Below are 56,454 nucleotides of genomic sequence, written 5' to 3'. Positions count from 1 at the left end.
CAACCTCCACACCCCAGTGCCAGACCCAATTACTCTGACCCACCTCAGCCCATCCTGTTATCTTGCATTTGGCATTTCTCCCCCTTGGCACCATACTGTCTTCCCGCAGATGATATCCAGTTGACACACTACCCCCACCTCAACCATCTACTTACTTTGCATCCTACTCAGTTGGCACCCTACCTACCTGGCACCCTACATTCCCAGCACCCTAACGTCACATTTACCTCTGTTTTGACAGCAGCTGTTTAAGTGGCTATCAGGGCCTATATGTTTCAGAATATGATAGCAGACAGTTGAAGAAATCTCTCAGAGATGTGGAGCTCTCTTGTTTCGTAAAACTAAAGGTGAGGCAATCTGTGTGGATTCCCTGAAAATTGGGCCCAATCATGATACCTGGTTCTGACGGATACAGGTGCGGGAGTTAAGCAAAAATCCTCAGATTTAAAATTAACAATTGAGTGACTATCAATGACCACTATGGAAGTAGATGCCACACTGTTTCATTGTACAATCCAGGCCTCAATCCTAGAAAGCCTGGCTGTAACATTTAGACTGCACATCCAGAGACCTGATATTCGAAAGTCACTTCTCTCAATCTATCTTGTCAACTTCCATTAATATTTTGAAAACGTTGCTCAAATAGCCTTTTCAAGACCTAACTTTCAAGGAATATGACACCAACTTAAGTATAATTTCTAATAGCGTATCCTACCAATGTCGGATCTGTGACATTAATGGGCAGGAAGTGCCTTTGCCTCTCACTGGGGAGGAAGACTCGCCCCACAAAACAGTTGTCCAATCTGATTGGTTATCTGCTCTGCTATCCCAGCCGATGTCAGGATGACAGCTGGGTCCCAGACTCTAAGTGCTGAGAGCCCAGGACCATGGAGAGAAAGTCATAGAGTCATAGAGATGTACAGCATGGAAACAGACCCTTCGGTCCAACCCGTCCATGCCAACCAGATATCCCAACCCAAATCTAATCCCACCTGCCAGCACCCGGCCCATATCCCTCCAAACCCTTCCTATTCATATACTCATCGAAATGCCTCTTAAACGTTGCAATTGTACCAGCCTCCACCACATCCTCTGGCAGCTCATTCCATACACGTACTACCCTCTGCATGAAAAAGTTGCCCCTTAGGTCTCTTTTATATCTTTCCCCTCTCACCCTAAACCCTACGCCCTCTAGTTCTGGACTCCCCGATTCCAGGGAAAAGACTTTGTCTATTTATCCTATCCGTGCCCCTCATAATTTTGTAAACCTCTATAAGGTCACCTCGCAGTCTCTGACGCTCCAGGGAAAACAGCCCCAGCCTGTTCAGCTTTTCCCTGTAGCTCAGATCCTCCAACCCTGGCAACGCCCTTGTAAAAAATTAAATACCAGAACTCCCTGAACGTGGAGGTAAACAAAATGAGTAATGGTCAGGTTGGAAGTCCAGGAAGGAAGAGAACACCAGAAGGGCCAGATCTTTAGGCATTTCCATTTCAGAAGTGGGATCTTTGAAGGAACTCCTCTCCCCATTTCCACCCCAAGCAGCCAAACAAACAAAGATAGGAATTATGAGCAGGAGTAGGCCACTTGGCCCTTCTATACCATTTAATGATGATGTGACTGATCTTATTGCTGCACATTCATACCTACATCTGGAACTTTGACCTCCTTGCTTATCAAAACTCTACCCCAACACAGCATTAAAAATGCTCCAACACTCTGCGTTTTGAGGAAGTGTTCAAAAGTGTTTCATCTTTGAGAAAAAAATTCTTCTCAACTCTGACTTAGAATCAGAGTACCCAATTGTTTTTAAGTGATGACCCTGAGATCTGGATTATTCTACAAGTGGAAATGTCCATTCCACATCCACCCAGTCAAAATCTCTCAGAACCTTATATGTTTCAATCAAGTACTTCTTACTCTTCCATTAACCAGTGGATATAAAGTCAACTGGTCAAAACTTTCCTCATAAGACATCTTGCCCACTCCAGGTATTCATTTTGTAAACCTGCTGGAATTCTCTCCTTGAACTCCTTCTGGTCAGCTACAATTCTGAGGCCTCAGTTATGGGCAGGATAGCCCAGGCCTCGCTAACCACCCCTGTAAAATTTCAGACATATCACTGGGATATGTGTGAATGCTGGGACGCTGAAATAACTGCACAGAGGCAGGTATCCCATCACCAAGTCATCCTTTATCTAATTGTGCACAGTACACTGTCTAGAAAGCAGGAGACAACAGCTTCGCTTCACTTGGAGATTGCCACTGATGATGTTACCTAGCCAGGTAATGAAACGTCTGGATATCAAACCTACAGCTCAGCGAGCAAACCTACACCCTAAACCTCAACCTGAGCTACAAACCTTCACAAACCTTGCAAAAACACTGGCTATGGCCAGCCAGCTCCGAGTCAGTTGCCTAAACTGAGGAGATTGTAATCTCCTGGTTACATTGATCAGGCAGGCTTTCCTGATTGGCCCATGTTCACAACTCCAATCACCGACCTCATAGTCAACAAGGTTAACTTGGTTCCAATCACTTCAGAAGGACACCCACAAGTCAATGCTTTCACAACAACATGATTCTATCCTATTTTCAAGACTTATGGATGATCACATATTTACCAACATTAAAATCTGTTTTCCACTGTTTTGCTCAGTCACCGAATCTGTTGTTATCTCGAAGTCATTGTGCGTTTTCGTCCTAACTGTTTACAGTGTCACGTGTAGCCAGGCATGAGGCTAGAAGAACATGGAAAGCCAGCCAGCCAGGACCCTGAAGAAGGATTTAATCCGAAATGTCGACTTCTCAATCTCCTGGCTGGCTGCCTGGCTAGCTGTGTTCATCCTGCCTCCTGCCTGTCTATTTTGGATACCGAAATAGTCTCTAACAGTGTCACATTTGGCAGATTTGCAGCAACAGTGCTTTGTAATGTTCATAATAATTTGAAAAATGACCATATGTCTGCAAGTAATCTATAAAGAGCAATGGCAAGTTCTTTTTTAACTTTAGTCCAATGAAATCAGGGTGGAGACAAAAATGGATAACCCATGAAAAAGTGGCAGCTTGCAATTTACTCCTCCATATTGTTCCTGATGCTAGCAACATGCAAACCATGTGTTATCTGTGTTATGAAAGTGTAGGTGTGTACTGTATCTTTAAGAGAGAGAGGAAGCTAGCAAGGTCTGACTGAAAGCGCAGAGTATCCTAAACAATTTTAAAATGTAACATTTGGTTGAAACAAATTGCTGGAGTTGCATTGCTATGGAACAAAAACAAATCCAAATTTGGCCAATCAGTTTAAATTATGCCCCAGATACCAAAATCCAATTGAATTTGAATTTTACTGTTTGGGATGACATCAAACTAATGAAATAATCTGATGCTTTGGTGTATAAAACTGGACATTTTGAATAGTTAGGGGGAGAACTGCAAAGAGCAGCAACAAGTACAGATTGCCAGCCAAATAGCTCTCTGAAAGGTACCTGTCCATAAGAAAAGTTGTGCAGCAGAAGATGGAAGAAAAAACAACCCAGGAAAATACAGAGGAATGTCTACAGAGGAAAATCAAGAAACCTATTTGGTTTTGAAACTTGATTGTTTTTTCTGTAAACCTTAATCGGGATTTTTGTTTTTAGATTAGATTAGATTACTTACAGTGTGGAAACAGGCCCTTCGGCCCAACAAGTCCACACCGCCCCGCCGAAGCGTAACCCACCCATACCCCTGCATCTACATCTACCCCTTACCTAACACTACGGGCAATTTAGCATGGCCAATTCACCTGACCTGCACATTTTTGGACTGTGGGAGGAAACCGGAGCACCCGGAGGAAACCCACGCAGACACAGGGAGAACGTGCAAACTCCACACAGTCAGTCACCTGAGGCGGGAATTGAACCTGGGTCTCTGACGCTGTGAGGCAGCAGTGCTAACCACTGTGCCACCGTGCCGCCCACTGTGCCACCGTGCCGCCCGTCTGTTTTATCAGACAAGTACTGGAGAGTGGGAGGTAAAAGATAGGTTTAAGAGAAAGGAGTTGTATATAGCTATTGTTTTAATGTTCTCTGTTGGACTTAAGGAATAAAGTTGTTAATTTTTACTTTAAATAGCTACCTCTGGGATCTCTCAAAATTTAACAGATTACGGTGTGAGGTGAGCTTCTCGGTTTGTCGGGCTTAAATTAGCAGAGGGGTTTACCCAAGGTCATAAGATCTGCTCACCTGAACATTTGCAATATATGACTGTGAGTGCGTACATATCTCAGCAGATGCCTTGTTCCTGTGAGGTTGGTACAGCTCCTCTTAAAAAAGAGGTGAATTCTTGTTGGAGCTATGCTTTTCATTCATTCATGGGATGAGGACTTCACTGGGTGGATTGGCATTTAACGCCCATCCCTAATTGCCCAGTGGGAACGAGATAGTCAAGAACAATGCCGTAGGTCTGGAGTTATATGTAGGCCAAACCAGGTAAATGACAGATTTCCTTCCCTAAAGGACAATAGTGAACCAGGTGAGATTCACCCCCAACAATTAACAATGGTTTCTGGTCATTGTTGAACTATTAATTACAGATTTTTATGATTTCAAATTCCACCATCTGCTGTGATGGGATTCAAACCCGCATCCCCAGAACATTATCTGGGTCTCTGGATTTACAGTCCATCAATAATATCACTGTAAAGTCACATCACCCCCAGTGGTGATGGGAGTGGTTGGTAAACTCTATCTGAATTGTATTAAGAGTGACTATGAGAATACTGAGGAGAAGAGTGTTGACCACTGTTCTCAGATGCTGTACAAGAGGCCTCAGTGCAGAAACTTGGAGAGGAGGTGAGATGCCATCTATCTCTAAGGGTCAGAGTATACCTCAGACTATGAAAGCTACAACATCAAATAGCTCTGAGAATCTGGAGCAATGCCACAACAGATTCAATGACCTCGCATGAGAGGTCAAGGTCAGTGAATGTATCTTCAAATGATCTCGAGGGGGAGGGTAACACCTACTTCCTGATCACAGGTGTCTTTGCATGTAGGAGAGTAAATCACGGGATGGAGTTGAAGCACTGAAGCAGTGCATTATAGGCAACTGCCTCCTCCTTGAAATTGTCCTCACCTTCCTTTCGCTGCTTGTTTCCCAACTCCTACAAAGCTGCTGTGAAACCTACAAAGGATGTAAGGTCAGAGGCGATCATCATGATCAACTCACCTCCCGGAAAGATATTGAGATCTTCCAGTTTGTTGTGGCTCAAGTTGGAAGTGGGGATGTGTTCAGACCACAACTCACATATTTTCATGTGTTAAAGTTTGTCCCGTATTCCTCCCTCTACAGATGCTGCTGTGTGTTTTCCAGCATTTTCTGTTTCTCTTTAGGGCTCGAGAAGCTGGGGTTTCTGAGCTTAGATTGAGGGAGTTGTTGGGGGTGGTGTGGTTAAGATCTTTAAATTGCAGGGAACGATGAAAGGCTGGAAAACTCTTTGGAAAGCACTGTTGACTTCCCAAAAAAAAAATCAATCTTGATTTCTGCGCAGTGAGGGCATGGGGGGAGGGTAATTGTTACGTGGTCTACGTGTTGCTTAGGAGAAATAAGCTGAAATATTCCGAAGAATAATGAGAGCTATCATCAGTGAAGACAAGAAAAAATATATTACAAAAGCTGTTCCTGAAAAGTTCCCTTCAAATTACTTGACATGATTTGGAGAAACCCCAAATCAACTAATTAATTCAGAAGTCACAAATAAAACTGCTGCTGTGGGTGAATCAGGAAGTTAAAATGTGCTGTGTACTTGAGAAATTGATTTTCCTGTATACCGATAGTGAATAATTACCAATCATAGTGCCTCAATATATTAAAATGTCTCTTCTGAGAGTTCAGAAGAGGTGTTAAATGAATGGGGTTGTTTTTCTTTCAGTCTCCTCCTCACAACCTTGTACTTTTCCTTAAACAGTTCAGCCTTTCTTCATTCGATTGACGTTGGATGTCACTTGCTCCAAGCTGCCAGTTTTTTCCACGAGGTTTCCACTGAAACAAAAACTCTTGTGGGAAATTTTCCACCTAGACTAGCTCACTTTCAGTGTAATTCTGAACACATGAGAAACTGCTTTTATGTAAAAATAGGAATGACCTGGAAAACTATATTTGTTGGTGGAATATCTGCATTCTTTCATTATGTGCAGATATGAGCATAAGAGGTATAGTTAGTAAGTTTGCAGATGACACCAAATTGTAGGTGTAATGGACAGCGAAGAAGGTTACCTCAGATTAAAACGGAATCCTGATCAGATGGGCCAATGGGCTGAGGAGTGGCAGATGGAGTTTAATTTAGATAAATGCGAGGCGCTGATTTTGGGAAAGCAAATCTTAGCAGGACTGATACACTTCATGGCAAGGTCCGAGGGAGTTTTGCTGAACAAAGAGACCTTGGAGTGCAGGTGCATAGCTCCTTGAAAGTGGAGTCTCAGGTAGAAATGATAGTGAAGAAGACATTTAGTATGCTTTCCTTTAATGGTCAGAGCATTGAGTATAGAAGTTGAGAGGTCATAGTGCGGCTGTACAGGACATTGGTTAGGCTAATGTTGAAATATTGCATGCAACTCTGGGTCTCCTTTATATCGGAAAGATATTGTGAAAGTTGAAAGGGTTCAGAAATGTTCTACAAGGATATTGCCAAGGTTGGAGGATTTGAGCTATAGGGAGAGGTAGAATTGGCTAGGGCTGTTTTCCATGGAGCATTGGAGGCTGAGGGGTGACCTTATAGAGGTTTATAAAATCATGAGGGGCATGGATAGGGTAAATAGGTAAAGCCTTTTCCCTGGGGTAGGGAGTCCAGAACTAGATGGCATAGGTTTAGGGTGAGAGGGGAAAGGTATAAAAGAGACCTAAGGGGCAACTCTTTCACGCAGAGGGTGGTGCGTGTTTGGAATGAGCTGCCAGAGGAAGTGGTGGAGGCTGGTACAATTGCAACATTTAAAAGGCATCCGGATGGGTATATGAATAGGAAGGGTTTGGAGGGATATGGGCCAGGTGCTGGCAGGTGGGACCAGATTGGATTGGGATATCTGGTCGGCATGGACGAATTGGACCAAAGGGTCTGTTTGCATGCTGTAGAACTCTATGACTCTATGATTTTATAGTTTGCAAAAATCAATTTGTGCACATATACAGAGTGAGCGTATCTCAAGTCAAGTGAATGGTATTTATTGACAACAACTGTGCACTAACTTTGTTTCATTCATTCATGGATTGTGGGCTTTCCTGGATTGGCCAACAATTATTGTCCATTCCTAGTTGTCCATGAGGAGGTGGTTCTAGATTAGTGGTGCTGGAAGAGCACAGCAGTTCAGGCAGCATCCAAGTAGCTTCGAAATCGATGTTTCGGGCAAAAGCCCTCAAACGTCGATTTCGAAGCTACTTGGATGCTGCCTGAACTGCTGTGCTCTTCCAGCACCACTAATCCAGGATCTGGTTTCCAGCATTTGCAGTCATGAGGAGGTGGTGTTGAGCTGGATTTGTGACCCGCAAATAGTCTTGCTCTCCAATAAGAAAGTCATGGTGGGAAAACTCAGAGTTGAATGAACTTCTACTCTGTAAGTTTTCACACTTTATGAAAGAAGCCAGGACTGTGAAGACCGAGGAAAGATTTATTCGAATTGCATCAGGTTTTAGGGAATTCAGTTGTGTGGAGAAATGAAACAAGGTCTGATTGTTCTCCTTTGAACAGTGAAGGGGAAAGAGAATTTTAATATAATGATGTTGGAGACAATATGAGTCAGTGCTTTCAGCAGAGAAGTAACGAGAGAGGAGGAATTTGTATGAGTAAGAATCAGCTGCTCTCTCCCTGTCTCTCACATCCAATTCAAATACAGTTGCACCAGTTGTGTGGTAGAGAGAGAGAAAAAAAATGATTTGCAAGTTATGGACAATCAAAGACTGGAAAAAGGACAGCTTTTTAAAAAGTATTTAACCTACTTTTCTAATTAACCCCTTTAGAGGTGTTACATAACTCTGGAGCAGCTGGGACTTAAACCGGGTCCTCCCAGTCCAGGAGTAGGTACATTACCATTGCATCACAAGAACTGCTTTTCATTTAATTTAACCAATTTTTCCTCATCAACCTCTTTCGTGATGTTATTACACAGCTCCCGAGTAGGTGGGACTTGAACCTGTGCCTCTAGGTGCAGTGGTAGTGTTACTGCCACTGCACCATGAGTGGCTTTATCTATCTATTACCATATCATAGAAACCTGTGCCATTAGCTTTCAGATCATTCATTCAACCACTGCTACTGCTTTCTCCCATTCTGTCTTTCCATGAGGATAGGTCATTATTTCAAGTCACTATCCACTAGCCTGTTCCCTTGCTCCTTCCTCATTTCAAGTGTCAAACACTCCATTTCCCTTGTTGGCTGAATGTTAACTGATCCTCTTCCTTTCATAACACTTGCGCAAATAAGAAACCTTTGACTCCTGTCACGATTCACTGGGGTAATACACTGGAAATCAAGCCTCACTGTTCCCAGAGTCATCACAAATATGAAATGATTTGGTCAATGTCTCCAATTTACCTGACTGACAAATTCAGGTTAATAGAGAATGCTCACCCATATTCTGCACTTAATAAGAAAATAATTACTTCTTACAAAGAAATTGTCTTCAAATAACTTAATTGTACCCCTTTTAAATTCCTCCTGTCAAAAACAGTTGAGCACGGAATAGCAGTAAGACATGAATATTAAGGATAGAAAAGGAAAAGAAACCGAGGAAACACAGTTCAATAGCACCATTCTGGACAATGCAAATGTGATGAGTTGTTTACTTTCATTTTATTTCAATTCTTTGATATTGACACAAAATTGTTTGCATACATATGTTCTCTATTGAGAATTTGTCCCTATTTTCTCCTTATACAAGCCTAATAGAATAATTTATAATCTCTTAAACCCTCAAGTTATTTTACCATTTTGCATTCGGAACAAGGCATCTCTGATCATGTTACCATTACCTGCAATGTGAACAATTTTTACTTTGAATAGTTGAATCATTGCCTCCATCTGAACAGTCTTGTATGTTGAGTCTTAAACTTCCCAACATCAAACATTTTTCAGAAAGAGAAAATTCTCTTATCTGTCTCTTCCTCCAAGTGAAAATAACATCAGGCTAAGAAAATAACACTCAATATCTATATCTCAAATATTCACTGAAAACAAGAGAGAGAAAAAATTATTGGCTTCTGCAGTGAATTCCTTTGCATCAGTGTCTAAGATTACATTAATATAACCTTGGTCCCAGGGTAAATCGATGCTCTTGGATTAGAGTCATTGGATTCTTGTCCAATTCAAACTCAAGTAAATGATCTAGCATTCTAGTTTCAATAAAGTAATCCTTAATGTATGAACTAAAAACATTTCCCCACACTTCAGGTCCATTTTTCTACTTTAAGCTTATGGTTGTTTTTCTGTCACAACGGTTTATTAATATTGACCTCCTCAGACTGGAATAGACAATGGAATCCTGCAATGATTCCCCAAACCTTTCCATTATCAACAAGTTCCAAGTCAGGAATGTGATGGAATATTCCCCTGGATGGGTGCTGTAACACTCAAGAAGCTTGACACCATTCAGGACCATCAGGAGGCTGGAAGAATACAGCAAGCCAAGCAGTATCAGGAGGTTCAGGATTAGTGGTGCTGGAAGAGCACAGCAGTTCAGGCAGCATCCGAGGAGCAGTAAAATCGACGTTTCGGGCAAAAGCCCTTCGTCAGGAATAAAGGCAGAGAGGCTGAAGCATGGAGAGATAAGCTAGAGGAGGGTGGGGGTGGGGAGAAAGTAGCATAGAGTACAATAGGTGAATGGGGGACAGGATGAAGGTGATAGGTCAGGGAGGAGAGGGTGGAGTGGATAGGTGGAAAAGGAGATAGGCAGGTAGGACAAGTCCGGACAAGTCACGGGGACAGTGCTGAGCTGCAAGTTTGGAACTAGGGTGAGGTGGGGGAAGGGGAAATGAGGAAACTGTTGAAGTCCACATTGATGCCCTGGGGTTGAAGTGTTCCGAGGCAGAAAATGAGGCGTTCTTCCTCCAGGCGTCTGGTGGTGAGGGAGCGGCGGTGAAGGAGGCCCAGGACCTCCATGGCCTCGGCAGAGTGGGAGGGGGAGTTGAAATATTGGGCCACAGGGCGGTGTGGTTGATTGTTGTGGGTGTCCCAGAGATGTTCCCTAAAGCGCTCTGCTAGGAGGCGCCCAGTCTCCCCAATGTACAGGAGACCGCATAGGGAGCAATGAATAAAATAAATGATATTAGTGGATGTGCAGGTAAAACTTTGATGGATGTGGAAGGCTCCTTTAGGGCCTTGGATGGTGGCAGGTATAGGTGCCAGGATGGGAGGGTGGGTTGTATGGGGGCGTGGACCTGACCAGATAGCCACGGAGTGAACGGTCTTTGCGGAAGGCGGAAAGGGGTGGGGAGGGGAAATATATCCCTGGTGGTGGGGTCTTTTTGGAGGTGGCGGAAATGTCGGCGGATGATTTGGTTTATGCAAAGGTTGATAATGTGGAAGGTGAGCACCAGGGGTGTTCTGTCTTTGATACATCCTCTGTATCAGGAGGTGTAGAAGTCAACATTTCAGGTGTAATTCTTCAGGACACCTGCCCGTCCTGAAGAAGGGATACACCTGAAACGTTGACTTATACACCTTCTGATGCTGCCTGGCTTGCTGTGTTCTTCCAGCCTCCCTGTCTACTTTGGATTCCAGCAGACGTTTTGTCTCTAACCATCTAGGACAAAGCAGCCCATTTGATTGGCATCTACGCACAAACATTCATTCCGTTTGCCACTGAGATTTAATTGCACAGAATTTACTTAGATTTCCTTGGTTTCCTACACATGTTGCAAAATTACAATGTCCTATGAACAAGTCAATATTTAAATCATATGTTATTGATGAATCTGCAAGAGGGTACTGACCATTTGTTTTATATTCCTCTAAATGAGAAACATTGTTGGCCATCTTTTTTATGACAGGGTTAAGAATTCTACTTTCCTGGATTAGGGCTTCAGCGCTTCTTCCTTTTCTTCCAAACAAAACAATAATTTCTTCATCCCAATTAGAGTTTGCCTCTGAAATCACCAACCGTCCACTGCACTAATTAACCAATATTTCCTAAAATCGCTGAACTTAATATTATAGCCCTTCTTAGATAATTGTCCTCAAAGGAATAGCTATCCGAAATTGGATTATTGTATCCATAATTATAAGCCTGGATTGATGTTCCTGCTTTCATTGCTGGTTGTTGTCCAACACAATGTACTCCCACTCAACTGAATGGTTTTAAAAGGGCCAGATTGAAGCAGACACCAACAGGAAGAGAGAAAGAGTGCAGATCTAAGAGCAAATCATTAATATAGTCTACAAGTTCCAAAAATAGTAAAAGGACAAAGTTTAAGGCACTATATTTGAATGGCAATCAAAATGAAGCAGATGAAATAATAGTACAAATTGAAATATTGGCCACAAGATAACTGACATTGGGACCTGAATATTGAAAGGTATGCAACATTATGGAAGGATGGGAAGTTAGGAAAGTTTGGAAGAGTGACTCCGATAATTAAAGATGATATTAGCATTACAGAATTGAGGAAACCAGGGTATTGAAGCAATCTGGGTAGAGTTGAGGATCAATATAGTCAGAGATCACATCTGGGAGTTGTTTACAGAATCCCTAGCAGTAACCATATGGTAGGACAGGGTATGAAGGACAATCCATGGGAGCTTGTCAAAGGGTGCAGTCTTAATCATGGAAGTCCCTGTAACTGTTCTATCCCTTTAAACCTGCTTTGGGGTTTCTGTGATTATGGATTGAGAAGTAACATTAACTCCAGCCAAATCATTGCCAAGGGATAAGCTCACTCTGTACACAGGTAATTTCTTCACGACTCCTATTACTAGTGCTTCTGATAAGCTGTCTCACACTGCACGAAGTGCAGTTGAACTGGGATATACCTGCCACTTATTCAGCTTAATCGCAATTTGTCAAATATTGAACTCTGTGGAGACTAAACTAGATCCTTCTCAAGCAAAAGAGCAAAATTCCTGTTGGATTCCCTTGCAATTTTCAGCATTCTGAATGAAGGTGCCCCATGCTGTAACAATGGAAACACTTATTCTTACAGTTTTCATCTCCATCCTCAGCACCTGCTTTTCTGATCTGAGAAAGGGGCCTTGGGACTGCCTTCCTAGCTGTCTTATTTTTCTGTGGGACAGGGCTTGAGTTTAGGCTCAGTTTGTCCCTGGTTAGGTTTGACATTCTTTGTCATCACTGGGCATTCTATTGAGCCGGGCATTGGTTCTGCTGAGTTTAGATTTTGAATCAACACACTATATTTTGCTTCTCACTGCGAACAATTTTACCTCCTTTGACGTATTCCACATATTTTGGGGGAGGGATAGTGGTCAATATCCCCTATGCATTCTCATTGCTTTCATTCTCTTCCAGGCAGAAACATCTGGTTGACTCCATGATTCCAACTTATTTTCTCCAGAGCACCGTATCTTTGTTGGCAGAAGGTTTTATGGACTTGGCAAACCAGCTGTGGCATTCAAAGAGGCTGCTAAGTTCTTTGAGACTTCAGAGATGTTTGTCGATGTGGAGCAGTAGCTGCTTTCTTTTAATTCACAACTGAGCAGAAGAAACTAATTCTTACTTTCTTAAAAATTTCAATGCAGCATTTTCTGCAAATGATGATTACTCAGACAGGAACGGGAATCCATCATTTGCCAATAGCAGGGCTGTTCATGTGTTTCTCGCATTGCCATACAAAGTTGGTTGAGACCTTGGCAATTTGCCATCATGTTTAATAAGCGACAAGAGGAACACATTTACTATTTGTTGATCCAGAATTGACTGGCTCTACATTTGGGCAGAATACAAAGCAGACTTTGTTTCTTGCTGAAAAACGTGCCATTTTCTTCAGGCAAAGACTGCTTTGCTCCTTATAAAAATTTTTCCCCTGTTTTCTCTCTTTTTTTGCTGGTGTCAGCTCACAATCATGGCTATTCAATAGCTCCCAGTAATATGCCAACGGTGCAACAAGATCTCCTTTTCTGATACTGTGCAATGACTGTTTGTGAATCCCTGCTTTTCCATGACAGGTCACCCAGTGCAGTTTAATGAACCTTTTGCCTTTGATTTTCCTTACAAAATAGAAAATGTATCACAGGATGCAGCATCAAGGTCAGATGAGGCCATCACCATTTGTGACAGTGAACCATTACTATTTCAGGACAATAGGAAGGTGTAACAAAACTTCTGGAATTGTCAGTCATCAGTTGGTGTATTCACTACCCATTGATAACTCCAGTTCACCAAGGGCCAAGGTTCTATTCCCAGTCTGTGCTGGGAATTGGTATTGGTAGTAGAGTCAACCAGGCATTGGTATTGGTAGTAGAGTCAATGCCAGTACACTGGGCTTGGAAGAGAACAAATACTTCCAATTCCTTTGTGTTTGGATTGTGGGCAAGATCAAACTTGATGTTTGTTTAGTCTGCAGTTCTTAACACTTGTTGCACTTGATTGTATCTTTCAAATAAAAACTATCATTTGATAGAAGCATCAAGGAACACCGAACAGCTCTGTAACATGGACATCACAAACCAACATAATCTTGAGCTTGAGGAAGTAATGTGTCTTATCCAAAGATGGGCTGGCATTGGACAGTTTGTAAAAATGATCCTGGAGTGAAGACCTTATCATATGAGGAGTGGTTGAGGATTGTGCGTCTAACACTTGATGGAGTTTAGAAAGATGAGGAGAATCTGATTGAAACATACAAAATGCTGAGAAGCCTGGATAAAGTAGATGTGGAGAAAGTGTTTCCACTAGTAGGAAAGTCTAGGGCACAGCCTCTCAAAGTGAAGGACTGACCCCTCAGAACTAAGATGAAGAGGAACATCGTCAGCCAGAGGATGGTGAATCAATGGAACTCATTGCCACAGAAGGCTATGGAAGCCAAGCCATTGATATATTTAAGACAGAGATAGATAGGTTCTTGATTAGTATTGGGATCAAGGGTTATGGGAGAAATCCAGAGAATGAGTTTGAGAAACATGTCAGCCATGATTGAATGGTGGGAACAAACTTGATGAGCTGAATAGCCTAATTCTGCTCCAACATCTTATTGTCTTATGAAAACATGGATGTATGGTTGGAATTGACGTTTAGCCAAATATGTTGACGTAATTACACTTGAATAAATGACAACTTTCTATCTTGCGATGGTTTATACTTTGGCCGCTGTTACAAAGGTGTAGGGGTACTATACCTTTGATTTGAAAAGCTGGCAAGGACTTAGAGAAGCACAAAGATTCCAGAGCAAGGTAACACTGGAGCTGTGGATTGAAACAACTAGCAAAGAGCGGTGTTGCTAGGATACAAAAACAAATTCAAATTTGGCCTATCAGGTTAAATTACGCCCCAAGGTACCAAAATCCAATCAAATTTGAAAAAAATAATGTTTTAACAACACTAAACCAACCAACTTGCAGAAAGATCTGCTCACTTAAAGGTACCTTTACCGATCAATGACCTGTGAAGCAGAATACCGAAGAAGAAGGAAAGAAGACAGAGAAAAATCTACAAAAGGACACTTGGCAAAGCTGATGGGTTTTGAATCATGATTATATTTTTTTGTAAATTGTAATCGGGTTTTTTATCGGTCTAGTATTGTCGACAGGAAGGTAAAAGGTTGGTTTAAGAGACAGGAGTTGTAAATAGCTGTTAGTTAATTATTGCCTGTTAGACTTTAAAAATAAGTTGTTCATTTTAACTTTAAATAGTTGCCTCTCAAATTTTAACAGATTACAATATGGGACAAATCTTTTCTGTGTTGCTGGTCTAAATTAGCAGAGGGGTTTACCCCGTGTCGTAATGTCTGCTCAAGAGAAACGTTTGAGGTGAAAGAAGCGCCAGAGATCCGGGTTCAATTCCCGCCTCAGGCGACTGACTGTATGGAGTTTGCACATTCTCCCCGTGTCTGCGTGGGTTTCCTCCGGGTGCTCCGGTTTCCTCCCACAGTCCAAAAGATGTGCAGGTCAGGTGAGTTGGCCATACTAAATTGCCCGTAGTGTTAGGTAAGGGGTAGATGTAGATGTAGGGGTATGGGTGGGTTACGCTTCGGCGGGGCGATGTGGACTTGTTGGGCCGAAGGGCCTGTTTCCACACTGTAAGGAATCTAATCTAATCTAAGGAAAAATGCATTGGTTGTACACGAATATTGAGTTGGATGAGTCGGGGAGGAGATCTGAAATTTTAATTTAGTGTGGAATTACAGGGAGACAATGGTCTAGTGGCATTATCACTGGACTATTAATCCAGAAACTTGGATTCATTTTCAAATCCTGCCACAGCAGATAGTAGAATTTGAATCCAATTTTTAAAAATCCAAAAAAACCAATGCCCTTTAGGGAACGAAATCTGCCATCCTCACCTGTTTAGCCTAGATTTGACTCGAAACTTACAATAATGTGCTTGACTCTCAATTGCCCTTTGAAATGGCAGAGCAAGCCATTCAGTTGCACCAATCATTACAAAGTCTCAAAGAAATAAAACTGGATGGATCACCTGGCATCGGTGACCCGGGCACCGGAAAAGGCAATGACAGAAACATCCCTGACCCAGACACCACCATCGTCATTCCTGGATTTGTCCTGTCCCAATGGCAGACAGACCCAGCAGAGGTGGTGGCATAGTGGTAACAATCAAGAAAAAGTTGCCCTGGGAGACCTCAACGTTGACTCTGGACTTCATGAGGTCTTGTGACTTTAGATTAAAAATGGGCAAAGAACCCTCCTAATTACCATGTACTCTCCACCCTCGGCTGTTGAATCATTACTCGTCCATGTTGAACAACACTTACAGGAAGCAAGGGTGTAAAATGTGCTCTGGGTGAGGGGTTTCAATATCCTCCATCAAGACTGACTCAATAGCAGTATTAGTGATCAAGCTGGTCAGATCCTAAAGGACATCACTGCTAGCCTAGGTCTGCAGGAGGTGCTGAGAGAACCAACAAGAGAGAGAAACATACTTGATTTCATTTTCAGCAATTTGCTAACTGTAGATGCATCTGTCTATGACAGTATCAGTAAGAGTGACCACCGCACATTTCTTGTGAAGTCAAATGCCAATTTTAACATTGAGAATATTCTCCATCATAGTGTGTGACACCATCACCGTGCTAAATGGGACAGACTTCAAAAAATCCAGCAACTCAAGACTGGGTATTCTTGAGGCACTGCGGGCCATCGACAGTAGCAGAGTTCTACTCCGACAATCTGCAACTTCATGGTCCAACATATCCCCCACTCAACCATTACCATCAAGCTGGAAAATCAACCCTGGTTCAATGGACAGTGCAGGAGGGCATGCCAGGAGCAGCACCAGGCATACTTAAAAGTGAGGTGTCAACCTGGTGAAGCTACTGAACTAGACTTCTTGCAGCTAAACAGCATAAGCAGCAAGTGATAGACAAAGCCAAGCAATCCCACAACCAACAGGTCATGTCTAAGCTTAGCAATCTTGCCACATCCATTCAGGAATGGTGGTGGATAATTAAACAACTCACTGGATGAGGTGGGCCAACAAATATCCCCATCCTCAATGATGCAAGAGCCCAACACATCAATGTGAACGATAAGGCTGAAGATTTCACAGCAATCTTCAGCCAGAAATGCCAAGTGAATGATCCATTGCAGCTTCCTACAGTGGGTCCCCAGCATCTAACATGCCAGTCTTCAGCCAATTTGATTCACTCTAAGTAATGTCAAGAAACAATTGGAGACACTGGATGCTGCAAAGTTTATGTGCCCTGAATGTTCCAGCAATAGTACTGAACTTTTCTTCTCCAGAATGTGTTGCACCTTGAGCCAAGTTGTTTCAGTGTAGTTGCAACACTGGCATTTAGCCAACAATATGGAAAATTTCCCAGGTATGTCCTTTAACATAAAAAGCAAGACAATTCCAACTAGACCAATTACTACCCCATCAGTCTACTCTCGACCATTTGTAAAATGATGGAAGGTATCATCAACAGTGCTATCAAGCAGCACCTTCTCAGCAATAACCTGCTCAGTGACGCCCAGTTTGCATTTCACCAGGGCCACTCAGCTCCTGATCTCATTCCAGCTTTGGTTCAAACATGGACAAAAGAGCTAAATCTCAGAGAGGAAGTGACAGCCCTGGATATCAAGACGGCATTTAACAAATGTGACATCAAGGAGCCCTAGCAAAACTGGAATTAATAGATATTAGGGGGCAAACTCTTCACAGGTTGGAGTCATAACTGGCACAGGGATGATGGTCATGGTTGTTGGATGTCAGTTATCTCAGCTCCAGGACATTTCTGCTGGAGTTCCTTAGGGTAGTGTCCTAGGCCCAATGATCTTCATCTGCTCCATTAATGATCTTCCCTTCATCATAAGGTCAGAAGTGGGGATGTTCGTTGATGATTGCACAATGTTCAGCATCATTCACTACTCCTCAATTACAGAAGCAGTTCAAATACAACAAGGTCTGGACAATATCTAGGCTGACAAGTGGCAAGTAACATTCACGCCACACAAATGCCAGGCCATGACCATCACCAATAAGAAACAACCTAACCACCGCCTCTTGACATTCAATGGTGTTACCATCAATGAATCCTCCACTATGAACATCCATAGGGTTTATCATTGAGCAGTAACTCAACTGGACTCACCACATGTACAGGGAGGAGAAAGTGAGGACTGCAAATGCTGAAGATCACAGTCTACTGTGTGGTGCTGGAAAAGCGTAACAGGTCAGGTAGCATCCGAGGAGCAGGAGAATTGACATTTCAGGCATTAGCCCTTCATCAGAAGCCCAAGTCAGGAGTGTACTGAATACTCCCCACTTGCCTGGATGGGTTCAGGTCTGACAACACTCAAGAAGCTTGACACTATCCAGGACAAAGCAGCCTGGTTGGTCGACAGTACATCTACAAGTATCCAACCCCTCCATCACAAATGCTCAGTAGCAGCAGTGTGCACTATCAACAAGATACACTGCAGAAATTCACTAAAGATCCTCAGACAGCACCTTCCAAACTCATGATCACTTCCATCTAGAACAACAAGCGCAGTAGATATATGGAACATCACCACTTCAAGTTCCTCTCCAAGTCTCTCATCACGCTGACTTGGAAATATATCGCTGTTCCTTCACTGTTACTGGGTCAAAATCTTGGAAAACCCTCCCTAAGGACATTGTGGGTCAACCCACAGCAGGTGAACTGTAGCAGTTCAAGGAGGCAGCACACCACCACCTTCTCAAGGGGAGCTACAGACAGGCAATAAATGTTGGCCAACCAGCGGCATTGCCCACATCCCACAAACGAATGAAAGAATGAAAATGGGCAATGGAGAATCAGCAGCTCACCTATGGATTTACAGTTGAATTGAAGGCAATTTTAATGGAAAATAATGGAACCTCCTCATTCCCTTGGGACTGTACCAGACTATCTGCTAAAACTGTGTTGGGAAGTCAATTGCCCAGCTACAGAACATCAAAAACAGTGGGGTTAAATTTTACCAAAATTTATTTCACTGTAAATTTCTGGGAGTTTCATCGAGAGGCAATGGAGAGGAAAGTCTTCTTCTCCCCTCAGAGCTGCCCAAGGATACCATGTCACCAGATCATGCAGCCTGGACTGACATAGTCACCCAGGTCAATGCATTCTCCATGGTCTGGAGGAACACCCAGCACTATGGAAGAAGATGAATGATCTTGCGTCTTCTGCAAAGGTAAACGTCAGCAGTTTTTACTGTCATTTTATGGGTGTTGGTTAGTTCCATTTGGTGGCTGACTGGTTGGGATGCAGAATGATGCCCACAGTATAGGTTTAATTCCCACAGTGACTGAGGCTATTGCATAGGACTCTTATTCTCGACCTCTTTGTTTGTCTAGGCTGTGATGATTCTCAGATTAAATCACCACCAGCCATCTCTCTCTAGTGAGAGAGCAGTTCTATGGTCCTTCAGCTCAGTGTAATTTAAAAATCACACACTAGGTTATAGTCGAAGAGTGTGGTGCTGGAAAAGCACGGACGGTCAGGCAGCATCCAGGACCAGGTTCTAATCCAACAAGTTATCACTTCCACGTAATAATTAGAAAAAAAATCAGTCGCATTATTTTAGTAGGAGAAAGTGAGGACTGCAGATGCTGGAGAGGCCTAATGAAGGGCTTATGTCTGAAATGTCGATCTTCCTGCTCTTTGGATGCTACACATGGATCAAAGGGTCAGTGGAATTTCCAGTTGAGACAGAAATCTGGACAACTGTATCAACAAAAGAGCCACTTAAACTTAAGTTGAAAAGACTTTAAATAATTGATTATAACTTAAGTTGAAAATACTTTAAATAACTAATTATACAGTAGCGGCGTGAGCGCAGGATAGTTTCTGTAGTATTCTATGCTAAGTCTCTCGGTGCTTCAATACCACTGTAGAATGAGAAGAATGTTTAGGTACACTATATTAGCTTTTCTAGTCTTAGGATTCTGTCAGGCCATGGTGTGGTCGTCTTACTTTGTGATAACGGTTCCACAAAGTATAAATCTATAAGTCACAGAAACAGATGCTTGCAGCCTGGTGGATTGTGGAGGTGTAAAAGATCAAAGGCAATACAGTAACTCAGAGATACGTCTTAGGTTCTATGAAAAAGGTCCCGAAAGGGGGGGCATGGGATCAGACTAAAGGGATGAAAGTATCCGGGAGAGAGAAGTGCAAGGGATATCTTTGGAATAAAGAATGGCGGAGGCAGGAAGATCTCAGAGGTGATCTCTTGATTAATCCACTCGTTACAGTACACCGAAGCCCCTTCCGGCCAGTTCTTGATTGTCCCGATTAAAAAGTGTAACCCAATATATTTAACAATAAAGAAAACCTCATGGTATGAAGCAGTTTTCAGGGGAGAAACCTATCAGGTCCAATTAAACCAAATATTTGGGATAGAGGTGAAAGCAGACGTGAAGGATTTCCTGGGATGTTGTTTTAAAATACAGGTGAAAGACAGAACCTGAGTAGGAGAAAGTAATAATAGAGTCCCTTACTCTGACCCGAAGGTGATAAAATTTGTCGAGGTAAAGGACTTAAAGCAGGCCATTGAAGTAGAAACAGGATATGGGGATACAAATGCCTGGGTTGAATGGGTAAAGTACACAGTGAAAAGTTTGAATAAAAGCAATTATTATGTATGTGCCTCTGGGAAACCAATGGCCCAAGTAGTGCCCTTTCCACTCAGGGGGAAGCGAAACAGGAGGGGAATTACATGCATGATAGCCCTGTATCAGGATGAGACTGCATGGAGTAATAAAGATTGTATGCCCCTTCTATTAAAGTTCTCTCCTTTAAAGAAGGAATGCTTAAAGACACCCCCACGTTTTCTGCCGTGGTCGGCAATCACACATCGTGTGTAAACAGGCGAGGAACAGATCTGTCCAGATATTTGGGGGAGCTGAACTCATGTACCGAGATTGAGTACGTGATGGAAAAGGGAGGGAACTACTCAGCATTAAGGATTCCCCCGAGCGGATCTGTGGTGGTACTGCGGAGGGAAAAATATTGAGGCCTACCCTACCTCCAGATTGGAGGGGCATGTGTGCAATTGTACAATTGGCAATTCCGTTCACCCTGGCATTTGAAAAGAAAGAGATAGTAAAGGAAGGTGGACAAAGTAAGAGATCACTGTACTTCACTGGGTACTTCGTTTGATGATCAGGTATATCTAGACTCTATAGGAGTCCCAAGAGGGGTACCTGATGAGTTTAAAGCTCGTAACCAGACCACGGCAGGCTTTGAATCAGCTCTCTTCTGGTGGGTAACAGTCAACAAAAATGTGGATTGGATAAATTATATTTTCTATAATCAGCTAAGGTTCATCAATTACACTAGAGATGCAATTAAAGGTATCGCTGAACAACTTGATGCAACCAGCAGAATGGCATGGGAGAATAGAATGGCCCTAGATATGATCCGAGCAGAAAATGGAGGAGTGTGTGTAATGTTAGGAGGGAGCTGTTGTACCTTTATTCCAAGTAACACAGCCCCAGATGGGTCTATTACTCGAGCCCTGCAAGGTCTAGCAACACTAGCCGAAGAACTAGCTCAAAATTCAGGAGTCAGCACATCATTCACTGGGTGGCTAGAATTGTGGTTTGGAAAGTGGAAGGGTGTGGTGGTTTCATTCCTTACCTCCTTGATCATAATGGTGGGATTACTAATCGCAGTAGGATGCTGTATCATACCTTGCGCATGGGGGTTAATCCAAAGGTTGATTGAAACAGCTTTGGCCACACAAATGCCTCTAAAGAGCAATCGGGGACAAGAGCTGTTAAACAATGAGGGAATAATTGACCTCGAGGAGATTTCCAAAATAAATGAAATTTTGGAAAGGATGCTGGTCAATTTGGAAGCGACATATTTTTAAAAATGCAGAAGATAACAAATGATAATTAAAGAAAAAGGGGGAATTGTGGGATATAGGTAAAGCTGTGTTACATTTGCAATCATAATTGCTTATGCAAGATGAATGAACGAACCTACACCGGTGTATAATGGTTTCAGCAAAGAGCTGAGTTAGCTAAAATGTGCATACAAGAATGGAACATGCCTGCAAACAATAGAAGATGTTACAGACAAATAGCTCAGTTGAAAACGGACATCAAGATATTTCAAGCTCAGCACGTTTCCCTCATGTCAGCAGTGAAGCGAGCCAAGTCACTTATAGGGGGGACGGTTGCCCAGCTTGGAGTAAGGGGAAAAGTAAACAAGGGCACACTGCAGCTGGGCAGGGGCAGAACACAATAAGGAATATTGGTAGGTTTGAAGGCCAATGAGGTAGACGGGGAAGTACTGAGAATTAAAATGTATAAATTGTTGAGTAATTTCTGGATCGGTGTGGCTACTTGCTAGTCACCCCTTCTTGCAAGAATATTTCAATAAAATTCGCTGCTTCAGAATTTGATGTGGACTGAAGTTTATTGTGAGCTTTGTTTCTCACACAGACTGTTCATAGACATGCTATAGATGAGTGCATTTGAATCCATGCTCAGCTTTAATTGGCCAGAGTGGGAACCTACATGAAAGCAATTGAGCTCAGGAATTCTGTGTGACATTGAAAGATAAATGCAGAAAATACATGAAAATGTCACCACGATCAAATTTGTCACACACTGCTTTGACTTTGGATTGTGTTGTGTTTCTTCACTGCTGTTAGTCAAAATCTTGGAACTCACTCTCTAACAGCACTGTTCACCCCAGGGGATGCAGATCCCTTTCCAGAGAAATTAGTGATCGATATTATCTGATGATCTAGCTAGAAGTGCCACATTTTTATTTATGCATCTGGCTAGGTCTTGCTTGCGAGGTCAGTGTTTGTTGCCAATCCCTAAATGTCCATGTGGCAGATAAGAGTCAACTAAATTGCTGCAGGTCTGGAGTCACGTGGGCCAGATCAGGTAAAGACGGTACTTTCCTTCCCTCAAGAGCATTAATGAATCAGATGGGGTTTTCTGACAATCAACAGTGGATTCATGGCCATCAGTACTCTTTATCCCAGATTTTTTTTCCTGACTCTTATGTTCCTTCAAGGGGAACTGGATTGACTCCATGGGCCCTCTTGCTTTATTTTTAGCTCACACCCTTTTACCCCCTAGCTACTTTGTAACACTAATGAATGGGTTTATGATCCACAGCAGACTTGCATTTCAGCAAAAACCGTCATGAGAATGGAAGCTGACAATTCCTGGAAATCATACTGACACTTGTAGGAACTTAGGAAGATAGGAAGAGAAATATGTCATTCACCCCTTGAGTGTGTTTCACCATTTAGTGAGATCATGTCTAATCTGTGGCATAATTCCATCTCTGCCATTGGTCAATATCCCTTGATACCTTTGCTTAACAAAAATGTTACTGTCTCAGATTTAAAATTAACAACTGATCCAGCATCCATTGCTGTTTGTGGATGAGAGTTCACCTACCACTTGCATCAGGGCATCTGGCTGTGAACTGAACTGCAACAGTTGATCCAAAAGTTTACTGGGATTGTGGACAGTGGAATTTGATGCAAAACTGGTATGGAAGATAAATTTTGGCAGTTTCATGGTTTATCTTTTTATAGTCTGAGTTAAATATGAAACTTTGAAATATTTTGAAATAAAATCTGAAGACTAATCAGTGCTTTTTACATATAATACACAAGGAGATGATTGTAGAATTAACTGGTCAGCATACTGATTCCTTGGTTCAATTCTATGGTGACTAATCAGATCAAGAACTGCTTTATGTCAGTCCATTATGAAATGCTGGTTCAGTAAAACATTAAACGACAGATTAATTCATAAACTTTATCTTGAGTTACAGGGGTATTGTTTCTTATCTTGTGCAGATGCCAACTGTTCACAAATAGCGAGCAATGAATGGAACTTTGATCCCAAATACTCCGTTTGCTGTTGATTTCTGGCAGGTTCGGAAGTGCAGCCATGTCCGTTTTTTCTTTCTGTCCCACTTGCACAATGATCATACATCAGGTCTCTCCTCCACCTGGAGCAGACCAATATATTGCTCTCCGATAACTGCCAAGTTGTTGCGTTGGAAGTTTCAGGGAAGCCAAAGAGGTGAAGATTTCACTGTTTTATTTTTTCGCTGTCAGAAAGATAGCAGTCATGATTTGGAGATGCCGGTGTTGGACTGGGGTGTACAAAGTTAAAAATCACACAACACCAGGTTATAGTCCAACAGGTTTAATTGGAAGCACACTAGCTTTCGGAGCGACGCTCCTTCATCAGGTGATAGTGGAGGACACAATTCTAAGGCACAGAATTTATAGCAAAAATTTACAGTGTGATGTAACTGAAATTATACATTGAAAAATACCTTGATTGTCTGTTGAGTTTTTCATCTGTTCAAATACCATGATAGTTTCACTTCTTTCATGTGTAAATCACAAAATCTCTGTTTTAAAAGTTGCATTCTCAGGTTAGCTGTTAACAATGGGTGTTAGCTAGACAATATGTTGAAGGTGTTACCCCCCTGTGTTTTCTGTCTGTGCCATGATGTTTAGATTGATTCTAATCTAAAAAGTGAGATAACGGAGTTTTGCATGAATTCATGCAGTTTTTGAGCAAAGCACAATGTAACTCTGCAAGTACAAATTCACCACACAAACGTATATGTGTGTATGTGGGTCTTTGTCTGTCTGTGTGTGTGTGTGTGTCTGTCTGGGTTGGGGGTTATGAGTTTGAGAGAGAGTGTATGTGTGTGTAGTGAGTGTAGTGTCTTAAGTCTGTGAGGGGGTGCATGTGTGAGTGTGGGAGTGTGTGTGCGTGTCTGGGGTGGGGAGTTGTGAGTGTCTGTGAGAGACAGTGTACATGTGTGTGCATGAGTGTAGAGTGGTCTGAGTCTCTGAGGGGATGCCTGAGCTAAGTTCAGTAACCATAGGGAGGGCCTCAGCCGGGACCTTGGGTTCATGTCACATTACAGGTGACCACCATTGCACTATACACACACACAGACATTCCGACAGACAGACAGACAGACAGACAGACAGACAGACAGACGACAGACAGACAGACAGACAGACAGACAGACAGACAGACAGACAGACAGACAGACAGACAGACAGACAGACCCTTACAGATACTCTCACACTCCCACACTTTCACAGGCATCCTCGCAGAGACTTAGACCACTCCACACTCACTACACACACATATACACTCTCTCTCACACTCACAACCCCCAACTCAGACAGACACACACACATAAAGACCCACATGCACACATATATTTTGTGGGGTGAATTTGTGCTTGCAGAGTTACATTGTACTTTGCTCAAAAACTGCATGAATTCATGTAAAACTCTATTATCTCACTTTTCAGATTAGAATCAATCTAAACATCATGGCATAGACAGAGAACACGGGGGGGGTAACACCTTCAACATATTGTCTAGCTATCACCCATTGTTAACAGCTAACCCGAGAATGCAAATTAAAAAAAACGGTTTTGTGATTTACACATGAAAGAAGTGAAGCTATCACTGTATTCTAACAGATGAAAGGCTTAACAGACAATCAATTTTTCAATGTATAATTTCAGTTACATCACACTGTAAATTTTTGCTATAAATTCTGTGCCTTAGAATTGAGCCCTCCACTATCACCTGATGAAGGAGGGGCGCTCCGAAAGCTAGTGTGCTTCCAATTAAACCTGTTGGACTATAACCTGGTGTTGTGTGACTTTTAATAAAGATAGTAACTCAGGCTGGGATATAATCCCACATGCACTATTAGCCTCTCTTGTACTTCACTCAAAAATTGTTTATGCTTGTGATTTCTGAGTGTGAGTACAGCTGACTGTTTATCTGAAGAGGATCAACAGACAAGCTGTTGTCCAAATGATCTGTTTATCTTCTATTTCAGAAAGCATAGATTTACCAGCTCTTGTTTACAGTTTTTCTGTGACATTCGTTAGCAAGAGACATGGGCATTTTCTTTATTCAGTTTAAAGAGAAAATATTTCATACCACCAGTAACACATGTAGGGTATAAAATGGCTGCCTCAGACCCAAGCAACCTCCTGCCCTACATTTTAAAAGAAATCTTCTGAGGATGTGGCTGCTGTGCAGTCAGTATTTATTGTCCATCCCTAGTTACCCTAAAATCGTTGAACTCAACCACATATTTTATATGGCATTTAAATCACATATATCACAGACTAAGTGGGACCAACACCTGAACGATATCAATGACCCAGTTGAGTTGAATTGTTAAAACTGAGGGGGTTCTCTTGTGATGCAGTGGTAGCGCACCTACCCCTGAACCAGAAGGCCTGGGTTTAAGTTCCACCTCCTCCAAAGGTGTGTAATCGCATCTCTGAACAGGTTGATTAGAAAAATAGGTGAACAAAAAAAAATTATAACTATCCAACGTCATTTATGATAATTTTTGTTTTGCTATTGGTTGCCTAATGCCAATATTTATTAAATTTCATTTTACACTGATTGTAAACAGAGATCTCTGGGCTACTAATTTAATTTCGTAGGATGCCATTGCAGTGCCAATCATTCTTTGTCCATTCACCTTGTTTATTATTACTTGACGTCCCTTGTTCGTCTAGTCTCACTTCGATGCCATCTGCTTTTTCTCTGCATTTTCAGGTTCCATTGTACATCTTTCTGCGAATCACATTACAAATGCCTACTGATTCCACCCAAACCCTTTATTTCTCTTTTCCTACATTTCCTGTTCCACTACACTGAAATTGCCACGAGCCTCTCAGACTTTCTCCAGATCGCTGAGATCTTTCTGAAATTTTGACAATCACTTTTGAAGATGTTGCCCTTCATTATCGTGCCAAGCTCCTCAGACTTTTCCTTGTCAGGTTGCAGAAGGCTCATGGATGTTTTCCTCTTTAAAATATTCTCCTTTGTGCCCATCCACGGTTTTTGCGCTGAGGTAGAGTCATAAAGATGTACAGCACAGAACAGACTCTTCGGACCAACTTGTCCATGCCAACCAGATATCCCAACCCAATCTAGTCCCATCTGCCAACACCCAGCTCACATCCCTCCAAACCTTTCCTATTCATATACCCAACCAGATGCCTTTTAAATGTTGTAATTGTATCAGCCTCCATCACATCCTCTGGCAGCTCATTTCATACACATACCCTCTGTGTGAAAAAGTTGCCCCTTAAGTCTCTTTATATCTTCCCCCTCTCACCCTAAACCTATGCCCTCTAGTTCTGCACTCCCCCACCCCAGGGAAGAGACTTTGTCTATTTATCCTCTCCATGCCCCTCATGATTTTGTAAACCTCTTTAAGGTCACCCCTCAGCCTCTGATGTTCCAGACAAAGCGGCCCCAGCCTGTTCAGCCTCTCCCTATAGCTCAAATCCTCCAACCCTGGCAACATCCTTGTAAATCTTTTCTGAACTCTTTCAAGTTTCACAACATCCTTCCAATAGGAAGGAGACCAGAATTGCATGCAATATTCCAACAGTGGCCTAACCAATATCCTGTACAGCCGCAACATGACCTCCCAACCTCTGTACTCAATACTCTGACCAATAAAGGAAAGCATACCAAATACCTTCTTCGCTGTCCTATCTACCTGAGACTCTTCTTTCAAGGAGCTATGAATCTGCACTCCAAGGTCTCTTTGTTCAGCAACACTCCCGAGGACATTACCATTAAGTGTATAAATCCTGCTAAGATTTGCTTTCCCAAAATGCAACATCTTGCATTTATCTAAATTAAACTCCATCTGCCACTCCTCAGCCCATTGGCCCATCTGATCAAGATCCCATTGTACTCTAAGGTAACCTTCTTCACTGTCCACTACAGCACCAATTTTGCGGTCATCTTCAAACTTACTATCTATACCTCTTATGCTCACATCCAAATTATTGATATAAATGATGAAAAATAGTGGACCCAGCACCGATCCTTGTGGTGCTCCATTGGTCACAAGCCTCCAGTCTGAAAAACAACCCTCCACCACCACCCTCTGTCTTCTACTTTTGAGCCAGTTCTGTATCCAAATGGAGAAAGTGAGGACTGCAGATGCTGGAGATCAGAGCTGAAAATGTGTTGCTGGAAAAGCGCAACAGGTCAGGCAGCATCCAAGGAGCAGGAGAATCGACGTTTCTGGCATGAGCCTGAAGAAGGGCTGATGCCAGAAACGTTGATTCCCCTGCTCCTTGGATGCTGCCTGACCTGTTGCGCTTTTCCAGCAACACATTTTCAGCTCTGTATCCAAATGGCTCATTCTCCCTGTATTCCATGAGATTGAACCTTCCTAACCAGGGTCCCATGGGGAACCTTGTTGAACGCCTTACTGAAGTCCATATAGATAACGTCCACTGCTCTGCCGACATCAATCCTCTTTGTTACTTCTTCAAAATACTCAATCAAGTTTGTGAGACATGATTTCCCATGCTCAAAGCCATGTTGACTATGCCTAATCAGTCGTTGCCTTTCCAAATACATGTACATCCTGTCCCTCAGGATTCCCTCCAACAACTTGCCCACCACTGAAATCAGGCTCACTGTTCAATTGTTCCCTGGCGTGTCCTTATCACCCTTCTTAAACAGTGGCACCATGTTAATCATTCTAGCACCTCACTTGTGACCATTGATGATACAAATATCTCAGCAAGAGGCCCAGCAATCACTTCCTTAGCTTGCCACAGAGTTCTAGGATACAGCTGATCCGGTCCTGGGGATTTATCCACTTTTATGTGTTTCAAGACATCCAGCACTTCCTCCTCTGTAATATGGACATTTTTCAAGATCTCACCATCTATTTCCCCACATTCTGTAAGCACTGATGCAAAATACTCATTTAGTAGCACCTCCATTTCCTGCTGCCTTGCTGATCTTTGAGGCGCCCTGTTCTCTCCCTAATTACCCTTTTGTCCTTAATGTATTTGTAAAAACCCTTTGGATTCTCCTTAACTCTATTTGCTAAAGCTATTGCCCTCCTGATTTCCCTCTTAAGTTTACTCCTACTGCCTTTATGCTCTTCTCAGGATTCCCTTGATCTATTCTGTCTATGCCTGACATATGCTTCCTTCCTTTTCTTAACCAAATCCTTAATTTCTTGAGTCATCCAGCATGCCCTACATCTACCAGCCTTCCCTTTCACCCTGGCAGGAATATAATGTCTCTGGATTCTCGTTATCTCATTGCTGAAGGCTTCCCATTTTCTAGCTGTCCCTTTACCTTTGAACATCTGTCCCCAATCAGTTTTGGAAAGTTGTTGCCTAATGCCATCAAAAGTGGCCTTCCTTCAATTTAGAACTTCAACTGTGAGATCTGGTCTATCCTTTTCCATCATTATTTTAAAACTAATAGAATTATGGTCACTGGCCCCAAAGTGCTCCCCCACTGACACCTCAGTCACCTGCCCTGCCTTATTTCCCAAGAGTAGGTCAAGTTTTGCACCTTCTCTAGTCGATGCATCCACTTATTGAATCAGAACATTTTCTTGTGAATGCTTAACAAATTCCTCTCCATCTAAACCCTTAACACTATGGTCCCAGTCTATGTTTGGAAATTTAAAATCCCCTATCATACCCCTACCCTGTTTTGGCGCTACTGCTCTTTGTCATTTTTATAAATGACTTCGACGCAGGTGGATGGATTAGTAAATTTGCAGACGACACTAAAGTCAGTGGAATAGTGGACAGCTTGGAAAAATGTTACAGGTTGCAGGGGGACTTGGATAAACTGCAGAATTGGGCTGAGAGGTGGCAAATGGAGTTCAATGCAGCTAAATGTGAGGTGATTCACTTTGGGAAGAATAATAGGAAGGTAGAGTACTGGGTAAAAGGAAAGGTTCTTGGTAGTGTGGATGTGCAGAGGGATCTTTGGAGTCCATGTACATAGATCCCTGAAAGTTGACACCCAGGTGGATAGTGCTGTTAAAAAGGCATACAGTGTGTTAGGTTTCATTTGTAGAGGGATTGAGTTCCGGAGCTGCAATATCATGCTGTAACTATATAAAACATGTGTACAGTTCTGGTCGCCATATTTCGGGAAGGATGTGGAAACATTGGAAAAGGTGCAGAGGAGATTTATCAGGATGTTGCCTGGTCTGGAGGGAAGGTCTTATGAGGAAAGACTGAGAGACTTGGATCTCTTCCCATTGGAAAGAAAAAGGCTAAGAGGGGATTTGATAGAGACACACAAGATGATCAGAGGATTAGAGAGGGTAGACAGTGAAAGTCTTTTTCCTAGGATGATGACGTCAGCTTGTACAAGGAGGGCATAACTACACAATGAGGGGTGATAGATTTAAGACAGATGTCAGATGCAGGTTCTTTACGCAAAAGAGTGGTAAGGGCGTGGAATGCCCTACCTGCTAATGTAGTCAACTCAGCCACATTAGGGAGATTTAAACAATCTTTAGATCAGCACATGGATGATGATGGTAATAGTGTAGGGGGACGAGCTACGAATAGTTCACAGATCGGCGCAACATTGAGGGCCGAAGGGCCTGTTCTGCGCTGTATTGTTCTATGTTCGATAACCACCCTATTATTCTTACAGATAACTGAGTTCTCCTTACAAATTTGTTTCTCAATTTCCTGCTCGCTTTTAGGGGGTCTGATAATACAATCCCAATAAGGTGATCATCCCTTTCTTATTTCTCAGTTCAACCCAAACAACTTCTCTGGATGTATTTCTGGGAATATCCTCCCTCAGTACAGCTGTAATGCTATCTTTTTTTCAAAAACGCCACTCTTCCTCCTCCCTGCCTCCCAAACTGGCCTTCTTGTAACATTTGTATCCTGAAAAGTTACGTTGCCAGTCCTGCCAATCCCTGAGCCACATTTCAGTAATTGCTATGATATCCCAGTCCCATGTTCCTAACCATGCCCTGAGTTCATCTGCCTTCCCAGTTAGGCCTCTTGCATTGAAATAAGTGCAATTTAATTTATCAGTCCTACCTTGTTCTCTGCTTTGTCCCTGCCTGCCCTGACTGTTTGACTCACTCCTTTTCTCAAATATACCGGTCTCGGATTGATGTCCTTCTTAACTATCTCCCTGGGTCTCTCGCAAATCTCCCTGCCAGTATATTAGTCCCTTTCCAATTCAGGTGCAATACGTCCTTCTTGTACAGGTCACTTCTATCCCAGAAGAGATTCCGATGATCCAAAAATGCAAACCTTTCTCCCATACACCAGCTCCTTTGCCATGCGTTCATCTACTCTGTCCTCCTATTCCTATCATCCCCAGCTTGTAGCACCAGGAGTAATCCAGATATTCCTACCCTCGAGGACCTCCTTTTTAAATTCCTGCCTAACTTTCTATATTCTCCCTTTAGAATCTCACCTTTTCCCTTCCTATGTCATTTGTTCCAGTGTGTACAATGACCTCCTGCTGGTCCCTCATCTTCCGTGAGAACATTCTGCACTCTCTCTGAGACATCCTTGATCCTGGCACCAGGGAGACAACACCCCATCTGATTTTTCACTGCTGGCCGCAGAAATGTCTGTCTGTGCCTCTGTGAACCTGGCTGTTCATGCGACATTCCCCTGAGAATCCATCACCCCCTGTATTTTCCAATGCAGTATACTTGTTTTAAATGGGGATAGCCACAGCAGAGTCTTACACTACCTGCCTACCTCTCTTACCTTGCCTGGAGTTAACCCATCTATGTGAGTGTTATCTGCAACATTTCTCCCTTCCTATAACTGCCATCCATCACATTCCCTTGTTCATGTAAATTCCTCATTGCCTCTAACTGTCTCTCCAACCGATCCATTCGATCTGGTAGGACTCTCAAGCAACAGCATTTATTGCAGATATAATTCTCAGTAACACAAACTCTCCCTTAACTCCCACCTCTGACAAAAAGAGCATATCACTGTCCTGAGGGCAGTTTTTGCTTCTTTCAGTCTACAGACTTAGAAAATAGTACTATCTTATTCCACTACAAGACACTGCTCCAGGTTAACTTAATACTTATGGCTTATATTCTTAAGTTTAATCAAGAGACATATCCCAATAAAACATATAATCAAGAAAGATCCCATTCTACTCACTACTGCAGGCTTACTGTAAGGCCACACTTAAAAATATGCATTTATCTGTTTCTGTGCTGTGACCTTTCCCAAACAGGTTCCTCCAAGATCAGTTGTGAATTTCACTGTTTGTTAATCTTCCCAGATGCACGTCGATGTCCACCAATACATGAATTCAAACAGCCTCTCTCTCTCTCTCTCTCTCTCTGTCTCTCTCTGTCTCTCTCTGTCTCTCTCTCTCTCTCTCTCTCTGTCTCTCTCTCTCTCTCTCTGTCTCTCTCTCTCTCTCTCTGTCTGTCTGCCCTGCACTGCCTGACCATGTGCTTCCTTTGTCTATTTCTCTCCCTTTTAAAAGTGCTGTTATTTTTACTTTCTTTTTCTCCAAAGTTCCAAACCACAGTAACAGCTTATAACACACTTACTAATTTCAAGTTCCATCTTCTCCACCAAAAGTGATTCTTTTCCCCTTTCTATTTCATTTCCAAATTGACTCCTTTAACACGATCCTATCCCCTGACTTTATCAGACAGGCCTTTTTGATTGCCCTGTTCTCTGTCATTGATTGAGTTCCCTCAGACTATTTTGAATTTTCCCTCTTACGTTCTGTTCCTCGCCTGATCCTGCATCCTTTTCACAAAATAACAGCCTCCAAACCTTTTCAAATTTTACCTTTTCCCTCTCTGGTTTGCCATTTGCTATAACTTACAGTTTTCCTGAACTCTATAATTGCTCAGACTTGCTGGCTAGTAACATCATTGTTACTTGATCCTCATAGGTCAAAACTGGCGTACTTTTATAGAACACCTGCACATGTTTTGAAGCTCAAATGTAACTGGTTTGGAAACTGTCCAGTACTGCACTCTGAAATCGGCTTTGAGTCTTTGTTGTTTAAAGTTGGGCTATTTGGTCTTGGCAAAGTGTATGTATTACTACAAAATGTTGTTGAATTACTCCAACCAGTTCTAAACTGTTTATTACTCCTACATGTCACCTTATTCTTTTCTCAGTCTCTCCCCTTCTGCCTTTGTTTTATGTTTTGAGTGTTCTACATCTTTGGACTAGGTCTGCCAAAAATAAAAACTATTTGTGTTGTTTCTGCCTCTAACTGACTTGTGTTTTGCCCTTTTCATCCCAGCTGCAATGACCTACCTCTCCCTTTAACCAGTATGGAACTTTTTTGTTCTGTTCTCCCCCTTAAGCTGATCTCATTTGTGAAATTTCATGATTTGCCTTGACCTGTTTGTTGTTTTTATTTATTTATTTTTTGTTAGGTGGATGAAATCTGGATTCACCCATTGGAATTAGGGGAGAGCCACCTCCTATATCTTGATGAATTTGGGAACGAGACGATGACTGTGACATTGATTGACAGCAATCACTGCCCTGGCTCCGTCATGTTTCTCTTTGAAGGTTATTTTGGCACAGTTCTGTACACAGGTATGACAAATATCTTCTAAACGTATGTTATGATCTATTCATTGTATTGTAGATTATTTACAAATACATCTGTTTCAAGTCAACTTTATTCTATGTTGCTGAATGTGACACAAGGGACAATTTGGAGTTTTGGTTTTATTTGATCGTGCCATGTGAGTGACAGTGGCGGGCCAATATTTATTGTTGCCCTGGAGAAGGTGGCAATGAACTGCCTTTATCAGACTCCTTCAGTTTTTATGATGTAGGTATAACCACAATACTATGGGGGAAGGAGTTCCAGAATTGTGACCCAGTGAAGGTGAAGCAGTCATAGACGTCATCAAGTCCAAGCATGACGTATGGCTTGGTGGGGAATTTTCAGGTGGTTATGTTCCCATGCATCTGATGCCCTTGCCCTCCGAAGAGATAGAGGCTTGTGTTTGAAAGACGCTTTTCAAGGAGCCTCTGTGAGTACACAGAGATGATACACCGGCTGCCACTGTAGATGGTGGAGGGAGTGAAGGTTTATGGATGCCGTGCCAATCAAGGGAGCTGGTTTATCATGAATGATGTTGAGCTTCTTGAGTGTTGTTGGAGCTGTACTCATCTAAGAAGGTGGAGAGTATTCTTCTCCTGACTTATGCCTTGTCAAAGGTGGACAGGCTTTGGAGAGTCAGGAGTTGAGCTACTTGCAGCATAGTATTTAGTCTCTGAACTGGTATTGTATCCACAGTACTTTTATGGCTGGTCCAGTTCAGGTTCTGGTCAGTGATAACCATCTGGATATTAATATTGGGGGTTACAGTGATGGTTTCAGAAGAATGTCAAAGAAGGTGATTAGACCCTCGCTTGTTACAGATGGTTATTGACTTGCACTTTGTGTGATGCACAGATCAACCCAAGCCTGGATGCTCTCCAGGTCTGTCTAAATATGAATGTTTCTTTACCTGAGGAGTCATGAATGTTGTTAAATATTGTACAATTATCTGTGAAAATGCTATTTCTGACTTTATGATGGAAACAGCTGAAGATGATTGCGCTTAGGACACGAACTTGAAGAACTGGCATTATCACTGGACTATGAATGCAGAGACCCAGGTAATGTTCTGGGGGCCAAGCTTCTTGTTTGACAGAGAGCAGGATTTCAATTTAACCAAAATCTGGGATTAACAGTCTGTTGATGACCATTAAACAGTTGGCAATTGTCAGAAAAACCCACTTAGTTCACCAACGTCCTTCAGGAAAGGAAAAAAGACATCCTTACCTGGCCCACATGTGACTCCAGACCCACAACACTGTGACTGTTTCTCAGCTGGACCGTTAGGGAAGTGTAATATATACTGGCATAGCCAGTGATGTCCACGTTCCATTAACAATAATTCTGCTGTAGCTGATGACCCACAGAACCTCACAGTTGTCCAGTTTTGAATTGTTGATCTGTTTAAAACGTATTACATTTAACTTGATGATGTTACCAGGCAACATGATGCAGAGTATCCTCAATGTGAGTTGGGACTTTACCTTTACAAGGACAATGCAGTAGTCCCTTCTATTAGTATGGTCATGGATAGGTGAATCTGTGACAGCTTGATTGATGATGATCAGGTTGGGGAGACTTCCCCTTTTGTAGGTTCCCTCACCATCAGTGGCAAACCCAGCAGATGTCATAGAGTCTTAGGGATGTACAACACAGAACAGACCCTTTGGTCCAACTTGTCCTTGCTGATCAGATATCCTAATTAATCCAGTTCCATTTGCCAGCACTTGGCCCATATCCCTTTAAACCTTCCTATTCGTACACCCGTGCAGGTGCCTTTTAAATGGTGTAATTGTATCAGCCTCCACCACTTCCTCTGGCAGCTCATTCCATGCATGCACCACCCTTTGTGTGAAAACATTGCCCCTTAGGTCCCTTTGAAATCTTTCCACTCTCACCCTAAACCTATGCTGTCCAGTTCTGGACTCCTCCAATTGAGGGGAAAGATCTTGTCTGTTTATTGTCTCCCATGCCCTTCATGATTTTATAAACCTCTGAGGTTACCCCTCAGCCTCGGATGCTCCAGGGAAGATAGCCTCAGCTGATTGAGTTTTGGCCGGCTCGGTTAGTAGGAGTGTTTCTGAGCCACTTCTGATAATGGACATTGAAGTCTGCCACCCAAGAGGACATTTCATGTTCTTGCTACCCTCGGTGCTTTTCTAGTGATGGAAGAGTACTATTTAATTGGGGATGGAATGTATAGTGGTAGCCTGTAATTGATGGTAATCAATAGGTTTCCTTGTTGATGTTGGACCCGATGCCTGGAGATTCCATAGAGTCTGGAATCAATGTTAAGGACTACCAAGATGGCAATTCCCTCCCCACACTAGGGATAGTTGTGGTGGGAGCTGGGACATTGTAAGAGATGATTTTGTGAGTGTTACTATGTTAGGCTGTTGTTTGACTAGTCTGGGAGGCACCTCTTCCAATCTTGACATCCCCACATTTCAATAAGGAGGATTTTGCAAGGTTGACAGGGCTGTGAATGATATTTTTGCTTCCAGAGTACAGCCAGTTTCATTCCTTTCTTACTTTGCTTGATATAACACGGAGGCTTGTTGAGTTACTTCAATGGCATTTCAGTGTCAGTCGTATTGCTGTGGGTCTGCAGTCGTGTCTGTATGTCCAATCTCCTGTTAGTGAGCCAGATGGACTTTTGTGACAATCGACAATGATTTCATGATCACTGTTAGCCTGGTTTTTATTTCTAGATGTATTAATTTAATTGTAATTCCCACAGTGACTATGATAGAATTGAATCCATGTTTCGAGGGAAACAGCCTCAACATAACCACTATGCCACCATCTCGATTGGTTAAAATTCCTATCTCAGCTACATTGAGATGGAAATCATTAATTAGAGACGACTATTTTGCCATTTTGCAGAAGAAACTTAGGGAAAGACCTGAAAACCTGTTTGCCTTCTCTCCTGAGGCTGTCTGAAGTTAGACAAAATGAAAATTCCTAAAAATGCACAAATACTGTATTTATATTTTAAGGAAGTTTTATTTTGAAATCTGATGGCTACAGATAGTTTTACTTTAAAAACCTTCAACTTTCGTGTATTTCAAAAATGAATTTTCTTAGAATTCTAATTGTAGCTTTCAGTAGACCTTTTCTGGAGCGAACAAGCAAGATATTGAAGTTGCCACTCCCTTTTAGCTTGAGACTTGTTCAATTTGGTCAAAGACAAGGGTGTGTTGTTATACTTCTCTATTACCCTTACGATAGAATGAAAATTCCAGTCCTTTTATTCATCTCAGCAGGGCTGGAAAATTAGTTTCCATGAATGGATTTTCTTGAAATTGTTTGGCTTAGCTGGCTGGACGGAAAAGAATTTGAGAGTGTACAGTGAAAAGGATGGAGCTGGATAGCATTGACGTAAATAAAAGGTAGATGAACAGTTACTTCAGATAGCAACATAGTCCCATTGTTGAAGAAGGGTAGCAGGGATAATCCAGGAAATTACAGGCCTGTGAGTCTCACACACTGGTGTTTGGGAAGTTATTGGAAAAGAGTCCCAGGGACAAGATCTATATGCATTTAGTAGCTAAAGGCCTTTTTAGTGAGGGACAGCATGGGTTTTGTGCAGGGGTGGTCTTGTCTCACTAAATTGATCGAGGTTTTTGAGGAGGTGATGAAGGTGATTGAGGGAAAAGCGGTTGATGTTGTCTACATGGATTTCCATAAAGCCTTTGACAAGGTTCCTCGTGTCAGACTGGTACAAGAGGTGAGCTGGCAAACTGGATACAGAACTGGCTTAGTCATAGGGGACCGAGGGTAGCAGTGGAAGGATGCTCTTTGGAATGGAGTTTTGTGACTAGTGGTCTTCCACAGGGATTAATGCTGGCACCTCTGCTGTTCGTGATCTATGTAAATGATTTGGAAGAAAGCATAGCTAGTCTAATTAGTAAGTTTACAGACCAAACAAAGATTGGTGAAATTGCAGATAGTGAGGAGGATTGTCAGAGAATACAGTAGAATACAGATCAACTGGAGACCTGGGCAGAAAAATGGCAGATGGTGTTTAATCCGGACAAACGTGAGGCGATGCCTTTTGGCAGGTCAAGTACGGGTGGAACTTATACAGTGAATGGCAGAACCCTGAGGAGTATTGATATGCAGAGGGATCGAAGTGTGCAGGTCCACAGATCATTGAAGGTGGCAGTGCAGATAAATAAGGTGGTAAAATAGGCTTATGGCATGCTTGCCTTCATTGAAAGGACCATGGAGTATAGGGATAGTCAAATTATGCTGCAGAATTCTAGAGCTTTAGTTAGGTCACACTTGGAATATTGCATCCAGTTCTGGTCACCACACAACCAGAAAGATGTGGATGTTTTGGAGAGGGTATAGAAAAGATTTACCAGAGTGTTTACTGGGTTTGGGATTTTAACTAAGAAGAAAGGTTGGATAGACTGGGTTTGTTTTCACTGGAACACAGGAGTTTGAGAGGTGACCTCACAGAAGTTTATAAGATTGTGAATGGCATGGATAGAGTGGAAAGTATGAGGCATTTTCCCAGGGTAGTGGGATCAATTGCTAGGGGACCCAGGTTCAAGGTGTTGCGGTGGTGTGGGGAGGAGTGGAGTTTAAAAGAGATATACGAGGCAAGTTTTTCAAAGAGTGGTGAGTGCCTGAAAAGTGTTGCCAGAGGAGATGGCGGAAGCAGACATAATAGAGCATTCAAGAAGCACCTGGACCAATAAGTGAATAAGAAAGGAATAGAGGGCTATGGATGCAGTAAGTGCAGGCAGTTTTAGCATGGAAGGGCAAAATGTGTTGGCGCAGGCTTGGAAGGCTGAAGAGCCTGTTCCTGTGCTGTATTGTTCTCCTTTGTTCTTACTCGCACATTCTTTTTCAGATCACCGCAGCTTTGAAAGTAATTGAGTGGCTTTGGTGAATCAAATTTTCCAGCATTGCTGGAATGTCAATGCAAGAAACCATGTCAAAAAGTTAGGGTTTCCACTACAGATTTTCTGCTCAGAAACTTGATGAGGTGATGGAAAGGAAAAAGTAACCAGTTAGCTGTGGCAGATTACAATGCCCTGCAGCTTGTCTTAACAAATGTCGTCTTCCTTGTTCATTCAGGAATTACTTTTATTCAGTGGTTAAGGAGCTCCACCTGGTGGCTCAGCAGGCCATGCACTGAGTGATGTGGCATTTGCTTGATGCTCCAGTCTGTGTTCAGTTAGCTGATTTCAACCAATCAAATTGCTGGAGTTTTATAAGAGACATTTTCCCATTGGCTGTATAGGGGGAAAGCCAGCGCACCTCCCCGTGCCCCCCCTCCCACCCAACCCTCACCCGGGTTTGATTTTGGCTTTGGATATAATTTGCTGAAAATGTGTTGCTGGAAAAGCGCAGCAGGTCAGGCAGCATCCAAGGAGCAGGAGAATCGACATTTCGGGCATAAGCCCTTCTTCAGGAATGAGGAAAGTGTGTCCAGCAGGCTAAGATAAAAGGTAGGGAGGAGGGACTTGGGGGAGAGGCGTTGGGAATGCAATACGTGGAGGGAGGTCAAGGTGAGGGTGATAGGATCCTTTGGATATAATTTGGCTTGATAGTGATACCCCTTATGGTCAAAGAGCTTGATTGCTTCACAGCCTGGAATGACTGGTCAATTGAGTCAACAACACCGTGGGCGGCACGGTGGCACAATGGTTAGCACTGCTGCCTCACAGCGCCAGAGACCCGGGTTCAATTCCCGGCCTCAGGCGACTGACTGTGTGGAGTTTGCACATTCTCCCCGTGTCTGCGTGGGTTTCCTCCGGGTGCTCCGGTTTCCTCCCACAGTCCAAAGATGTGCAGGTCAGGTGAATTGGCCATGTTAAATTGCCCGTAGTGTTAGGTTAGGGGTATGGGTGGGTTGCGCTTCGGCGGGGCGGTGTGGACTTGTTGGGCCGAAGGGCCTGTTTCCACACTGTAAGTAATCTAATCTAAAAAAAAACAGAAGACAAGCAATTACTGTCCAAAAAGAAAACTCAGTGCATGACTGTGTGATTAAGTGAAAAGGCTTAAGGAAGGTGATATTTACTTTAAAATGAAAGCTGGTAACTTTATTTTTTGCTTTCCAAAAGATACACAGCTAAATAGAGTGAAATATTTTCACTGAAGATAACTGTGATGTTTCCTAGTTTTGTTTTAGTTTTTCTTTTAAAAGTAATATTCCACATCCATTTAAAAATCTTTTATAGTTCCTGTTTTCACCACTTTTTGGTAGGATATTTCTTTATTTGCTTTAGCAATCCTTGTGCGTAACAAAACTTGTCTCTTGCATGGTTATTTTTAACTTGAGCCCTATTAATGCAAGTTTGTTAACTCATGGAAATAGCTTATAATGGAATTGTAAAAATATTTTATCATATTTAACGCCTCTATTTGATCACCTTTTGACTTTCTTTCCTTTTATGTTGTCTGTGCTTATTTCCAAAGCCCCTCATCTGTGGTGTTACCTCTTTCCTCTCCATCATTTCTGGAAGTAAGGGACATGGGACACATTGGCTCAGACCTTTCAATCTCTGGCTTACTGTGGAGATCAGATATGCAACCTGAGATGTGTTTTGGGATCATCAGGAAGACCCAGTGTGACCTCTATAGAAATTGCTCAGAAAAATTAAACTCCTCATAGGTAATTTCTCTGCTGTCCAGGTTGTATGCAAAATTGGAGTTTTGTTCCAATGTTATTTGTCCAGGTGCTTCCCCAGGAAATGTTGGGCAAAGGAATAGTCATATGAGTAACTTCAGGGTAACCTAGATAACTACGCCCACACATTTCCATGGTGTAACCCGCATACCTGCTCACCTATTCACCAACATTCACACTGAGCATTTCATTTAACCTGTGACAGCTAGTGACATCAAAAAAGGAATGTGCTGATGGAACCCAAAGAGAGTATGAGAAATGAAATAAGTCTAAGGCTGGTAAAGATAGGAAGAGGAGCAAGTCAAATAGTCAGGGCAGGCAAGAGCAAGGCAGAGCATGAGGCTAGACTGATAAGTTGCATTTACTTCAATGCAAGAAGCCGGACAGGTAAGGCGGTTAAACTCAGGCCATGGTTGGGAACATGGGACTGGGATGCCTTTGCTGTCACAGAAATGTAGCTCAGGGAAGGGCAGCACTGGCAACTGAAAGTCCCAGGATATAGATGCTATAGGAAGGATGAAGCGGGGGGGGGGGGGGGGGGAGGAAGGAAGGATGAAGGGGGGGGGGTGAAGGAAGAAAGGAGGGGGCGTGGCAATTTTGGTTAGTTATAACATTTGGGTTGTACTTGAGGAGAATACTCCTGACATTAAGTCCAGTGGAGTTATATGGGTGGAACTGAGACATAAGGAAGGGTGATCTTCCTGTTGGGATTGTACTATAGGCTCCCCAAGAGTCAGCAGGAAATTGAGAAGCAAATTTGTAAGGAGTCTTTGATAGGGTTATAATTGTAAGGGATTTTAACTTTCCAGACATAGACTGGGACTGCCATGGTGTCAGGGGTTTGGATGGAGAGGAATTTAAGTGTGTACAAGAGCATTTTCTGATTCACTGTGTGGATACCTAGAGAGAAGGAACAAAACTTGACTTTCTCTCGGGAAATAAGGCAGCGCAAGTCACTGAGTAGGGGAGCACTTTGGGACTAGTGATCATAATTCTATTAGTTTTAAAATAAAGGAAAAAGATAGACTTGATTAAAAAGTTAATGTTCTAAATTAGTAGAAGGCCAATTTTGAGGGTAGTAGGCAGGAACTTTCAAAAGCTCATAAGGAGAAGCTATTCACAGGTAAAGGGATGTTTGGAAGATTGGAGGCCTTAAAAACTGTGCTCGTGGGAGTCCAGAGTAGGTATGTTCCTGTTCGTGTGAAGGGCAAAGTTGGTAAGTGTAAGGAATGCTGAATGACTAGAGAAATTGACGCTCTGGTCAAGAAAAGGGAGGAGGCTTATAGTCAGTGTAGACAGCTGGGATCGAGTGAATCCCGATAGACTCTAGGGGCAGTCAGAGTATATTCAAGAGGGAAATCAGGAGAGCAAAAAAGTGACATGAGAAAGCTTTGGCAAAAAGAGTTAAGGAGAATCCAAAGAGATCCTACAAGTACATTAAGGGCAAAACAGTAACTAGGGTGGGAATAGAGCCCCTTAAGAATCAACAAGGCCATTGACGTGCGGAAACACTGAAGATGGGTGAGGTACTGAATGAGCACTTTGTCAGTATTTTATTGTGGAGGAGGATATGGAAGCCAGAGAACTTGAAGAAATAAATAGTGATATCTTGAAAAGTGTTGATATTACAGAAGAGGTGGTGCTGGTCATCTTAAAAGGCATAAAAGTGGATAAATCCCCAGGATCTGATCAGGTGTATCCTATAATTTTATGGGAAGCTAGGGAAGTGATTGCTGGGCTCCTTACTGAGATATTTATATCATTGATAGCCGCAGGTGAGGTGCTGGAAGGCTGGAGATTGGCTAATGTGATGCCACTATTTAAGAAAAGTGGTAAGGTAAAGCCAGCGGGCCTATAGATTGGTGAGCCTGATGTCAATGGTTGGTAAGCTATTCTGAGGAACAGAATTTGCATGTATATGGAAAGGCAAGGATTGGTGAGGGTGTAGTCAACATGGATTTGTGTGTGGGAAATAGTGTCTCACTAACTTAATTGAGTTTTTGAAGTGACAAAGAAGATTGACAAAGGCAGAGCATTGAACATGGTCTATATGGACTTCAGCAAGATGTTTGACAAGGTTCTGCTTGGTAGTGTATTATCAAAGTTAGGTCATGTAGAATCCAGGGATAGCTAGTGATTTGGATACAAAATTGGCTTGAAGGGAGGATAAGGAGGTTGGTGGTAGAGTCATAGAGTCATAGAGATGTACAGCATGGAAACAGACCCTTCGGTCCAACCTGTCTATGCTGACCAGATATCCCAACCCAATCTAGTCCCACCTGCCAGCACCCGGACCATATCCCTCCAAACCCTTCCTATTCATATACCCATCCAAATGCCTTTTAAATGTTGCAATTGTACCAGACTCCACCACACCCTCTGGCAGCTCATTCCATACATGTACCACACTCTGCGTGAAAAAGTTGCCCCAAGGTCTCTTTTATATCTTTCCCCTCTCACCCTAAACCTATGCCCTCTAGTTCTGGACTCCCCGATCCCTTTGTCTATTTATCCTATCCATGCCCCTCATAATTTTGTAAACCTCTATAAGGTCACCCCTCAGCCTCCAATGCTCCAGGGAAAACAGCCCAAGCCTGTTCAGCATCTCCCTGTAGCTCAGATCCACCATCCTGGCAACATCCTTGTAAATCTTTTCTGAACCCTTTCAAGTTTCACAACATCTTTCCGATAGGAAGGAGATCAGAATTGCATGCAATATTCCAACAGTGGCCTAACCAATGTCCTGTACAGCCGCAACATGACCTCCCAACTCCTGTACTCAATACTCTGACCAATAAAGGAAAGCATACCAAATGCCTTCTTCACTATCCTATCTACCTGCAACTCCACTTTCAAGGAGCTATGAACCTGCACTCCAAGGTCTCTTTGTTCAGCAACACTCCCTAGGACCTTACCATTAAGTGTATAAGTCCTGGTAAGATTTGCTTTCCCAAAATGCAGCACCTCGTATTTATTTGAATTAAACTCCATCTGCCACTTCTCAGCCCATTGGCCCATCTGATCCAGATCCTGTTGTAATCTGAGGTAACCCTCTTCACTGGTAGAGGGTTCTTTTTCCACACTGGAGGTCTGTAACCCGCAGTATGCTGCAAGAATCAGTGCTGGGTCCACTACTTTTTGTCACTTATATAAATGATTTGGATGTGAGTAGCGAGGAATGGTTAGTAAGTTTGCAGATGATACTAAAATTGGTGGCAGCGAAGAAGGTTATCTCAGAGTATAACGGGACCTTGATCCGATGGGCTGTGGAGTGGCAGATAGAGTTTAATTTATGTAAGTGTGAGGTGTTGCTTTTAGTAAGGCATATCAGGGCATGACTTGTAGGGCCCTTGGGTGTGTTGCTGAGCAAAAAGACGTTCAGGTTCATATTCCCTTGATGGTGGAGTCACTGTTAGACAGGGTGGTGAAGAAAGCATTTGGTACGATTGCCTTAATTGGTCAGTGCATTGAGTATAGCAGTTGTGTTGTTATGTTGTGGCTACACAGGGCATTGGTTGGGCCATGTTTGGAATACTGCTTTCAATTCTGGTCTCCCTGCTGTGAGAAAGCTGCTGTTAAACTTGAAAGGGTGTAGAAATGATTTACAAGGATGTTGCTGAGGCTGGAGGATTTGAGCTCTGGAAGGAGACTAAGTAGACTGAGGCTATTCTCCATGTAGTGTAGGAAGATGGGGGGTGACCTTTTAGAGGTTTATAAAATCATGAAGAGTGGATGGGTGGAGTGAATAGCTTTCCTCAGAGTAGGGGAGTCCAAACCTAGAGGCCATAGGTTTAAGATTAGAGGGGAAAGATTTAATGTGACCTAAGGAACAACAACTTCACGCAGAGGTTGGTGCGTGTAAGGAATGAGCTGTTAGAGTTAGTGGTGGAGGCTGGTACAATAGTAATACTTAAAAGGCATCTGGATGGGTCAAGAATAGGAAGTGTTGAGAGAGATATGGGTCAAATGCTGGCAGATGGGACTAGATTAATTTTGGGTATCTGGTCAGGACGGACAAGTTGGACTGAAGTGTCTGTTTTGCTGCCGGACAACTCTGTGACTCTGAGATATGTGCAATATACAAAAACTAAGGAATGCTGAAAATCAGCCAGAGAACATTGATGGAGACTTTGGTTTTATTTTTTATATAGCGGATTTCCGTTACACACCTGTGATGTTCACCCATCCACCACTGAACACAGAAAGAAGGATAGATCTCCTGTATCTAGACAATACAAACTGTGACCCCGAGTCCATGGTGCCTTCCCGTCAAGAAGCTACTGACGAGATCAAAGCAATAATCAACGCTCACCCGGAGCACAATGTAGTCGTTGGTAAGAATATGGCAAATCTTATTTTTCCTACTACTTGCCTCAATTTAAAAAGCTCAGCCCCTTTCCTGGAGTCGTTATTGTGTTAATAAAATATAAGAATATGGTGAAACTTGATGGCTTATTCGGGTGCCCACTTTGCGTGAATATCTGTGCTACTCGGATAGGCACAGAAGGGAGACATAATTTTTCTCACATACTTTTTCCATATTCAGCTAAGTTTTGAACCTTCTTATTGCTAGTTTCGTTTACATGTGCTGGCTGGACTGTCTGCTGTGGCATTGTCTGGGAGCCAGCCCACAGCTGACAGCATTGTCAGTGAGATCACTGAGACCAGTTGTGGAATTATTCCTGGCTTGACTGACTTTCTTCAGCTGAGGTGAGATAAAGGTAGAATAATTTAGCATAGATTTTAAAAATCGGAGCAGACCTGTCTGTGACTAAGATTGATTTCTGTGTAGTGTTATTGTAGATTGTGTGGAAGAAGTGATTCATGCTGGAAAATAAAAGGTTTGCTGTAGGCCGGTCAGTGTCTGACTTGGCACATCACAGACAGCATCTTGTTGGGATTGATAACCTCAATCTCCAAATGGTAGCTCATTTAAATGTTTAAAAGCTGCAAATAACTGTTCATACATTTAGAAAGAATTGCATGTGGAGAGTATCAAGCAATAATATAAAACTGTGTCACAAAGAAAATTTTGCTATTCAGTTATTTGATAGATAGCCATGGCAGGATTGGATAAGCAAGAGTTCCTGCTACTGATCTACAGCTGATTATGTTACTGTTGGAAAATATGTGTGAGAACATCTGGGTGAAAACTGAATTTAGATTGTGTCCCCAGATCATCATAGCCAAAGAGCTCCATTTTGTGGAGGCAGCAAGAATCGTGAGCCAGAGGTTAGGCAGGAAACAGTCTATCTCCTCGAACTTCTGGACAATCTCAAGTCAGATGCATGACCAGGAGCTGTGGTTGCTTACAATGCAGGGTGGAGACCTGGTGCCGACAGGAAGCATAGAGAAGAACTGTGCATAATCACAAATGAGTGCTGGAGAGGATACTACTCCAAGAAGACTGGGGATGTGTGGGGACCCTTCTGTCACCCTCATTTTTGTTGCATAAGACAGTGCTTCTTCCCCCCCCCCAAATAACAGTCGTACGTTCTTCTTTCTGATGGAAGTGAAAGGTCAACTCCATATGGGTGGCACGGTGGCACAGTGGTTAGCACTGCTGCCTCACAGCGTCAGAGACCCGGGTTCAATTCCCGCCTCAGGCGACTGACTGTGTGGAGTTTGCACGTTCTCCCCGTGTCTGCGTGGGTTTGCTCCGGTTTCCTCCCACAGTCCAAAGATGTGCAGGTCAGGTGAATTGGCCATGCTAAATTGCCCGTAGGTAAGGGGTAGATGTAGATGTAGGGGTATGGGTGGGTTACGCTTCGGCGGGGCGGTGTGGACTTGTTGGGCCGAAGGGCCTGTTTCCACACTGTAAGTAATCTCATATATTCCACCACACGTGGACTGACTGCTCAAGTGAGATACTATAAGGTATGCTGAATCTTTAAAGTTGCTCTCTAGTATCAGCTAGTGACTTCAGAAAGTAGAAGAATGTTGGAAAGATTTTGTGGTTTTTTTTTGCAATGAAATCTTTTGTTAGTTGTCAAGTTCTGAAGATATGAGTTTGCACATTATACTTCCCAGCCTTTAGGTGATCTCACAGGAAACAATAGTTCAGTACTGAATCACTGAATTGTTGCAGGAGGAGGCCATTAGGCCTTTGATTGCATCACTTTTAGAATGCACTTAGAACCATTCCCTCACTTTCTCACCAAATTTTGTTCTTTTCAGATAATAATATGTCCCTTGTTGAATGTCACAATCAAACCTGCCTCCACCATTTCCTTGTGCTGTGCGTTCTCGATCTTAACTACTTGCCGTCTGAAGAAGTTCTCCTCTGGTCTCCACGGCTTGCTTTGCCAATTACCTTAAATTTGCCATCTCATTCATTATCCTCTATCACTAGGAACGGTTTTCCCTTTTCTCTTCTGTCCTGGCCCCTTATAGTTTCGAAAGCATCTATCAAATCTACTCTCAATCTTCTCTTTAAGAACACAGTCCCAACTTATGAAATCTGACCACACAACTGAAGTTCCTCGTCCCTGGAACATTCTTGAGCTTCTTTTCTCAAGTGTCTCTTTAATGCTTTCCCAGCTTTCCTGAAATCTGGCATCCAGCATTGAGCTTAATACCCCAGCTAAGGCCGAATGGATGTATTATGCAAGTTTAAGGTAACGTTCTTGCTCTTTTACTCTGTGCACTCAATAACAAAGGCTAGGATACTGGATGCTTTACTCACAAAGCCATCAATCAGTCCTGGCATTTTAAATGATTTATACACATTTACACTGATTCCAAATTTGCAATTCATTGAAAAGACTGTAATAGAAACATTTGTAGAAAATGGAAAAATTGCATCCATGATTGTAGGAAATATTTTCCTTGATTGGACATTATGGAAAGACCTTTTTATTATATTCAGTGATAGTACTCTTGCCACTAAGTCAGTAGGTAATGGATTCAAGCCAAGTTCCAAAACCTTGAGCACATTAATTTAGTTTGAAACCTTAGGGAGGGATCTCACAGAAGTGCTGTGCATTGTGAAGTGTTATCTGTCCGCCTGGCTTTCTGTCTGTCTCTCTGTGTGCACTATTTCCTCATCAATAATGATCAAATGCTACCAAAAACAGATATCTCAGCATTACAATTATAAAATAAAGGACTGCAAATGCTGGAAATCTAAAACAAGAACAGAAAGTGCCTCAATAGGTCTGGCAACATCTGTGGAGAGAAAAACATTTTACCCTTCAAAGGGTCACTGGACTCAAAACATTAACTCTTTCTTTTTCTCCACAGATGCTGCTAAACTTGCTGAGTTTCTCCAGCACATTGTCTTTATCTCAGCGTCATCTCATTGCTGTTTGAGACTGCCATATTTCTTGCATTCCAATAGTTACCGATACTTAAAGGCACTTATATAATTGTGGAGTTTATTAGAACATTTTGGTGAATATGAAAGAACATGTATACATACAATTTGTTTTTTCATTTTTCTTTGTTGCTTTTCTTTCCTTTTTCCTTTTTTTTACCTGTTTAAGCACATTTTATTTGAGCAGTTGTTCTGTCTGTAATTACAGGTCTATATAACTTGGGCAAAGAATCATTATTAATAGAACTGGCTATGATATTTAAAACTTGGATTGTGGTGAGCCCTTGGAGACTTCAGATGTTTCAGCTTTTGGGACTGTGCAATGTCTTCACTTCAGAGGTGGGAGCCGGAAGAATCCAAGTCGTACACCAGAATGAAATTAACCGATTCAACATGGTCAAATGGAGTCGAATGTGCCCTACAATTGCTATTATCCCCACAAGCTGAAAAATAAGAGTCTGCCACAAAGATGTACATGTGGTTCCCTATTCAGATCACTCCTCGTTTCAGGAATTGCAAGAGTTTGTGGCCAGATTGAAACCTTGTACTATTATCCTTGTGGTGAAAACTAAGGCATGTGAGGTATACATCTGTCAATACCTCAGTCCAATTGATGATTTAAAGCAAATCCAAGTTCCAGAAACTCTAAAAGAATGTATGCAGAAGAAGGCAAAATGCAAGAAAATGCTCATTCACCCGAATACAAGACGAAGATCTCTGGTTATTCCGAAGGGTGTCATGTTTGAGTCACCAGAAAAACTGCAGCAAGACTACACCAATAAAAACAAATTGTATATAGAAAGATCAAGTTCTGACAGCAATAAGGAGGCATTCCAAAATAATGACAAAATACTGGTACCACCAAAGCAAGTCTGGCAAGACTTGACTGAAGACAGCAATCTGAGTGCAGGGAAGAGGATTGATATTAAGGATAAATTGTATGAAGAAAATATCAACAGAATTCAAGTGCCAATGAAACGAAAAATAAGAGTTCCCTTATTCAAAGAGCAGAAATCCAAAGTTCCTTCACTTGGGATACCTGTAAGGGCAAGACAGGCTTCTTTGCTAAACTGGTACCAAGATGGGAAATCTGCACATCATTATTTAGCAAAGCAACCAACTAGAAACAGCAATCCAAAACATTACCTGTCTCATAGGCTATCACCACTGAATGCAAGCACATCATTGACAGCAAACGGGCCTTCTTTGCCATCAGATACTTGTGTGGGACAAGAGAATGGAGAGCAACATAAATTTGAACAAATTGTGTCTGTTTCCATTTCACATGCTGGCAAGACCTGCAAAAGAATACAAAGTTTAACTGGTGAAAACTGTATGACTTCAGTGCAGAGTTGGTGTTATGCCAGTCTGAAATCTTTTGATGCTATTGTTGAACAATATTTTAAGAGAAAGCATAAAACACATTAACAAATGCAGCAAAGCTCGGCACTTGCAAATTGTCAAACATCGTAAGGGAATTTGTGTTCTTCCACTCCACTTTGATTCTTGGTCATCAAAGTAGAAGATAATGTTGGAAACATTTATCATTCTGAATTAAAAATTTTAACAAGAAGTTCAAATTATTTTTTCAATATTTTATTCTTCCGTTTTATAGAATGAAATGCTTGGTGAGGTATCTTGATTTTCTGTAATGAAATAAAAAAAGGTTATGTGCAGCAAAGTGAAGTAAAAGATTAAAGTGTTAATTTGTGAAACCTTATGAAAGCTGACAGATTAAAAGAACTAAGCCCCATTATAAGATTGAATAAAACAGATAGGAGGGGAGAGCAATTGATAAAGTTTGAGAGTACTGATATACTGTCTACTTTTCCAGAGATATATCTGATGGATTTTATCATGTATGGACTTTCTTCAAAGTTCATTTTTATCAACAGGTGTTTTGTGTACATCCAGATTCTTGTTGATTAGTTGATGTGAACAGTGGCAGAATATGTCATTGAGGACTGCTATCTTACCACAAGCCTTTAGTTATGAAGGTCATAAACTAGTAATGCAAAAGTAATCATGCTCACCCTGACTCACTTTCCAGCTTTGTCCCTTGTTTACTACCGTCACGTGTTTCTGTCAGATGATGTACCCAAGCTGGGAGATTTGCTATGTTGAATATTAGCTCCCCTCCTACTAAATAATTAAATATTATATTTGCAACAGAGCAAAACTTCTTCGTGTAATTTTCTGAGTATTGTTCACGTCTTTTCCCTAAGCATTTACCTGGAAATTCATGTTCCTGTGGTACATTATAACGAATAAAAAAAGATATTTGCAGCTAGATTTACAGGCTTCAATTTTGAACAGAAATTAAGAACTAACTGGTATGTCTTGATTTTGGTTTTACATTTCTGTTTATTTACATGCATAGAAACCTGAATATATTGTGTCTGAATTGATGTCCTCAAGTAGTTTATGCATCTCTACTGTGTCTTCAGCCCTCTCAACCCCATACATGCCATTATTACACACGTCATCTTCATCCATGTCAGCGGTGTCATTATCGTCGAGGTTTCCATCTTCTGAACTATGTGTAGAATTTGTGAAAGAAAAGTCTGTTCATGCAGGATTCAGAAAGGAGCACCGACTATTAAGTTCTTTTTTCTTGAGATTCTTACACACTTGATGCAACTGCAAATGCCAACTTCTGTGAACAAGCAAAATGTATTAAGCACAGTACAATATAAGCTTTGGAGAAACCCTGAACACTCCTCGCCATGCTTGCGGGAAGCTCTCTGAACAGAGGAAACAAAATCTTTTCATCACTGTCAGTCATGCCTATAAGACACCCATAGACTTCCCCCCGCCCCGCCCCCCCCTTAAAAGCAGTTGAAACTGCATACACTGATCGACCTTCTATTATTAAATTGCAAAGGATTACAGCCCTTAGGACAGCTCTAAACACTATGCTTACTCAAACGGCTAAGAGGGAAATATTATTTGCAAAACAAAGGTTATATGAATTTGGCAACAAACCGGGTAGATATTTAGCACTTCTTACAAAGAAAAAAAAGGCCCCTCAAACTATCATGTTTATCAAGGAAAGTACGGGTATTTTGACTCCTGATCATAAAAAAGATTAATGCAATCTTTAGAGAATTTTATTCTGAGTTATATAAATCACAGGATTGTGAAGATAGGACTAGGAGGATGCAGTCATTTTTAAAAAATTTGACCTTTCCGGGCCTAACTCCGGAACAGGTATCGGTCTTAAATGCTCCTCTAACAGTCCAAGAAATACTTGACGCAATCAGGCAACTTCAGAGCGGTAAGGCACCGGGCCCAGATGGTTTTCAAGCTGAATTCTATAAAGAATTTACAGAAATATTGGCGGGTCCACTTATGGACATGTATAACTATGCATATAGTCAGGGCTGTCTCCCGCCTTCGCTGAAAGAGGCAAATATCTCTCTTATCCTTAAAAAAGGAAAGGATCCAGAAGATTGTATGTCATGCAGACCAATATCCTTACTAAATGTAGATTTTAAAATCCTCTCTAAAACGTTAGCATTGAGACTAGAAAGGGTACTGCCACATATCATAAAGGAGGATCAGACGGGGTTTATTAAGGGCCATGGATCATCCAAAAATATTAGAAGGGTTTTGAATATGATTCAAGCCTGTCATCAGGGAAAGATACCAGGAGTAGTAGTTTCATTAGATGCGGAAAAGGCATTTGATAGGGTTGAATGGTCATATTTGTTTTACACATTGGAAAGGTTTGGCGTTGGACAGGTGTTTACCAAATGGGTCTCAACATTGTATAGTGATCCCAAAGCAGTTGTGGTTACCAATGGATTAGGCTCCGATAGCTTCAGTGTGGGTAGGGGCTGCCGTCAGGGATGTCCTCTCTCGCCATTGTTATTTACGCTAATAATTGAGCCACTAGCAGAAACTATACAGGCTGATCCAAATATAACAGCCCCGAGGATTGGTACAGGTAAACATAAAATTACCCTGTATGCAGATGATGTTCTTCTATTCCTCAGTAATCCTCTGATGTCCGTACCTCGCTTAATCCAAGTTATTAATACATTTAGCACATTCTCAGGCTATAAAATTAATTTCTCAAAATCGGAGGCTATGCCAATGGGTGGCCTTGCTATGATACCCCACTTAGTGGATGGATCGCATTTTCACTTTCGGCAGTCCCTGGAGGGTTTCTTATATTTAGGCATTTTTATTACCCCAGTATTTGGTCAGTTATACAAGGCTAACTTTGTGCATTTACTGGAAAGGATAAGGCAGGACTCCCAGCGATGGGGAGACCTTCCAATTTCCTGGCTGGGTAGAATAGCACTAATTAAAGTGAATGTCCTGCCCCGTCTCCCATACCCTATGAGAATGCTTCCGGTGATGCTGCCGAGGATGGCACTACGTAAATTATATGGCTGGTTGGGTTCCTTTATCTGGAATCATAGACGGCCCCTCATTAAGCTGAAGAAGCTACAGCTTCCACAGGTAAGGGGAGGATTGGACTTCCCAGATTTTAGGAAATATCAGTTAAGTTCCTTATTAAGTTACATAGCTGATTGGGTCTTGTTTGATCCACAATCAATCTGGCTGGACATCGAGGCTTCTCAAGTAAAATACCCACTTATTAACCTTTTATTTTCAGACAAGAGGAAAATCATTATGGATTACTGTAAAAATCCTATAATACTAAATACAATTAAAGCTTGGAATATAATGCGGCAAAATGAGGGCAACTCACATAAAACATCCCCCTATGCGCCGATAGTGGGAGCATGGGGATTCCAACTGGGGTTTACAGACGCCACTTTTAAACTCTGGAGATCCAGGGGTATCTCATGTCTAGGGGACCTATTTAAGGATGGGGTCTTGATGTCTTTTGAACAGCTGCATCAGAAATTCGGATTACCTAATGGAGACCTCTATCGATACTTCCAAATTCGAGACTATATACAGAAGAAGACTACGTTATTAGATAGTCTTTATAAATCAGATAGAGAATGTAGAGTACTACGACCAATGGGGGTATTCTCCATCAGTACCATTTATCATTTACTACATGATGAAGTATCGGGAGATATGGAATCTGCTTAAAACATGGGATCAGGAATTGGGACTAGAAATCTCTATCGAAACGTGGAATGACATTTGGGAAAACGCCAGAAGAATCACCATTTGTAACAGAACTCAGGCCATCCAGCTGAAGATACTTCATAGGGCCCATATAGCACCGGATCGATTGGCAAAATTTAAGGCAGGGGCAACTCCAATGTGTCCCAAATGTAAAATAGAGGTGGGCACTCTTGTACATTGTCTATGGACCTGTCATAAGATCCGTAGATACTGGACTAAAGTAGCAAGTGCCCTGACAGAAATTTTAGGAACAAAAATTAAAGTGGACCCCGTATCTCTCCTTTTAGGCTTTTCAAACTTATCCTCCCCGGACATGTACGGGAAGAGACTATTTTCTATTCTCTCTTTCTGTGGAAGGAAAAATATTTTGGTAAACTGGGTGGCTGAGGGCCCCCCCTGGACTTTCAAATTGTCACAGATTACTTATGGAATGTATTCCCCTTGACTTCCTTACAAATATGGTGCACCGAAAGACCAAATTATTTTATAAAATATGGCAGCCCTTCTTGAATTATATGAATACAGATATTTCAGCCATCCTAACAAGGGCTTTTATTTAATTGAGATTGCGAACCTGGCTGGTCCGGGGCCCCTTGGGAGAGGAATCCCGCACGAATACGGGTTTTGTTACATTTGATGTTAACAGATTCCGAGCATGTATTTCACAACCCAATTTCTATGTTATCCGCTGGTTTTTTTTCTCTTTCTCTTATTTGAATAATGTAAAAGACTTAAATATACACTCTGGTTAGTTGTAGGTTAGATTAGTACTTAGCTGAGTTTTGTTTATTTTTCTCGGTATTTTTCTTTTGTTAAATTTTGGTTATTATGTATTTAAGATTTAATTGTATGTCAGTCTTTGTACTTGAGAGTTTTGTTTATTTTTGTAAACTTGTAGAAATGTTAAATTTCTAATAAAAATATCTATTTAAAAAAAGGAACAACCTAATCGCGCATTGTTTCTGGAAATAATCTAAGCACTTTACATTGTTTTTGGGTGGCATGTGACTATTGGGGAGTAGCAGGGGTTTATGTCTTGCGTGACGACTGACTGTGGTGTAAAACCCTGTATAAAGGGAGGAGGGTTCCCTTGCTCAGAGAGCCTTGCTTGGCACGCTCCGCAAGCATCGTCAAAAGTGTTAAGTGATCATCCAAAAGTTGTACTTGCTGAAATAAATTATGTCTGTTCACAGAAGTTGGCATTTTGCAGTTGCATGAAGTGTGTAAGAATCTCAAGAAGGGAACCTAACAGTAGCATCTGGATAAAAGTAAATCCACAAATAGTAAACCATTGTCATTTGACTTGAGAACAGTCAATAAGCAGTCTTTTTAGTTACCCAGAGAATAATTCATTTGAAGAATTAAACCTGGACAAGGGAACAGTGGAAATACAGCAGTTGAAGAATCTCCACTTAAACTTTGTCACTTTCAGTTAGTTACAAAGAACGATACTGCATTGGAGCAAAATGCCTCGGTCACACTTACAGTAGGCTTGCCTGAAGAAGAGCTGCATTTGGGCCCCATTTGACGCAATAATTGATATTTCCACTAAACCTTCCTCCAATCACTTGAAAATTATACCACCACGTGATAGCCATTTCCTCCCTGGGAAAAGGTCTCTGGCTATCCACTGTATCTATGCTTCTCATCAAAGCACCTCTCATACTTCTTCGTACCAATGAGAAAAGCCCGAACATCCTCAACCTTTCTTCATCAGACATGCCCTCCAATCCAGGCAGCATCCTGGTAAATCTCCTCTGCACCCTCTCTAAAGCCTCTACATCCTTCCTATAATGAGGTGATCAGAACTGAATGCAATATTCCAAGTGTGGTCTAACCAGCGCTTTATAGAGCTGTAGCATAATCTCATGGTGCTTAAATTCAATCCCCCTCTTCATGAAAGCCAACACATCATATGCCTTCTTAACAATGCCTCCTATCAACTTGGGTGACAAGTTTGAAGCATCTGTGGAAGTGGACCCCAAGATCCCTCTGTTCCTTCACACTTGCATGAATCTTGCCTTTAACCCTGCAATCTACATTCAAATTTGATCTTCCAAAATGAATCACTTCATAATTTTCAAGGTTGAACTCCAATTGCCACTTCTCAGCCCAGTTCTGCATCCTGTTAATGTCCCGTTGCAACCTACAACAGCCCTCCACAGTACCCACAACTCCACCAACCTCCGTGTCATTGGCAAACATACTAACCCACCCTTCCACATCCTCATCCAAGTAATTTTTAAGAAGTACACAGAACATGCAACATAGAACAATAGAGCACAGTACAGGCCCTTCAGCCCATGATGTTGTGCTGAACATTTATTTTAATCTAAGATCAACCTAACCTACACATCCCTCAATTTACTGCCGTCCATGTGCTTGTCCAGCAGTGTCTTAAATGTCCCTAATGTCTCTGACTCTCCTACCACTGCTGGCAGTGCATTCTAAGCACCCACCATTCTCTGCCTGAAGAACCTACCTCTGACATCTCCCCTATACCTTCCTCCAATCACTCGAAAATTATGTCCCCTTTGACAGCCATTTCTGCCCTGGGGAAAAGTCTCTGGCTATCTACTCTATGTATGCCTCTCATTACCTTGTAATGTGAAGCATAAAAAGCTTGGAGATAGAAGAACCAAAGCTTATGAAACCCAGTGGATCCCTGGGACACTTCATAGATGGAGGTTTTGTGCATTTGGCTAATTTCACAGAGAGAAAAGTGAATGTGAAAAGGCAATTTGGGTTAAGGGATAGGTCAGTCGAGTTGTGGTGGTTAACATTTTGGGGGATATTAGGGAAAGTGTGGAGTGGATGCATTCCAACAAAGGAGAAAACTTGTAATGGACAGACATGCTGTTCATGGTTTTTGAGAAAAGTCAAAGTTAGTGTCAAACTCACAGAAAAGACATATATTTCTGCAAAGACAGATGGCAGGTTAGAAGATTGGACAGAATATAACATACTGCACAGGATTACTGAAATGCAGGAAAACTGAGAGAAAGTTAGCCGAATGTATACAAACTAATAGGTGAAGGTTCCTGTAGATTGAAAAAGAGATAATCCAACTTCTTTATTCATAAGGAGAGGGAGGCGGGAAACAGGAAACTACAGGTGTTAATGTGTTGGAAGCAGTTCAAAGAAGGTTTACTTGATTGTACCTGGAATGAGCAGATTGCCTTTTGAAGAAAGGTTGAACAGGCTAGCCCTGTGTTCTCTGGAGTTTAGTTGTGTCGGAGGTGACTTAACTTACACATGTAAGATCCTGAGGGGACTTGACCATGTAGATATTGAAAGGATGTTTCCTCTTGTGGGTGTACATAGAACTAGGGGTCATAGTTTAAAATTGGGGTTTTGTTGATTTAAAAGAGATGTGGAACCATTTCTTCCTTCAGAAGATTGTGAGTCTTTGGAATGACTTTTGCCAAAAGGCTGTGGTGCCGTATCCTTAAATATTTTTAGGCAGAGGTAGACAGATTCTTGATTACCAAAAGGATGAAAGATGACTGGGGATATGAAGAAATGTCGAGTTGAGGTTAAAATCTGATCAGCCATACGATCTTACTGAATGATGGAGCCAGCTCGACGGGCCAAGTGGCCTAGTTCTGATCCTTGTTCGTGTATTGGTCGTGAAAAATCATACTTGGAAATGAATATACTGGTTGTACTGGTTACTGTGTTTTGACGTATCCAAGACGAGTTGGACCAGTATTTATCATTTGCCAGTTTTAGTTATTTTTCCTTTTTGATTGGGCCAGACACTGACCATTGGCCAGAAACAAATGCAAGTTAACCTGGTTGAACACAGAGAGTACTGGATATTTGAGCAACATTGCTAAGTACTGACTGTTGCACAAAACAGTTTTACTATGATAACAAACTGCAAAAAATGTCAGTAAATATATAATGGCCTATTTAGGAAGAGTTGTAAGCAGTTTCTGACTGTTTTGGTTCTTCTGTGATAATCTGTAGTCTTTTGTCTTTTCTTTGTGATGTTATCATTGGACTAATCCAGAGACCCAGGCAAATTGATCTGGAGACCAAGGTTTGAATACAACCAGATTAATGTTGGAATTTGAATTCAACACAAAATATGGAATTTAAAATCTATATTAGTGACCCTGAAGCCATTGTTGTTTGAAATAGAAACCCATCTGGTTCAGTAATGTCCTTGAGAGAAGCAAATCTGCAATTTTTACTTGCTGCGGCCTACTTGTGACTTCAGACCACAGCAATGTGGTTGACTCTTCATTGCCCTCTAAAAGTGCCTAAAAAGCCCTTAATTTCTATCAACTCTTCCAAAAGGTCTCAAAACCAAGGAATGAAAC

At 42.0% G+C, this 56,454-nt stretch overlaps 1 pseudogene; it reads left to right on the top strand.

Annotated features, from left to right (window-relative positions):
- Positions 1–23,464: 23,464 nt before the first annotated feature.
- On the top strand, positions 23,465–48,469 carry LOC140467185 (5' exonuclease Apollo-like; annotated as a pseudogene).
- The last annotated feature ends 7,985 nt before the right edge of the window (positions 48,470–56,454 follow it).

The sequence above is a fragment of the Chiloscyllium punctatum genome, chromosome 45, assembly GCF_047496795.1.
Source record: "Chiloscyllium punctatum isolate Juve2018m chromosome 45, sChiPun1.3, whole genome shotgun sequence".
NCBI lineage: Eukaryota > Metazoa > Chordata > Chondrichthyes > Orectolobiformes > Hemiscylliidae > Chiloscyllium > Chiloscyllium punctatum.
Note: the sequence above shows the minus strand (reverse complement) of the source record. Positions and strands in the feature narration are given on the sequence as shown.